This window comes from Furipterus horrens, unplaced genomic scaffold, assembly GCF_987537825.1.
Source record: "Furipterus horrens unplaced genomic scaffold, mFurHor1.1.pri manual_scaffold_1, whole genome shotgun sequence".
NCBI classification, from domain to species: Eukaryota; Metazoa; Chordata; class Mammalia; order Chiroptera; family Furipteridae; genus Furipterus; species Furipterus horrens.
This window is the reverse complement of record NW_028327171.1, coordinates 153,635,535-153,707,623: the sequence shown is the minus strand read 5'-3', so window position 1 is coordinate 153,707,623 and position 72,089 is coordinate 153,635,535. Positions and strand designations below refer to the sequence as shown.

At 38.3% G+C, this 72,089-nt stretch overlaps 1 protein-coding gene across 1 annotated transcript; it reads left to right on the top strand.

Moving 5' to 3' along the window:
* Positions 1-41,959: 41,959 nt before the first annotated feature.
* Positions 41,960-67,999, top strand: CYTIP (cytohesin 1 interacting protein). Its single transcript, XM_090280068.1, has 8 exons — positions 41,960-42,209; positions 48,694-48,743; positions 48,987-49,041; positions 52,445-52,547; positions 52,762-52,855; positions 55,712-55,781; positions 62,393-62,459; positions 65,057-67,999. The coding sequence occupies exons 1-8, from the start codon at positions 42,036-42,038 to the stop codon at positions 65,521-65,523; spliced, it is 1,080 nt and encodes a 359-aa protein (XP_090136194.1). The 5' UTR covers positions 41,960-42,035; the 3' UTR covers positions 65,524-67,999.
* The last annotated feature ends 4,090 nt before the right edge of the window (positions 68,000-72,089 follow it).

Here is a 72,089-nt window from a genome sequence, read left to right as displayed (position 1 = left end):
ACTGCTGGGAATTCTTTATTCAAGTGTTTCATAAGTAAGCTGGTTGGCTCTTAGGGTTTTCCCCCAACCCCTAAATGTTCTGGACTTCCACTTGTGCTTTTATTGTAGTTATTCTTGGTACTAGGTCTCTTCCATTTTTTTCTTATATCATACGGTCAGTGGATTTGATAATGGACATGTCTTTTATCAGGTCAAAGACTGAGTTTGTGACATCCAGACAATTTTTGGTAATCCAGAAAGGTCCAATAAACACAGGAGTGTGATACCATTGCAAGAAGAAAGGAGAAGAGACTGATCAAGAAAATTAGTTTTTTAGTAAATGGAAAAAGAAGGAGTTGGTGAGAAGCCAAGTTAAAATTGTTTAAGCACTAAACCTCAAACATAATATTCTAAGACAGGGTAAGGCAGCTCATGGAAATTTACTTTGTGTGTGTGCATGCATGTGTGCGAATGTGTGTAAGAGAGAAATGATTTTTTTCCTTATCTACATCTATACTAGCCTTTAAAAAAATTATTTATTTATTTTTTTGTTTGTCTTTTATTATTTATTTATTTTTAGAGAGAGGGGAAAGAAAGAGAGGAAGAGAAACATCGCTGTGTGGTTGCCTCTCACTTGTGCCACAAACTGGGGACCTGACGTGAAACCTAGTCATGTGCCCTGACTGGGAATCAAACCAGTGACACTTGGTTCACAGGCCGATGCTCAATCCACTGAGCCAAAGCAGGCAGGGCTTGTACTAGCCTTTTATAGAGCAGGAATCTTGTCCTTTCAGCTCTGCATCACCTGCTAATAGACAATTGATAAATATTTATTGACTGAAAAGGTATCTCTTTTTGTAGCTGCTAAAATTTTTCGGCAAACCAATTGCTTTGATGTGCTTTCTGTAAGATGGGCCTGAAATAAGGTAATTGGAGCTCAACCAAAGGCAGCGGAAACTTAATCAAATAATTTGTGGCCAAAGGTGAGCTGTGAGCTTCTCAGAGTAATTTCCTCAAATTCTCGTCATGGCAGTCATAGTTTTGGGTTAGACCACCAGGGGTCAGGGCATTGTTTCTAGAAAAGCTTTATTAAAGGACACTTTTTGGTGTCAAAGAAGAAAAAAAACAACAACAAAAAAACCCCCAGAAAACAAAAAAACCACGGCAGTGGCTCTCAAACTTTTAAGCATAAGAAGTGCTCAAAGACTGTTTCCTGGGTCTTATCTCTAGTGATTCTGATTCAGGAAGTTTGGTGGGGGGCGAGTGTCCCTGAAAATCTTTACTTGGTAAAAGCTACAGCTGTTGGAGGACCTCACTTCTGAAAAAAAATGTAGGTTGAGAACCCACCAGGAGCCTGACTCTGAGACTCAGAGAAGCTTAGATGCAGAGGCAGGGCCTGTCATGCAGGCCTGGGTTTGAATTCCATGTGGCTTTGGGCAAAGTGCTTTTGTTCTCTAAGATCCAGGTTCCTCCTTTTCAGAAGAAGAGGACTACATTGCCTACCTCATGGGATTTAAAGAAATAATGCATACGAAGCACTTAGCAGAGTGGCATATAATAAAGCACTGAGTGAATGTTAGCTCAGGGTGGGGAGCGAAGGGAAATGTCTGTGATAAGCCCCCTGTAACCAGGAAAATGGTTTTGGGCTGACAGAGGGAAGGAATGACTGACCAGGAGGTTGGTTCTTGGATATGGGGGTCCAGAGCCAGAGTCGGAAGGTAGGTCTTAGACTGGAAGGTGAATAAACATGGGGATGGGAGACACTCCTGTGGTAATGAACAACCCAGATGGCATACTTAATTGGAATTATAATTGATTCCCAAATAGCATTTAAGTCAACAGTTTAATTGATCTTCCTCATGAAAATTATGATGAGAACTTTTAAAAGGGAACAAAGTGGGACATATCAAATTTAGTGATTTGTTATATTCTTCCTTAAGGCAATAGGATTCTTCCACAGTGTCTCAGGAAATGCATTTCAGGGATACATAGATAGGAGGATTTGGGGACAGTGGTAAGATTTACTGGAGTGAAAACAAAGGACTGCCCCCAGGTACACCATGCCTGATGTCTCACGCATGACCAGGTGGCTCAGCTCTGTCTCACTGCAGAAGAAGTCCACCCTCTGGGGCCACACACGTCCCCACCAAGCCCAGAAGGAGAGCCAGGATCCAGCGCTGCCGTGCCATTAGCCTGGCATCCAAGGCTCCAGCAGTCCGGCGCTGTCATGTTCCCAGGCCACCTGGCCTGTGCAGCTGCTAAGAGCGGGTACTATCCAGATGGGCCTCTGTTAAGCTTTGATTATATTTCCTTGGGCTTGGGAGAGAGACTTTCTTTAAAACTGTTCAATCTCTTTCCTGGCTTTTTGCAGGCTTGTGCCTGCACTCTCCCCTTATCCAATCTCCTTCCTGGGTCTTCCCAGGCCAGTGCCCTTATTCTATATGACCTTTTTCCCAGGTTTGTCTCCTCCTCTTATGGTCACCATTTTGGCTCCTACTGCACATGCCTCATAGGAAAAGGACCTCTCCCCGCACCAATGTGGCTTCTACTGTGCGTGTCTCAGCAGAGGAATTTTCCCCTCGCTGTTTATCTCCCTCTCCCCCCTTCTTCCTGGAAATCTGGGGAAAGGCTGACTGTTCCCTGAGGAGATTGGTCTTTCCTGGTGGAGGACGCAATTATTCCCTGGGGTGTCTGTAAGGCTACCCTTTCCTAGTTAATCCAGCTTAATTAGATGTCTGGCTCCCTTCTCTTTCATTAATATCCAACTAGCTGCCTATGAACAATATCTGCCACCCACCCCACATGGAATGACAAATGAGAAAAATGGTCAAGGGAGAAAGGCAATAGGGGCCATGATTCAAATAGAGTAATTAAATGACAGTCTTGTCTGGTAATTCAGAGCAATGTCAGGTTGTACAGGATCTGCTGGCCGATTTGCATGTGGCTGTAGCCAAGTGTTCTCCCAAGATGAAGCCTGAAGAGCAGAGGAGATCAGACTGACACTTTAGTTAGCTGCCTTCCTTAAAAGACAACGATGAAATTTAGCAGCGCTTAACTGTGTGCTGCGACCGAAAGAGCCCACAGGTGTATAGACGGTCAGCTGTGAAGGACAAGCAGAGGAGAGGTGGGGTCACACTGTCTCAGGCAAATCATTTAGCCTCCTCGGACTTTACTTTCCTAAGTCACCTTCCAGTCCTGATACACTGTGGTATGATATAGACAGACAGTTGGCTGAATCTCAGCCCTTTTATTTTTCTCACCTGGAAAGTAGTCCCTAAACTAGGGTCTAAGCTATGGCCAAATGCTAACTCTTCTGAGGAATTTTGTTTAACCCAAACTATGAATGGTTTAGTGTTGTGATTGTGATTTTTTTTTTTTTTTACATAAGCCCCAATTTCAACTGAAATATGTTTTTACCAGTGCTGTCAACTCTCTGGTAAATGTTGTCGGCAGCCGTCCGTCTCGAGAGACGATGGTGTAGCTTCTTAAGAGTCTATCTGCACCGCCGAGAATGGCTGTGCAGTCCGACTCGGGAGTGACACGGTATCTGTCTCCTCCCGTGTTGAATCGACATCTTGCGATGGCGCTGGAGTGTCCTCTCCAGTGAAGCTGAAGCTACAGAGCCTGGGCAGGGTGATATGGAGGGTCTGCTGTTGCCCATGCAGCAGACCCCCCCCTCTCTTCGCAGCTGAAGGGTCCAAGGGAAAGATGGAGTCAATACAGCTTGGCTTCAGGTGCGCTGCAGGAGTTGCCGGTGTTGACTACAACGTCAAACCGCCTTAGGGACTCCGGCTCCGGATTTTCTGTCGGGGTTTACTCCCTTAGCCTTTCCCCTGAAGAGGTATGCCGCAAGGCAGCAGAGGTTTTTTGGAGTCAGAGTTTTCCTTCTCTGATGTGCCCTGACTGGAAGATCGAACCAGCGACACTTAGCTCGCAGGCCAACGCTCAATCCACTGAGCCAAACCAGCCAGGGATTCTCTGGTAAATAACCATGATAATAGATGGTAATGATAAATAAATGGTAAAGAAAAATGCTGATAATAGTAGCCACCATGTTTTAAGCACCTATCATCCGGCAGGTATTGTGGGGGCTAAAATATATTGATGCTTTTCTTCCTACTTTCTAAATTTTTATGGCTGGACTAATCATCAAATTAAGAGAGATAGATTAACAGGAAAAAATTCAGTTTTAGTACATGCACATGGAGAATTCACAGAGGTGTGGAAATTGTAAAGATAGTGAGGCATATTGGGTATATGAGACATTTGGGGCAAAGGAGAAAGGTGGGGGATGGGGTCTTATTTCAGACGTGAAAATTGGCCATTTGGGACATACATGCCGGGAAATCCTTGCTAGGCAACTTAGAAACAACGCGACACAGAGGGCATCTAGCTAATAGGCACCTGCCTGAAATGAAGACTTCCTACTTATTTTGACTATTATTATCTTTAATTTGAAGAGATTTGTGTTTTTTAAAAAGATTTTATATATTTACTTTTAGAGAGAGGGAAAAAGAGTGGGAGAGAAACATCAATCAGTTGCCTCTCTTACAGATCCCAACTGGGACTGAACCCATCTGCAACCCAGATATATGCCCTGACCAGGAATTGAACTGGCAATCTTTTGCTTTGCAGCACAGCACCCAACCAACTGAGCCACACTGGTCAGGGCTGAAGCCTTTCTATTCATCACACTTAATTCAAATTAGACTGAGGTAAACATCCTAAGGTTCCCTTTCTAGAGCAGATTTTTCTATCTGAATCTCTTGGCAGGAAAGGGGGAAGGGTCAAAAGTTCCTTCTGAGCCCTGCTTCCCAACAAACAGCTTAAAAAAATCAACATCCTCCAAAGTCACATTTCATCTGTAATCTTTATACTAACCTTGTTAGGAGGCATTACTGTGGCCCTTTTCCATGAGGATTTTGAGAAGTCACAGGGGTAGCAAACAGCAGAGTTGGGATTTGAATCCAGGTCTTTCTAATTCCAAAACCCATGTTTCTCCTCCTTTAATATACCATCAATATGCTTCACTGAGGGCATTCATAGGAATCTCGTTTAGTTTGCTCTTTGATGCAGGGTCTTCTACACTATTCATAAAAAATACAATGCATTGTGTCCTCCTCCTTCACTTTTCACTTGTGACCATTTTAGTGGAGCACTTTTTCCTAACAGCAATATCATTTTATTTTGTTTACTTTGAGTAGTGAGTTTACTGACTAGTCTAAACTTGCCTGGGGCTTATACATGAAAGTAACATTTTTTTTTCTCTTCCAATTACTTAAGCTTTGTCAAATGTCTCTTTTCTTTCGGCATATACAATGATCTTTTGGCCAATTTTTTTTTCCTACAAAAAACAAAAACAAAAACACAACTATGTTATAAAAACTCAATTTCAATCCATTTTTAACTATCCTATCTGACATCATAGGTTAGATGCAGGATTTTGGGTTCAGAAGGACAGGGGTGTGGTAATATCCCTGGGGTATGTATCTCTCCCTCTTCTAGGCTCTTACTGTTTGGGGAGGTTTGGGGCAGAGAGAAAGGAGAAAAAAGGACAGGTCTGTCACATTTAATAGTCCTTCCTCTGTGTGAGATTTTGACTCTTTGCTGGTTCCCGTGACTGGCAGGCTGAGGTCCTTCATGTGGCTGGCATCCACAGTACCCCTGGGGCATCGCCCAGGTACAGTCTGATATGGGAGATCCAGCGCAGAAAGATCTTATCCAGTGGACATCCCCAGCCTCCTGCACCTGGTCTGCTCATTCGGCAGCTAGCATGCCGGTCTTCAGCATGGAATGCGGCAGGGTAACACACACCTGGCCACTGCACCTGAGTTCACACAGCCCACAAACACAGTTTGTGAGTTGCCCCCAGGGTGGTAACCTTTTTCCATGTCTCTCTTTTCTCCTTAGTTTAGACAGGTACAGGGGGTAGACTGGTAAGGCTACTGTGTATGCAGAGGTCAAAACTGAAAAAGAAATGGTGGCAGTCTTGTACTATAGGTGCCAATCCTGGCTTTAAGAATGGCTCTCTTGGCAGCCCCTGTACTCAGCATGGTGGTGACAGGCATGTCCTTGGGGAGTGGATGAAAAGCCTGCAGCATTGTTCCCTTCCACCCTCACCAAGGTCGCCTCACAGAGCTGCTGGTTTCCCACTTCTCCCTCCCCACCCCAGTCTTCCTTTTAGACTCCGCTCGGATAGGGACAGGCACAGGCTGGGTGACAGCTGAGAGCAGCAGAGCCTCCTCCCTGTCCCTTAGTAAGTCTTGAAGGAGATGGCAGCTTCAGTTATTAGTTCCGCAGCTTCTTTATCCCAACCTTGGAGCCCTAATGTCCAATTCTGGGTTTATAGGAAAACTTGCACTTAATAGCCTATTAAGATAACGAGAAGACAAGCCACAGACTGGGGGAAAATACTTGCAAAAGTCATATCTGATAAAAGACCATTCTCAAAAATATATTTGCCAAAACTTGAAACTAACCAAGGTGTTCTTCAGTAGGTGAATAGATAAACCGTGGTGCCTCCAGACAATGGAATATTATTCAACACTAAAAATAAATGAACTATCAAGCCATGAAAAGACATGAAAGAACTTTAAATGCATATTAGTAAGTGAAAGAAACCAAGTTGAAAAAGCTCTGTACTGTATGATTCCAACTTCATGGCATCCTAGAGAAAGCATAACTATGGAGACGATGAAAAGAGCAGTGGTTGCCAGGGGTTAGGAGGGGTGAACAGGTGGAGTACAGAAGATTTTTAGTGCAGTGAAACTAGTTTGCATGATATGGCAATGGTTGATACATGTCAAAATACACTTGTCAAAACCCATAGGATATACAAATATCAAAAGCGGACCCTAATGTAAACTATTGACTTGGATGATAATGATGTGTCAAAATAGGTTCGATTGTAACAAATCCACTGATGTGAGATGTTAATAGTGGGGGAGGTTGTGTATTTGTGGGGCAAGAAGTATATGAAAACTTAGTCCTTGGTTCCATTTTGCTGTGAACCTAAAACTGCTCTAAAAATAAAGTCTATTAGAAATTAATTTATATTAAGAATATTATAGAAGTCAAATATGGCCAAAATAGAGAAATCTGCTTCTAAGTGGATAACAGATTACTTCACTTTTGTTTGGGACTGAGTAATGTTTTGTTACATGACTCCATCCCTTGGACAGTGATTTCCTGGCAAATGATAGACATTGGTCAGTCTTTTTTCTCTTCTCTGTATCTTAACACTTGTAGATACTGATCCTGAGATGACTAGGCAGCAGCCTCTTCCCAGAAGCCTTCTCCTTGATAATTTAGCTCCCTCAGGCTGCACAGAACTCTGCACCACAGTTACTGTTGTGAATGATGTAACTGCAGTGACTCATTACTACTGAAAAAACAGCAGTCCCCAAAAGTTGTGATTCTATTTTCTTAGAACACTCTTTTCTATGTTCACAACTTTAGTTCATCTTTAAACCAGGTATAAAAACCAGAGAAAGACCTAACTGAAGCCGGCAAGTTAAGACATGGAAGAGTTCTGAGAAGTTTAGCTACTTGAGCAAAACTGCCATTTGTCTATTATGTTATTCTTTCACATTTACCTACAAACATTTATTCTGAGCCTTGGTCTCTCAGACTACCTACATATCAAAATAAGAGGTTTCGCACAGCTGACAAAGTTAATATTCGGTAACTTCCTACATGTATCTGGGTGACTGTGTGGAAGAAAAGGGGCCACATGTGAAACCTGACAAGCTGAAGGGAGGCCTGTGTGGCAGCCTCACAAACTCAGAGATGGAGAGTAACCACAGAGGATGGTCTGAAATTAAAACGTTCTACCTAAAAGCAGTTTATGGCAGGTAGTCATGTCCTAGGCTTGTATTTTTCCCTAACAAACATCAATCTTGACCTTCACTGAGCCTGTCTGTTGTCTTTCTGTGTCTATAGTAATGTACCTTTGGAATGTCATTTTTTTTTCAGGACCCCTTAAAGCGAATCACCAGACCAGGGGAAGACCACAAATCCCCTCATTGTTACTGTTATCATGTTAATTGATGACTATTAACTATTCTATACTCTCCTACGAAAAAGAAGTATGTGTCTATCATTTTACTTTGTACCCACTCCCTGAGGTTTTCTCACTTTGCTTCCTCCTGCCTCCCTAATATATCACCAATGGGTTGCATGGAACTTACATCTCCTCTTTTGATTGTAATGTACAAAATAAGGTGCTAAACTGCCATTTTTCAGAGCATTATCTCAACTTGAGGTTTTGCTTCCTGGCAGTTGTCATCAGCTTGGCTCAAATAAACTCACAAAAATTCTCCACAGTTTTGAATGTTTCTTACATTGACAATGGGTTATAGGTAATTTTGAATTACATTATACATTTTCTGAAAAATGTTCTTATAATTGACATGCACTTTTTATCATCAGAAAAAAAAGTCTATTTTCACTTGAAAAGAAAGATTACTTAAAAGAAAAACAATAAAATATTTATGAAAATCTTGAATGATGAGGCTATAAGGACTTACCCTACTAACATAGAATAACGACAACAACAATAATACATAGTAACACTTCTGTGGCACTTTACATGCCAAGCACTCTTCTGAGCTCTTTATTTTATTAATCAATTTAATCTTCATAACAATCTCATGATGGAAGTAATATTGGCATGCCCATATGACAGATAAGGAAACTGAGTTACAGAGAGGCCATAGCAACCCATTGTTAGATAGATAGTAAGGAGTAGATTTGAAATCTGAGAACATGTACCTTGGTTCCAGAATAGGATTCGTAACCATTCTACTGGGTTGCAAAGAACCACAATAGTAAGAGCAACATAGTACTAGCTAAAGGTCAGAGTTATTGTAATAAAAATAAACAAGCTGGCAAAATAGAAACTAAATTGTAGAAAACTTTAATAAGATAAAAAAGCACCATAAATCAGTGAGACAGAAGATGGGTAATTTTATAATGCTATTTGAGGAAATTTATTATTCAGATAAAAAAGTCTCAGGTTAGTGTAATGCCCCCCCTAAAAATAATTACTCATTTTACTCCAAGTAGATTGAAGAGTTAAATTCAAATAGTTAAACCAAAGTAACTTGCAAGAAATATAGATGAATATTTATCTGGTCTCTGGATGGAAAAGCACTTTCTAAACTTGAAAGCAATTAAAGAAATCACAGAGAAAAAGATTGATGAATAGCATTAAAATTTTTTGTATTTCATAAATAAAATGAAAAGATAACTTACACGTTTAAGGAATTGTAAAGAAATAAAATATTTTTCAAAGATAAAAAATGAAATTGTATTTTTAAAAAATATATATGTAAGAAAACTACAAAAGAGGAAAAAATGGTTAACAAAATATGAAAAATATCCTCTCTTGTAATACAAGAAAGACAAGTTTTCAAAAATTCAAATCAAAACAAAAATAAGGTAGCATTTTCCCACAAAGCACATATGAACAAACATTTTTGACTGGTAATAACAAAGGTTGTCAGGAATTCTGTAAGATCAATGATTTCTTATACAGCCTTTCTGCAAGTAATTTAGCAATATCCATCAAGAACCTTAAGAGCGGCCATTTTTTTTTCAAACCAAAACTATTTTTTATATAAAGATTGATCCTAAGAAAATATGGAGAAATATCTATGTTCCAATTTTCATTACTGCATTATTTCTAATACTGAAATATTAGAAACAACTTAATACTTAATAACATTGGGTTAGTTGGCAGTAACTGGAAAAGATGCCACAGCTAGCTATAGGATGGACTGTTACACCACAATTAAAATCATGTTGTGAGTAGTTCTTACTGAGAAAATAAAGTGGTTATTAGATAGCAGTTTAACTGGAACAGTAGAGGGTACACAATAATTTAAGCATAATTGTCTCATCTAGTTAACATTAATAACAATAGAAAAAGACCAGAAGGGTCATGTTAAATGTTCACAATGGCTATTGGTGGTAGAGGGGTCTCTATATTTTACAAACTGCCTAAAACAAACAGATAATAATTAGAAAAATCTTATTTCAAATAAGAAAAAAAAAAAAAAAAGGAGAGAAAGAATACAGGGCCAACACAGAAAATTTAAAAGTCAAATTATTGAAAATGGTGAGGAGTACATGGATATGATCTCATATCTGAACTGGTGGCAGAGGTAGATGGAGCTGAAAGCAAATAAAAATATTAAAATAATTAATGCTCTTGAACAGCACCTTCCAAGCATTAGAGTCAATAGAAGAATTAAAAAGACAGACCTTTGCTTCGCTCTACATTTGGGAAGAGGTACCCCTGGGAAACGTTGCTAAAAGCCAATGTTTTTTCCTGAAACAAACCAGTTCCCCACCAAACACATTTTTTACAGATGTCACACAGATGTTCAGTGTCACTTCTAAAATGTCAGGTTAACTAAGATGTTTTCAAAGGAATGAGTCTTGGAATTCAGTCTCTAGCATTTTCTCCTTATTTTGTTTAATTCTGTGAACTTTTCAATTAATGCTATAGTATCAGTTTTGAGGAGTGGGGGAAGCCACAGCAAAAGTAAATGTGATTTATCAATTAGCCTGTTGCTTTTATGTTTCTGTAGTCTAACATACAGAACTTTCCAACTCTTCCTACCTACCCTCATTTGAATTGGACTTCCTAAAATGTCTTAGAGGAGTTTGAAGCTCAAATTATTTTCTTTCAACTCTTTTCTTCCCTGGGAAGTTGGATGCATTTATCTTTTGGTTGTAGGCATTGCTCCATGGCCAGGAGCATTTATTTTCCCACATTTTCAATTCTCATGTGGACCTCTTGTTTGTAGTTAAACCCTTCCAAAGTCAGCACCTTACATGATTGTTCTCAGCACACTGGATCCCTGATCCACACAATCAAGCTTACACTTTCACTTCCGCTCTTTTCGCACGACTCTGGGATGTCTCCTGACCTCCCTGGCTCTAGCCTGCCTGCCACCACTTAATCCCATATTTCAACCAGGAGTGACCTCTCAGTGAAGCATGGTAGAAAAGAACACTGTCTTCTTTCCTTCCTTTTTGGAAAGTATCCATGTACTTTTGTTAAAACATGAACATAATTTTTATGTCTCGTAAACTTAAATACAAACAAAGTGTAATTAAAGCCGTATTTTCCATTGAATCATAATTGAACTGTTTTATGTAGAGAGGTGCATTTTCTTTCCCCTCAGTCTCAGTAAGATTCCATGGGGTTCTCCATCCACCCAGAAAACGTGATTCTGGTTGTTGGATCCACAAAGCATGATGTCACTGTGTCCCAGGGCATTAATCATCATGGCATAACTGTTGTGTTGATGCTTTGCTCTGCTGAGCCAAGAAAATGATGCATATAATTCACACTCCTCCACTCCCACTTTTCTTCTCCCATCTCCACTTTCTCTCTGAAGGCAGTTTTGGCTGCCACCAAATACTGTTACCCAAGTGCCAAATTTTCAAATGCAAATGTTGTTCCTATTTACAGGAACATCTTGTCACTTGGGCCAGTTCTTCTTTCAGTGGGTACATACCTACTGGTAGTACAGCTATGAATTTGCCTGCTGCTTTGTTAATATAAAAGTCACAACCAGAATTATGAAATGCAGATTTAAATTGGAAGGTCCACAGGTAGGCTCAAATGTCTCTGGAGGCACTAAGTCTCTTTAGAGGTGTGGAGCTATATCAACCTGGGATTTTACTCTTCATCACATGAGCTCTTTTGTTCCCTCCTGTAATCCCTGTTGCTATGAACCTCTAGAGCAATGGTTCTCAACCTTCCTAATGCCGTGACCCTTTAATACACTTCCTCATGTGGTGACCCCCAACCATAAAATTATTTTTGTTGCTACTTCATAACTGTAATTTTGCTACTGTTATGAATCGTAATGTAAATATTTGATATGCAGAATGTATTTTCATTGTTACAGATTGAACATAATTAAAGCATAGTGTTTAATCACAAAAACAATATGTAATTATATATGTGTTTTCCTATGGTCTTAGGCGACCCCTGTGAAAGGGTCATTTGACCTCCAAAGGGGTCGCAACCCACAGGTTGAGAACTGCTGCTCTAGAGGCTGAAAACTTTGCCGCCATTGCTTCTATCTCTAGCATTCAATCATTTATTTAGCAAATACAGACAGAGCACCAACCATGCCAGACACTCTATTAGGTGCTAGAGATATAAGCAAAAAAGAGGAAAGAGACGCTGCCCTGAGGGAACTTACATTCTATTGGGAACTACAGAAAAGTGAGAGCTAATTACAATATAGTTCTACTATTACTATTGCTACTTCTAGTACTGCTGTGACTACTACTACTTCTACTGCTACTGTTACTACTACCACTACTATTAGTACTTTATTATCACTACTATTTGTTGTTGTTTTACTACTATAACTACTACTGTTACTTCTATAGCTATTACAACTGCTACTACTTCTACTGCTACCACTTTTGCTTCTACGACTTCTATTACCACCACTTCTCCTCCTCCTCCTCTTAGCACTACTACTAATGCTTTTTTTGGGGGGGGGGAGGTGATTATTTTCTAGGCACTTCCCTAGGCATTTTTTCATATCTTCAAAACAATCCTGCACAAACAAACATCTTATCTACATTTTGCAGTTGAGGTTATTGAGGCTCATAGAGTCTAAGAAACTTTGGGTCATTAAATATTATTCTCAGCTTATGCAGTGTATTAAAAAAATTAATATATGAAATCTGACCATTTGTAACAGCATGGATGGACCTGAAGTGTATTATGGCAAGTGAAATAAGTCTGCCAGAGAAAGACAAATATCACATGATTTCACTTATATGTGGAATCTAAAGAACAATATAAATGAACAAATGAAACAGAAGCAGACTCATAGATGGTTTCCAGAGGAGAGGGGAATTGGGGACTGGGTGAAAAGGTGAAGGGATTGAGAAGTACATATTGGTAGTTACAAAATAGTCACAGGGATGTAAAACACAGCATAGGGAATGCAGTCAATAATACTTTAATAACTTTGGTTGGTGACAGGTGGGTACTGGAAATTTTGGGGGAAACACTTTGTAAACTATATGATTGTCTAACTACTATGCATACACCTGACACTAATACAAAATAATATTGAATGTAAACTATAATGTAAAAAATTTTTAAATACACTAAAACTGAAAAATTAATACACAAAATTTCACACTAAGTTGTTATTGAGCTCTGCTTACAATCCCCTTGAACTTGAAGGCCTGTGGGTCCCAGAAGTACTTCCTGGTATTGGACACACTGGCAGGAACATGATCAGGACAACCTGGTGGGCCTGATGGTTTTGACAGTTACCACAGGTTTCAGTGCAGCTCAGTCATGGGCTGTGATTTAGAAATACCATAGGCTGTGTGGCTTAAACAACAAACTTTTCTTTCTCACAGTTCTGGAGACTGGGAAGGTCAAGATCATGGTGCCACTGTGGTCAAGCTCTCCTTTCTTCTTGTCTTGTCCTCACATGGTGGAGAGAGCAGAGAGAAAAGCAAGCTCCCTTGTCTTTTCTTATAAGGACACGTATGCCATCCTTAGGGCTCCACCTTTATGACTTATTTACCTCCCAAAGGCCTCATATCCAAATACTATCACATTGTGTATTAAGGTATCAGTATATATATTTCAGGACCTTCTTGAGGGCAAGTGGGTCCTATTTAGAAGAAACACAGTCTGTCAGACTCCAGAGTCAGCCATCAGTGAGGAGCACTGAATACTCCATCCTGGGGCAAAAGTGTCACTAGGCATTAAGTTTTCTGTTTTGTTTTGTTTTTGTTTGTACTATCTGCTGAGTATTAGTTGTTATGGGCTTAGAGCCATTAATTGAAAAATAAAAGGAAGAAAGAAAAGAGAGAAAAAATATGATCTCAAATACTGTAGTTGAAACTACCCCTTTTGGGGACAGAGAAAGAAGTGCTTGAATTATCAGATCAGCATTACTAACATCAGCAGTTCCTGTGTAACCTGCAAATATCCTGATGCTTTGGCATGCTCAAAAGTTTTATTTTTTTAAAAAAACCCACCTCTGTGAAATTTTTAGACTTATAAGAATATATAAGATAATAAAGAATACAAAGAAAACAAATTAAAATTTTTACTCTCTGTGCTAGGTAAGGGGCTGTGTGTGTGTGGTGGGGTACGCCTCTGCACATACTTTGGCAGATGGATAAGAAAGCGTAGACTGTCTTGACCTGAAGGGAATGAAGTTATAACAGATGTCAAATCAGTTCAAGATCACTGAAGTGGCACTTATGGTGGTGGAGAAAGAGGTATGGCCTGGGAGACTAAGAATAGAAGGTGCATTTAGCCACAGGCCATGGGGTAGTGAGGCTCTATTTCTTGTTCTGAAATAAGGTAATGTCAGCTTCAGTGGACTTTGAATTTTTTCCTTCAGCTTTATTGAGATGTAATTGAAAAATAAAATTGTAAGATATTTGAAGTGTATAATGTGATGATTTGATATATGTATACTTGTGAAAGCATTCTCCTCATTGAGTTAACACATCCACCACCTCACATAGTTACCCCTCCCCCCGCTTTATCAGTATACAATATGGTGTAATCAACTATAGTCACATGTTATACATTAGGTCCACAGACCTTATTCATCTTATACTGAATACCCTTCTTGTTGCAGCAACCCTTTTGCTAAAGACTTCTGATAAAAGGGTACTACAATATGTCACAGAGAATCACTGGCTCATTGTTATCTGAACATGGCCTTCCACTTCCTTTTACAGAATGTTGCAGTAGACAGAGACAATGAAAAAAAAAAATGGAACATGGTCTGGAAGAAGGCTGGGGCTGACTATTGTACACTATAAATCCTGTGTACAAAAATAATTTTTTTTTCTGGAGGCTTGAACCAGCTTTCAGAAGTCCCAGCTAAGGGTTGTCACAAAGTCTTTGTAGGTAATTACTTCCCCTTCAAAAACTTCTTATAGAGCTAATTAGGAATGTTTCATGCCTCTATAAAATTCCACCCAATGTAGCAGAGAGAATTTTGAGTATGGAATCTGTATAGACCACTTTATATTAATTATAATTAACATACACATTTATACATTTGTTCATATTCACTGATAGTGATGGAATCAGCAAGATTTTGTTTGTTATTTAGTTAGTTTCTTGGTTTATTCAATCTCACCCAGTTTATACCAAAAGGGATTTAAAGTGGCTAAATTTTAGTGAAATTCAGCAAGCTTGCTCCTGAGCCCATTTAGCATGATTTCTCTTGTCTTTGAAAGACTTTTACTTTTTTGTTATTTAATTCATTGTGAGGGTAGAGAGTTCTCTTAGATTTGAATGGCTGGTAACATCTCTAAGTTAAAGACAATAAATGGAGATATAAAATTTTTCCTGAAATGCCAAAAATTTCAATCAGGTGAAACTCCTGGTTTGTAAGAAAAAAAAACCAAACCAAGTCCAGCTACCTTTAAGGAGCTGAAATATTTCATGTGTCTCTAAGATACTTGAGTAAATTAAACCAAACAGGAAAAAACAGAAGTCCCTGAGTAAGAGAGGAACTGCTCATTACTCATTTGACTTTGCAATCAGAGTGATGATGCCATTACACTGAAATCTACAAAACTTAAGCTAACTCATTGTCAGTTATGACAATGTTACAGTTATGTATCCACATCATGAATCCCATGAGCAACTTCACCTTCTCTACTTTAGACCATGCAAACCCTTCATACCTCTAGAACTAGATCATGTTTTTACAAACTTTTTAGACTATGGGGTACTTTGGGGAAGACAACTTAACCCCACCTCGTCTTTCGAATAATGTACTCCATTCTATATAATTTGAATAAGAAAACTATATATGAGAACAAATGGAAAGATTGGTCTTCCTTTGACATAATTGAGCAATGCCTCCTATGGACGGCAGTCATCTGTAATATGCAGATCACTGTCACACCCAATGAAAGTCATGAAGGGGAAGCAGAATGAGGAAGTGGGTGGGAAGGTTTTAATTTAGTGGTCTTGTAACATTTTGGAAAATGTAAGTCAGAAGTATTTGCAGAAGTTTTCACAATGTTGTTGTAGATGTAGTTTATCGTCTCTTGCAGCTTCACCTAAAAATGATGGTTCCTTTTTTAAAAAATATTTTTTTATTGTTGTTCTATTGCAATTGTCCCAACTATTCCCCTGTTGCTCTCCACTGCCCTGCCCCCCACTTCCACTCCCACAGTCAATCCCCACCCTGTAGTCCATGTCCATGGATCATTTATACTAGTTCCTTTCCCTTTTAACCCTTAATCTAGGGAGAAGAGAGAATATTTCCCTTCCTAAAGCAACAGTCCACTTCTACCACTTGGGTTGCTGGTCCACATGCCATTTCAGTGCTCAACAGCTTAGGGTTTCTTAGATATTTTAATAAATATTTATTGCATACTTAGTATTTGTCAAGTACTTCTACAGCACTTAAATTTTCACAAAAATCCCACGAGGTTGGTACGATTTTTTATATAGATGTGAAAACAGGCACAGAGGGAGAAAAGGCAGCTATTCCCAACAGTTCGGTTCATACTGTCCTCATGGAGCAGCTGAAGTACTGACCTCATGTGGTACCTGCAACACTTTTTCTTTTTATCTCTTTGTCTCTTAATTTACAATTATTTTTAGAAATGTAAACTGATTTCGAAGCTACAGAAGTACATGAATAATGTTAGGATTAAAACATACCAAGAGAGAGACAGAAGGAAGTCTTCTTACACACAAGGACTACTCCACAGAGCTGTAACTATTATCAATTTTTAATGTATTTAGAAATCGTCTATGTATAAACCAGGATATATATACATTTGAATACACACTTATTTTAGTTTGTGGATCTCTTAAGGTACTTGTGTTATTCCTTGACATATGATAGTCATTTGTGAGTGTGCTTATTTCCCTGAGTTGACTGTAAACTGTCTGAGTTCATGTTATGTATACTGTTCTGGTTATTGATTATTAACTAACAAATGATCTCAAGACTTAGTGGCTTAAATTAATGAGGACATCAGTTTTGCTCAAAGATCTGAAAGTTGGGCAGGGCTCAGTGGGAACATATCATCTTTGTTCCACTCAGCATCCATTGGTGGTTCAGATGCTAGGGCTGCCATCACCTGAAGGCTCAATTGCTCACTTGTGCGGTGTTTGATGCTGTCCTCAGCTGGGACCTTGAGTAGGACAGCAGCTAGAACACCTGTGCATAGTCTTTCCACGTAGCTGCTTGGCTTCCTCGGAGCATGGTGGCTGGGTTCCAAGCATCCCAATAGAATTGGGCAGAAGCTCTACTGCCTTTTATAACTTACCCTTGGGGATGTCACTTAGTATTATTTCTGCAGTGGTCAGACTTACCAACACTCAAGGGGGAGAAGGTATATCCCAACTCTCAAAAATCACATTATAGGAAGAGCGTTTGGGTGGGACTATATTGATGGGGCCATCTTTAGAAAATACTATTTGCCATCAGTATTTTATTATCTTAGGCTCATCCCTCTACTATCTAGACCAGGATTTTCAACCTTTTTAATCTAATGGCACACAGAAACTAATTACTAAAACTCTGTGACACAGCAAAATTTTTGCTGACCTGACAAAAAATAGGTAAAATTTTGATTCATTCACACTGGACAGCTATTGTTATGTTGGCTGTTGTCATTTTCTTATTTGACAATCTAAGAAAGAAAAGTCAGTGACGTTGACTAAAGAGTCAGGTTTCACATGTTTTAAAATTCCTTGCAACTTATCAGTTGAAAATCGTTGGTCTAAACCTTTATCTCATAGCTTCGTATGCAGTAAATTCTCAAGAAATGTCCAGGACATTAAATTGTTGAATCAGGATTAGGAGGAAGCAGCTCTCTGCACTAGCTGGGCTAGCAAGGGAGGGGCAAGGGTGGCTTGTACTTGGGACTATGCTACCTGTTAACTCAAAAACAAGATCTGGGCATAAAAATCTCACTAGGGGTAATTGCTAGGGGTGACTAAAAATAGTATTTCTAAAATCATTCCCCTGGAGTAACTAGCAGAAGCCTTGAGCTTTCTTATTTGTCCAAGATGTTTCTGAGAAGTGCCATTTTGATTGTGAAGGGGAAATGGGCTAGTACAATGTTGAGTTTCATGTGAGCAGGTGCATTGAGCTGCATCTTCTAGGAACCACAGTCAGTGTGTAACGTCCTTTCCCTTTCTAGTGAAGCTCACCTGAAATGCTCAAATACCTTTACTGCATGTTTTGCAGTGGTTAAATTACCATAAAGGCAAAATCTGGGTAGAAACGATGAGGGTGGAGTGTGAAGGATGAACCTTGTTTGCACTTAGACTTTATGGGAATGAATTTTATAAGTGCCAATAAGAGCAGGGCCTGAAAAACTGATAGTATTTATGTGGATTCTCCAGTATTGAGACTAGGTCTGTAGCACCAGTTGAGGTTTGGTGTTGAAGAACACATCTCTTGATCAAGCAAAGCAAAGTAAGATATGCATAAAAGAAAGGTGGAGACAGACTTAAAGACCCTTCATTTCAGAACCCATTTCTCTTATGTCTTGTCCTTTTCTCTTTTGTTTCTTTCTTTCTCTATGTTCTCCTCTTTATTGACCTTCATACTTTCTCACTTGGTTTGCTCAGTCAGTTCTCAACCTCCTCTGCTCAATAGACATTGATTGAAACACGTGTTCCCATGTGGCACCACATCACTTAAACCTGATAATTGTGAATCAGACCTACCAGCCTGGGAATGATCTTCACCACACCCCCCACTCCCTGCAACATGGACACGTACATCTGCAATGAACATATTCTTGGTCTTCCTTCACAGCGGTCTTAACTGGGGCATTAAAGCTCCAAGGGCTCTGATTTTCTTCCCATTTTGACCTTGATAAAGTTAGAGCAAACAATCATTAAGATTTGGTGATGATGTGTTTACAAGGATTAGAACCAGAGATACAATTTAAAAAGAGCTTGTGTGCTCATTTTTAAGTGTATTTGGAAAACTTCTATCAAAGAAACAAGGCCAATATCTTTGGCTAAATATTTCTGGCTACTTGTAGAAGCTTTCTGTCACATTGCCTATACTGATTTCTCCACCCAAGTGGGTACTCATAGTTTTATTTGACTCCACTTTCCCCTTAATTTAGTTTATTATTTTTAACAGTTAAAGTGTTTTAAATCATTACTTTTGAATAGTTCATTAAAGGCCAACTTGTAGCTGCGTACTCAACACTGTCCACATTCTTCCCCTTCTGATAAGATTCACCGGTAGAGTATGACTTCACAGTAACCACTGGGGGTTGCCTGATATAGGAAGAGGAAGCAACTGAAACATGAATTTCATGACAGCCTCTGAGACTGAGGTCAGATTCTTTTATTAGACATTTGTCTGAAGGGAACATCAGACAATAATAATCTAGTCGAGTTCAAGGAATACATTTAGTGTGACTTTCCAAATTGTTGTTTTTGGAAAGCTACAGAATTTTGGTATTTGTTGACCTGCCATTGTAGATGGCTTCTATAGTATGGGATAAAGCAAGAAAGTAAGTAGAAAATCATCCAGTGTGACTCAATTTTTGGATCTCAGAGTTTGAACACTTTGCTGGAACTTGACTTCAGTCGTTGCAGTGAAATGGCTTCTTGTCGTCACTGCCCATGATATCTTCATCTTTCCTGTTGCCCAGGATGGTTCAGAATCACCAGCTCCCCCTCCCATTTCTTCTTATACCTAGCAGTCTCAAAGTCTGATTGCTTAACTATCTTCTGGCTTCTACTCTTTCCTTACTCCGTACTCCACTGACGTTGCTTTATTGTAAACGTTTGTTGTCTGTTTCTAAGATTATGGCATTAGTTGAACTGGGTTTTAGCTCTCTACCCTACAGTGATCTTATAATCCACTGCCAAGTCAACTTTCCTAAATTTTTCATTTAATTATCTTATGTCTGGCTCAAAAAATTAGTGACTACCCTTTGATTTTCTTAATTTTATTTTACTTTTATTACATTTATTGGGGTGACATTGGTTAATAAAATTATATAGGCTTAAAGCGTACAATTCTATGATACATCACCTGTTATTGCATTGTGTGCCCCCCACCCAAAGTCAAATCTTCTGTCAGCATACACTCAACCCTTTGAACCAGCTCCAGTAAGGTGCTTGGTAGTTATCTACTACTAAGCAGCCTACACTCCTGAAATATCAGGATTTTTATCAATCTCTTATCAGTTTCCTCTTTGTTTTCTCCTGTTGATGACTCTCTTTATACTCTCATTCACCTGTGAAATGTCGATTCTTCTATGGCTGCCACGTATCTGTTGAAATCATACTGATTCTCTAAATTTGTCTTCTACCTGCAAAGAAAATTCTTGCCTCAATCTCAAAAATCAGCCTCTGTGTTCTATCTTCTTGAAGTACTTTGTACTATTTCTGTCTTGTACTCTGTGGAAGTTGGCATGTTGATCTTTTACTAGACTTAGACAGACATGAGGTTTTAATAACTTCAACATCTTTTTCCTTTAGCCTAGATCTAGATATGTAGTAGATCTTTGGTAAAAGTTGTTGTTTTGAATTTACAGATTCTCTGTGGAAAAAAGTTAAATTTAATTCAGACCATGAACTCAAGTTTTTCTGTATATAAAGTTTGTAAAGCTAGTGTGGTGAAAATGTCTAATTACTCTGATATATTTTCTAAGTAAAAAAATTTAAATGTGATTTATTAAAGGATATTTAAGAGATATAATTGTCAAAGGAAATTAGGACTGTTTCCACCCTGGCTGGTGTGGCTCAGTGGATGGAATGCTGGCCTGCGATCCAAAGGGTCACTGGTTCGATTTCCAGTCAGGGCACACGCCTGGGTTGCAGCCCAGGTCCTCAGTTGGGGGTGCACGAGAGGCAACCACACATGGATATTTCTTTTCTTTTCTTCCTTCCTTCCCCTCTCTCTAAAAAGAAATAAACAAAAATATTTTTAAAAAATAAAAAATAAATAAATTAGGACTGTTTTCTCAAAAATTGGATGTATAGTGATTACTTTTGTGTATTAGAGTATATCAGCTCTAACAACTCTTGTAGATACAAATACTATATATGTAGTAACACCAATGGTTGTTTACCCAATGCGTTGACATGATAAATTTTTGAATACTTGATTTGTGTACCTTATGCTTTAATTTCCCTCATCTTTTTCTAGATGTAAGTTCTGTTGTGAGACTGACCACCAATGTGTCTTCCCATCTTCATCTATACTAACAAGATCCAACTAATATGTAGGCTAGTCTGAAAATTAGGGTAATTGAAAATTGCTTATTAAAGTCATAAAATTGTTATGTTAAAAAAAATCTTTTTCTTGTGATTTGCTGTTTCAAATTGTTCTCTCGTATTAAAAGTTGTAGTGTTCACAACTGATTCTCTTTGCACCTTGTAACAATATTAGTTATCCTGTTTTCAGTTTTGAATAGTGTATCATTTTTCCATCACTACCCTCAGGTAATATATACTTTTTTTAGTAATGTTATTCATAATGTACCTGCTTTTCAGTTCCCACTACACCTAACTATGTCTTTTGGGTACAGATCTTCCTTTGAAGCCAGTGGGAGCTTTGTTCACAGATGAAATATGTGGCAGGAAGGGGACCGTTTCCCACCTTTGTCTCTCTGTCTGACTCTTTCATCATGTGTAACAATGTTTTCCACTCCTCTGTAGATAAGAATCTTTTTGTGAATTTTCTATATTTAACACCAACTCTAAAATGCTGTTAAGCAACATCAGCCATTCTCACCACAACCACTCAGATTAAAAAAGTCAAGGACAATTAGGTTATTCTGGCAGGAACTGCAACCCCACAAACTGATAATTTTTTGTAGTATCTTCCAGTCCCTGTAGATATAAACTGTGTGTTCTCTTCTGCAAATTCTGAGAGATAGATTAAGGCAACTTCTTTGTATCTCCTTTTTACTTAAGAAAATATGATTTATTTATTTTTTTCTACATTCTTGGTCCTTTGCTTGACTTGTTAGGGCTAGAGAGGTGCTTGATGATACTAAGTTCTCATATGCTCAGTTTTTATATTTAGTCACTGCATTTCATTCAGTCCTCTTCCCTGGATGCCTCGCCTAACTTTGTAAAACTTCAGAAAAAGACATTCCACAAATTCCCTTGACAATACATGCTAATGTTGAATGGTCTTTACTTTCTGGATAGCACCACCTCAGGTGGGCATTTGAAGAATAATAATCAGGTCGTTCTTCTTTGGACATCTGATGATGTCAGTCATGTCCTCTCTTAATAAAAGACTCATATCAGACCAATCCTCATGCTCTAGCCAAACCCTATCATTCAAGCCTTGGCTTCCTCCTGATTTCTCCTCTCAATCTTTTTCAGTTATCCACAATCTATGAAAGGCTAAAATTGGGGCTTTCTGTACTCTGAAGTTATTTTTTATATTTAATTTTTTTCTACATGAAATACATTCAGTATGGGAAGAGAGACTCCTGTGACAATTTTAATAAAAAGACAGTTTTAGTCCTTCAGTTTGAGTGTTTTCATATGTGCGGGATTGAACACTTGAGGACAGACAATATATCTTTTCTAAATATTCAGTTATAAATTATTGGTAAGCTGATCTCAAGCACCATTCCCCTGCCCTTCATCCAGAATAATTTTGTTATGGAATCAATTTTTTTTCTTCTCATATATTTAGAGTAATTATCTATGTGTTCTTGGGAAAATCAAATACCCTCATTCTACCCAAGTACCTTGTCTGTAAAATGATGCAAAAGGGAATTATCCCAAGGATGTTCTTAATTCTAATCATATTTTTAAAATACTGTTATTCTAGATAAACTTTGTTGTAGATGATTTGAAGGGACAGTTGGCAGAAAGACATGAATTATAAAGTTAATAAAAAATGGTCCAATAAATTTAATTAAAATATTTGGAGTTAAATTAGATTCATCTTTCTCCTTCTGAGAGTCTTCACATAATTTAGGAAAAGCCTCCAACATTCTCCTCCTGCTGCTTTCTTTCTTTTCCCTTTTCCCCTTACTTTCTTCCACTTTCCTCTTATGCTTCTCTTTCTTTCCATTTTATTCTTCAAGAGGAAAAAGGCACAGTTTTTTAAAGGACATTTATGTAATGGCTTCTCCAAATTCCTATTGTAATGTAGACTGATACTGAACAAAAAAACTTGTGGCAATGCCCACATGTGGTTTTTAAACTGTACTATTTGTACATTAAATTAACTTTGCATTGCCCTAGTTTTCCACCTGAGATAGCAGCGGCTCAAGAGAAAGAATTAAAGTGTGAGATCTTTATCATATCCACAACATTTTTCCTTCTCATGAAAAAAGAACATGCTAATTCAGTGTACACACTTAATACAACGTGCTTTAATATATTAATTTTATTTTCCAGTGAAATTTCAGTAACTTTAATTTTTAAAAAAAGTTTTATTATTTATTTTTAGAGAGAGGGGAAGGGACAGAGAAGGATAGGTAGAGAAACATTGATCAGTTGCCTCTTTTACATGCTGTGACTGGGTTTCGAACCCACAACTCAGGCATGTACCCTGACTGGGAATCAGACAGGCCACCTTTTGCTTTGCAGGATGATTTCCAACTGACTGAACCACAGAGTCAGGGCCAGTTTCCATGACTGACTCTGTATTCTATCTCCTTTCTTACCCCACCTCAAATGACCAACAAAGCACAAAAAAGTGTCATATTTAGAACAGGCAAAAAGAATCAGTATTTCTTTTATTTTGGACTTTTTTCCAGATATTAAAGAGTGAAAGGATTATTTTCCCTTTTCTATAATTACGTTTTAGTATTGAGGATTTTTTCTTGTCAGAGCCTATTTCTAGCAATTTGGTAAAATGTTTTAAATCAGTCAGAGTCTTTAAAAATTTTCTTCTGCCAGGACTGTGAAATACATTCCTACATATTCATTTTTGAATTGATGGATGGATGACAAGCAGTAGGCAGCAGGACTGAGTATGAAACGACTGGTGTCAGGCTCCAGAAACCTCAGCAATCTGATCTGTAGCAATGAAGAGGAGGAAAAGAGCAAAAGCAGAAATATGTATGAGAATTTGGTCTTAAGTCAGAAAATAGCAGCAAAGAATTATTTTTACGAAGGAGGAACAGGAAAATAGTAAGCTTAGAGAGCTGGAACTTTTGATGCCTTTATGAACAAATGAATTGCTTATTTTAAGTTTTTTTTTTTTTGAAAAGTTCTCTGTTGTCTTATGCCATGCCACAATCTTAGAGATTAGTTGAAAGACTATAAAAATTATTGAAAGTTTAGAAGGCTGAATTTTTGAGGAAAGATGAAAAAAGGGCAAAGTAGATTCTAATGATGACCTCTCAGTAAAAGGCAGTGTGGTTTGGTGGGGAGATCATCTGTCTGGCATAGAAGGGCAGTGACACATTTTCCAGCTGCTCCCAATGACCATGTGTCTCCAGGCAAATTGATTCCCCTCTTTGTGTCAATTTATCCATATCAATAAAATGTGAGTGCTATATATGTGAATTAAGGTCCCTCACCTCAAATTTTATAATGGCTTTTCATCTACCAGCAATATAGAATGAGAAGAAATGTGCAGAGTATGGAGTTCACCTTGATAAGAAAAAAAAACAAAACAAAAAACAATGAAGCATTTTTAAGTTAGGGATAAAACATTCAGAATTTGGGGAACTTTTATTTAATTTATGACTTGACATTTGGGTTCAGTTCTTATTTTCTTTTCCTTTCCTTTGCAAAGCCCATTGTGTCTTGGTTATTCTTAACAGTGTTTAAATATCAGCTGTCAAAAAGAAAAACAAGAGTGTAAATAGAAAAACCAATGCCAAGTACAATTTCTTCTAGGGAGTCCACTGGTTTCCTCTCAGCCTGCCCTACTTTTTTTTTTTTTAAACCTGGTTTGCATGCCAATTTTGTGTATTTCTTTGTAAACCTTATTAAAAAAAGAAAAACAATTAGAAAACTAAATAAAATTAACCCTGGTCAGGTAGCTCTGTTGGTTAGAGCATCATCCTAACACGCTAAGTTTGAGGATCTGATCTCTGGTCAGGGCACATACAAGAATGAACCAATGAATGCATAAATAAGTGGAACAACAAATCCATGTTTTTCTCTCTCTCCTCATCCCTCTCTCTCTAAAAATCAATCAATAAAATTTTTAAAAATAACTAAATAAAATTAACAGACTAACAATACTTAAAAGCAAAATAACACAGAATTGCATTTCTCTCTGCACCAAATCATTCAGGAGCCCATAGAATCAAGTAAATAATGAACCAGAACTCACTTGAAGAATGACAAAAAGGACTTCAGGATTTTTTGAACAAGGACTAGAAGGATCTTCAAAGCTCCTTGCAGTCCAAAGGTTCCATTACAGCACTCCTGCCCCCAGGGAAATGACATTTCAAAAGTGGAGGAAAAGGGAAATATACACAAAGTCAAGGTGGTTCACTTGAAAGTGACAAAAGCTATTTTACCTCCCAGTGTGTCGCTAAACACTTCCAGCACTCCATGCACACACACAGCTTTTCCTGGGGAGTTCACTGATTTAGGTGGTTTTGGTTTCCAGTTGCTTGAGAGAATGAACCATTTGCCAAAAGCTGAACCATTAAGCAAAGGATAGCAAACGGCAAGCACGTGGTACAGTGGAGAGTGACAAACCTATAATGGTATGCACTTGGGAACTATTTGATATTTAAGGGCATTTTTACTTTTTGAAAAATTCAGAGACGTGAGTATAATAAAGTCCTCAGTTTGTAGTTAATTGGAATACAAATCAAAGTGAACACCATTGCTCATGTTACCCTGCATTTCAGGAAGACTATTTTTAAAGCATTTATTTTTAAAGATCTTATCCAAAAGCAAGCTAGTAAATGGACTCTCTAAGCCAGAGAGAGGTGGAAGTCAATAGCCTAGCAAAAAACACACCTTGCAACCCCTGCTTCTGGGAGGAAAACCTTGGGTCTGTTTTCTGGCGTGAGGAGGGAAGGAAACATTCCCTACTTGTTTATATATTGTATTGGTGTGTGATATGCACAGAATGTTGTGCCAGGTGTGTGAGTGAGACAAACACACTCGGCCCTTCTGTTGGCTATTATTCTGAAAGATGAAATACAGCAGCATGAGAAAGACTGGGGAATATTAACAATCTGCTTCCCAAGCAGTGAGTGTGGTCCTAACACTGATTATGGAGTTGAACATCGTATCCTAGATAGGAAGGACAGATAACACATTCTGGCGTTTCCTTCATCCAGGATCTTAGTTTATGGCCAGAAGTCAGTTATACATTTTCTTGTCTTTGTTCCTCACTCCACACGTGCTCTAAGAAGCAGTTGTTATGTTTTCCTTTGGTGGCTTAGTCATGATCAGTGGGCTTCTTTAAGTCTGTCTTGAGAATTTTAATCACTTCTGGCCAGTGATGACTGTCTCTCTCCAGATGCATCTCTTATACAGACTTCATTTTTATTCTTCTCTAGTGTGAGGGAGAAAGCAGGGTAGTACAGAGATTCTCCCCATTACAGAGCTTATCCATTCAAGTTGTAACACCAGCAGGAAAGACATAAAATCCTTCCTGTTCTCTTCCTGTAAAATGCAGCCTGTTTCCCCTCCTGTTTCCTGTAGAATGATAATGATATCTTTCTCTGACACTGCTAACCTAAAACACTGGTGCTTTGGTGATTTCATACACTCTAGTGCTCCCCTCCCCACCCCCAAGAATACTTAACATTTTATCATTTCCACTTTGCACTTGTTCTGTTTGGTCTCAACAAAACAGTTGGTCAGGGACAATGGCTGTTTTATCTTCTAGAGCATAAGTCGGTCAGGGATAATAGCTGTTTTACCTTCTAGTGCATCCCTAAAGAGGCCTAGTGTCCATCAGCCTGTCTTCTCTGTGCCCCATCGAATGAGCATGTAAAAGAGCTTGAAATAAAATTCTTAATGTCAGTAATTTTTTAAAATTTCCTTTGATTCCCTCTGTGTTAGTCAGAAACCTCCACATGGCATACAAGCAACTGAAATATCTGCTCCCTAAATCATATTAATTTATTTGGTATATAGTTTTTACTAAACCAAGATGTTGTTAAAGCAGATGAGAGTCACAAATATATATTAAGTGGGGTTCTAAGCCTAATAAGAGAATGGCCATACAAAGAAATAACTAGGATGTATAGTAATATGTCAAGGGCTGCATGAGTGGGGCAGATACTAATTTGTATAGGAGTTCAGTAGTGGTAATAAGACATTCTGGCTGCTGTCATTAGGGAATGCTTCACAGAGGAGGTGTCATTTGAGGTCAGCTCTTAGCAATGGAGGGAATTTCAATGAATAGAAGTTGGGAAGGGGTTTTAGGAAGAGGGAACAACTTAAAGATGCAGAGGTAAGACAATGTTAGGTATATTCTTGGGAGAAAGGCTATTACGCCTTGGAACTGCTAAATGATTATTTAAATTAAAAGTTAAGTCTGGAAAGTTAGATATGAATTAGATTATGGGTGATTTTGAATGTGTGGTGTATGACATGATTAGATAGGCAGAGTTAGGTTAGGGTTTCTGTACATAGGGAGACCAGTTGCCTACTGTTGTGTTGTGTTCAGGACCAGACCTGGGCTTTGTAAGGTGCAGGCGGCCAGAGAAAGGAGGAGACAGATGTTGAATGTTCTAGAGGCAGAAGTAACAAAACGTGAAGTCCAACCAAACAGAAAAAGAGAAGTCTGAGACAAACGAGCTGGGAAGCTATGTTCTGCCTGACAGGATTGGCTGGTGCATGGAGGGGGTTATTTTGGGAGATGAGGGCAAAATTGCATTTCCTAAATTTTGATGCACATCTTTACACTTTATGTTTCTGAAATTAGGATGCTTCTTACCATCTATGTGTACATTTAATGTGGAGATTTTTCTTGAAAAGCAGTAGTTAGCAAATTAATGGCACATAGTGCACCACTGGCCGCCTCCCCAGGTCCGTCCGTTTGACTCGTTCACCTCGTGGAGGCCTCCGGGCGGGTCGGGAGAGGACATACAGGTCGGGTGGGTGGGGATGGAAATGGATGGGACACTCGACCTCCGTGGTTTGTGTTTGCAGGTACTCACGCCTCCATCACTTCGTGATTTCGGGGAATAGTCTTTATTACGTGTCCAGATAGCAGTGTCTGTGCCTGTCTGTCTTCTGTTGTCTGTTTTCCCAGGAAAAAAGAAGAATCAGTGACTGATAACTGCCATCACCAGGCTAAGGTGGAGTTTGCACCGCGACATTTTTTCTAACTTTATTTGGGGGCTGTTGCTGAATCAAATTTTGTGCGCTCCAGTGTTTTGTGATTTGGGGAGACGTCCGTGCATCAAACCCCCCCCCCCGTGTTTTTGGGTTCACGGGGAACAGGATGCCTAGGTGGGGCCGCAGCCCTCTAGTCACTCTCCTTTGGGGCGGGGTTGCTTCGGAGTCCTGGATGGAAGACGGCACCCTCCCGCGGTTGCTTTGATGGGTGGGCCTAGGGTAGAGAAATGGGGCGCCTGGAAAGTAGAGAACCCCTTGACCTGATGCAGAGAAATCTGATCAGATCACTGGGGAGCAGTAGGGACGGGCTGTAGGAGGAGGTTGCCCAGGCAATGGTAAGCAGTCTAGGACGGGATTGGCTGAGAAAGTGAACGTCTCCAGAGCTTTGAAATAAAAGAGGGTTAGCTCGCAGGCTAGCTCAGGCTCTCAGACTCGCTGGCTGGCTTTCTTCTTCCTGGAGGATGCCTGGGGATGATCGGGGTGCAGCTGCCTGCGTTTCCCAGTGGACGGTATTTTGGATGGAAAGAAACTCCCGGCATAGCCTAGGATCGAGCTGGCCTCGTCGATGGTGGCAGGGTTATTCTTTGAGTGTTCTAGCGGGGGCGACCTCTAAGGCAGAAGCCTGTCTTTCTTCCAAAATCGTCGTTTTTTTATCTCACGTTTTAGTTTGCAAACTAACCCTATAGAAATAAAATAACTAAGATGTAATGGGGAAATCAATCTTCCAGTCAGGGCACATCAGAGAAGGAAAACTCTGATTCCAAAAAACCTCCGCTGCCTTGTGGCATACCTCTTCAGGGGAAAGGCTAAGGGAGTAAACCCCAACAGAAAATCCGGAGCCGGAGTCCCTAAGGCGGTTTGACGTTGTAGTCAACACCGGCAACTCCTGCGGCGCACCTGAAGCCAAGCTGTATTGACTCCGTCTTTCCCTTGGACCCTTCAGCTGCGAAGAGAGGGGGGGTCTGCTGCATGGGCAACAGCTGGCCCTCCATATCACCCTGCCCAGGCTTTGTAGCTTCACTGGAGAGGACACTCCAGCGTCATCGCAAGATGTCGACTTAACACGGGAGGAGACAGTTACCGGTTATAAGCTCATCCGATTGGCGAAGGAAACGAGCGCCAGGGGTCTCCTCTGACGGTGGGAGAGGTCATCGCACCTCACTGGACAGCTACCGCCCGCCTCAAGCTGGGCAGCCCCCAGCCAATTAGGTGCCGTCTCGCCATGGCTCGCCTGCCCCACTGGGTGCGTGGGGATCAGAGAGGCGTCTCTTGAAAAGTGGGCCACAAAACACTCGCACCAGGCAATTCCAAGCAAACAACAAGAAAGAAGCCTCCAGCTCTTCGCCTCGCTAGCTGGAACATCAGGACCATGTGTCCCGGACTTACTGCAGACCTTCCGTGGATCAATGGTGCCAGGAAAACCGCCGTCATCGACAGGGAACTGGCACGACTAAACATCGACATTGCGGCTCTACAGGAGACCCGGTTGGCCGACAACGGAACTATCAGAGAAACCAACTACACCTTCTACTGGCAAGGGAAGTCTCCAGACCAACCAAGACAGCACGGTGTTGGGTTCGCTGTGAAGAACACGCTTGTTAACTCCATAGAGCCACCCACAGGAGGCACAGAGAGATTACTTACCCTCCAATTGTCAACAACTTTCGGCCCAGTCAGCATTCTTAGCGCGTATGCCCCACCACTGAAGAGAAAGAACAGTTCTACCATGCACTGGACGAAGCGTTATCCAAGATCCCCAGAAGTAACGCTCTTTATCTCCTTGGAGACTTCAACGCAAGAGTAGGAGCCGACCACATGGCCTGGCCCACCTGCCTCGGAAACTTTGGGAGAGGAAAGATCAATGAGAATGGTCAGCGACTGCTTGAGCTTTTGTGTCACCACGGCCTGTGCGTGACAAACACATTCTTCAAGTGCAAAGAGATCCACCAGGTGTCATGGAGGCACCCCCGCTCCCGCCACTGGCACCAGCTTGACCTCGTCATCACCAGAAAAACGGATATTGGCAGCACCCTCCTCACCCGCAGCTACCACAGTGCAGACTGCGACACGGACCATGCCCTCGTGGTAAGCAAGGTGCGCATAATGCCGAAGAGGTTGCACCACTCCAAGATGAAGGGTCGCCCACGCATCAACACCAGTTGTGCCAGCAACCCAGTTAAGACCCAGCAATCCATCAACAGGATGGAAGATGCACTCGGCAAGGGAATGGCGGCAGACGACATTATCGAATCCAATTGGTCACGTCTCCGTGACGCCATATACAACTCCGCCATTATTGCTTACGGGAAGAAAGAGCGGAAGAACACTGACTGGTATGAGGCTCACTGGGAAGAAATGGAACCCGTGATCGAGGCTAAGAGGAAGGCCCTACTGGCTTACAAGGCCACGCCCACTCCCAGTACACTTCAAGCTCTACGGGCTGCCAGGAACAAAGTCCAGAAGACCGCCCGCCACTGTGCCAACACCTATTGGCTAAACCTGTGCAGAACCATCCAGGAAGCCGCCGATATAGGCAACGCACGAGGAATGTATGAGGGTATCAAGAAGGCAACAGGCCCAATCCCCTCCAAGATCGCCCCCCTTAAGTCCAAGACAGGTGAGGTCATCACTGACCAGGAACAGCAAATGCGGCGGTGGACCGAGCACTACCTCGATCTGTACGCGACGAGGAACACCGTAACAGACACTGCTTTTAACGCCATCCCAGACCTACCAGTCATGGAGGAGCTAGACACCCCCCTACTGCGGCAGAGCTCGGCAAAGCCATCGACCGCCTTGCTTGCGGGAAAGCACCAGGAAGCGACGGAATCCCTCCAGAAATCCTAAAGAGCGGAAACCAGTCCTGCTAAAGCCGCTCCACCATCTACTCTGTCTCTGCTGGAAGGAGGGTTACATCCCCCAGGATATGAGAGACGCCAACATTATCACCATGTACGAGAACAAAGGAGACCGCGGCGACTGCAACAACTACCGGGGCATCTCTCTCCTCAGCGTCGTCGGCAAAGTATTCGCCCGAGTCGCTCTTGCCTGCCTGCAGACCCTTGCTTCCCGCGTCTACCCAGAGTCCCAGTGTGGCTTCAGAGCTGGCCGATCAACAGTGGACATGATCTTCTCCCTACGCCAGCTGCAGGAGAAGTGTCACGAGCAGCATAAACCACTCTACCTCGCCTTTATCGACCTCACGAAGGCGTTTGATCTGATCAGTCGAAGCGGACTCTTCAGCTTGCTATGGAAGATTGGCTGTCCACCACGTCTGCTTGCTGTGGTCATGTCCTTTCACGACAACATGCACAGCATGGTGTCCTACAACGGCGCAACCTCTGAGGCCTTCCCAGTCAGCAGCGGAGTAAAGCAGGGCTGCGTCCTCGCGCCTACGCTGTTCGGAATCTTCTTCTCCATGCTCCTCCAATACGCCTTTAAGGACTGCAGTGAGGGTGTCTTCATTCACACCAGATCCGATGGCAAGCTCTACAACCTGGCCTGTCTACAAGCCAAAACCAAAGTCAAAGAGGTGCTCATCCGTGAGATGCTCTTCGCCGACGACGTAGCCTTGACATCACACTCCGAAGAGGGACTCCAGCAGCTAGTCACTTGCCTTTCCCACGCATGCAAGGAGTTCGGACTAGCCATCAGCCTGACGAAGACGAACGTTATGGCTCAAGGCACGGGGACTCCCCCATGCATCACCATCGACGGATACACCCTGGAGGTTGTCAACGACTTCACTTACCTCGGGTCCACCATCTCGAGCTCTCTGTCAGTTGACTTGGAGGTCAACCGGAGAATCGCCAGGGCAGCCACAGTTATGGCCAAACTGAACCGGCGAGTGTGGAACAATTCCAGCCTCACTGAGAAAACCAGACTGCGCATCTACCAAGCCTGCGTACTCAGCACTCTCCTCTATGGCAGCGAGACGTGGACCACCTACGCAAGGCACGAAAGGAAACTCAACAGCTTCCACATGAGGTGCCTGCGACGAGTCCTGCATGTCACCTGGCAGGATAAGGTTCCCAACACCGAGGTGCTGAAGTGAGCCAACACGAGCAGTTTGCATGCAGTTCTTAGTGAGAGACGCCTCAGGTGGCTCGGCCATGTCAAAAGAATGGATGCAGGCCGTATTCCCAAAGACCTCCTCTACGGCGAGCTAGCAGAAGGCCAGAGGATGACAGGGCGCCCAAAACTGCGGTTCAAAGACATCTGCAAAAAGGACATGACACAATGCTCCATCAATCTCAACACATGGGAAGTTCAAGCAGACGACCGCCTAGCCTGGAGGCTCCCGGTCAGACAAGGTACGTCACGCACAGAGGCTGTGCGCAACAAGGAGGCAGTCCAGAAAAGATCGAGGCGGAAGCAGCGTCAACAGCAGCAACAACAGCCATCTGCCTTCACCTGTAACAAGTGCGGCAGGGATTGTCACTCCCGAGTCGGACTGCACAGCCATTCTCGGCGGTGCAGATAGACTCTCAAGAAGCTACGCCATCGTCTCTCGAGACGGACTGCTGCCGATGACGATGATGACGATGAGTGCACCACTGTCATCAAATAACTGAAGTATAAAATATATATTATTACTGAATAAATTTTTCTTTCTAAACTACAAATTATTCCATATGCATTACAATTAAGGCAAACAATCCAGTAAACATAAATTACATTTAAATATTAAAAATACGATAAATATTATTCACCCAATAGCTGCATTGCCCAAAGTAAAGAATCACTGGGAGAATAAATCAACTGCCAGAGCTTTGGGCAGGTTATGAATGTATTCATCAAATGCTTATCAAGCAGCTTTTATGAAAAAGTCACTCTTCTAAGTGCTAGAGGGATACAAAAATAAATGACAAAAAGAATTCTGTCTTGGAGTGGGAGTGAGAGAAGTGAGCTCATAATTTATTAAGGAGGAAAAGACAGGTACACATAATTTTAACAAGGCAAAATGTGATTCATCATAAGAGAGAACCCCAGGAGGTACTTTGGATGCTCTGGGGAGATGATGCTCCTATCTGCTTGGAGGTATCAGGTGAGGCTTCATTAATGATGTGGCATTTAAGTAGAGCTTGGGAGAATGGGTAGCTGGAGGACAAATTATGGCTACTACTACTAATGATTACAAGATGCATTTATTGAGCAATTACTATGTGCTGCGTACAGTTATGTTTTACTTGGTGATATTGGCGATGTGTAGTATAAGTGGCCCTGTTTTACAACTGAAGATAATGATGCACAGATTAGTGAATTTACTGGATCAAGGACCCAAGGGCTCAAGCTGAACCAGTTTGCTTTACTCCCTTCACAAGCGGTATTTATATAAGGGTGCACACACATGAGTATGCAGCTGTAAAAGGAGGCTGGACAGAGGTCAGCAGAGATGCTGAAAACCATGTGAAGGAGCCTGGAATTTATTCTGTAGCTGGAATGATGGCATGATTTGGAACACTATGATACCAACCATTTGGTGTGTATAATGGAATGGGATCATAATAGTCCTTAGAAATATGGTACCAGGGGAGTGTAGGTTGCATGTCAAATTATAGCATTCTACAGGGATCTTTTAAAACCCTTAACTTTTTATGACTTTGCATTCTTAAAGATTTTTTCCTCACTTTCTATGTCATTTGTTTTGATCCTTGCAATGATGGGGGATTTCTCCCTGCATTGGGTATATGGAGAAATGTACCCCAAATTGGCAGTGACTTTGCCAAAGCCCTAGGACTGGTAGGTGGTAGAACTAGGGAAGGAAACTACATCTGGAGCCTAGATCATTGCTCCTGTCTTTTACTTGGTGCTCTGTTCCTTTTACTGGTTTTATCTTAACCCATCTTTACAATCAGAAGTGCAAATGTATGTACATATGGTAATTGATAGTTTTGCTCAGCATTGGAAATCAGTACTTCTAAGTAGAATTTTTACCTGACAAGAGAAATGGACCATTCTCCAAGTGACACTGCCAGAACTACATGGTCAAGGGTTTGCCCAGGGAGGTAGCAGCTTCTGTACTTTTCCATTGTTGAGGACAGAGCAGTACTAACTGGCTGCCTCTGGAAACTCAGTGTCCAGACTTCATGGCAATTTCCCAAGGCTCCTGTTTTTGGGAACTAGGCCAGCTGTCAAACTCTCTTAGATTAAATTATTCATTACACAACCTTTTTGCTCCCCCAGCTCCCTCTCCCCCATCTCAGTTTATTAGGAAAATACAATGTTCATAGTACTTGACTAAATAGAAAGTACCACTAATTCTGAATTCAGCACACTTCTTTGTCATATTTGTACATAAAATTGTAATACTTGTTATTTCAGACCTTCTACTATGTTTTGAGTCAATATCCAGACCAAAGAGATGCTGAATAATCACCTGTTTTTTTAAAATTTTTATTCTATTACCATGTAATCCCCTTAGACCCTGCTTCCTTCCTGCAACTACCACACTGTTGTCCAATTCCATGAGTTCTTTTTCCTTTTTGTTCATTCCCTTTACCCCCTAACATCCCTCCCCAATAGCTGTCAGCCTGCTCTTTATGAGTCTGTCCCCATTTTGTTCAGTTAGTTCAGTTTGTTCATTTGATTCCACATATTAGTGAAATCATATGGTAGTTGTCTCTCTCTACTGGATTATTTCATTTAGCATAATGTTCTCCAGGTCCATCCATGCTATCCCAAAGGCTAAATTCTTTTTTATGGCCGAGTAGTATTCCATTGTATAAATGTCCCATAGTTGTTTTATCCACTCATCCACTTATGGACACTTGGGCTGCTTCCATATCTTGGTGATTGTAAATAATGCTGCAATGAACATAGGGGTGCTTATGTTCTTTTAAATTAGTGTTTGGGGTTTCTTTGGATATATTCCCAGAAGAGGGATTGCTGGGTTAAAAGGCAGATCCATCCTTAATTTTCTTTTTTTAATTTTAAAATAATTTATTTATTTGTTTATTTATTTATTTTTAGAGAGAGGGGAAAAGAGAGAGAGAGAGAGAAACATCACCGTGTGGTTGCCTTTCACTCAATCCCCCAACTGGGGACCTGACATGCAACCTAGTCATGTGCCCTGACTGGGAATCGAACCAGTGACACTTGGTTCACAGGCCAATGCTCAATTCACTGAGCCACAGCAGCCAGGGCTTCTTAATTTTCTGAGGTGTCTCGAAACTGCTTTCCACAGTGGCTATACCAGTCTGCATTCGTACCACCAGTACAAAAGTGTTCCTTTTTCTCCACATCCTCACCAGCACTTGTTGATTTATTGATGAGAGCCATTCTGGCCAGTGTGAGGTAATGTCTCATTGTGGTGAACAAAGTTGCAGAAATCACATTAGCTAGTATCAAACTATATTATAAGATCATAATGGTCAAAACATGATGGCACTGGAATAAAAACAGATGCAGAGATCAATGAAACAGAATAGAGAGCCCAGAAAAAAAAAATCAACCCACACCTGTATAATCAATTAATATTTGACAGAGGAAGCAGGCACATATGATGTGTTAAAGATAGTTCATTCAACACATGTTGAGAAAATTGGACAGATATGTGCAGAAAAATGAAACTAGACCATCTTTTTACACCACACACAAGAATAAATTCAAAATGTATTAAAGACTTAAATGTTAGACCTGAAACCATAAAAATCCTAGAAGAAAACATAAGCAGTAAAATCTTGGACATTGCCTGTAGCAATATATCATTGGATATATCTCCCCAGGCAAGGAAAACAAAAGAAAAAATAAACAAAAGGGACTACCACAAAATGAAAAGTTTTTGGACATTAAAGGAAATCATCTACAAAATAAAAAGACAACCCATGGAAGGGGCGAACATATTTGCCAATATATTGGATAAGGGGTTAATATACAAAATACACAAAGAACTTAGAAATCTCAACACCAAAAGAAAAGAAAACAAAACAAAAAACACAAAGAAACTCCCAAAACCAAATAATCCAATTAAGAATGGGCCTGAATAGACACTTCTTCAAAGAGGACATACGGATGGCCAATAGATGTATGAGAAATGCTCAACATCTGTTGAAGAACCTGTTCTTGAAATTGACAGCACATTCCAGTTTTATTAATACATCTAAATGTAAGGAAGAATGGATACTGTATGAGTTTCCTAGGGAGACTGTGACAAATTACCACAAATTTAGTATCTTAAAGCAACAGAATCTTTTCCCCTCACAGTTCTAGAGTCTGGAAGTCTGAAATCCAGGTGTCAGCAGGGCCATGCTCCCTCTGAGACTCTGGGTAGACTCCATTCTTGCTTCTCCCCTGCTTCTAGTGGTGACCACTGATCGTTGGTGTTTCTTGGTTTGCATCTGCAAAGCTCCCAAATCCCAAATCTTCCTTTGTCATCATACTTGTTCATGTGTATCTGTCTTCAACGTGGCATTTCCCTCTTATAAAAACACCAGTCATGATATTGGATTAGGGCCCACCATAAGGCCTCAACTTGATTACACATGCAAAGACCCTCTTTCTAAGTAAGGACAGGCTCACAGGTACCAAGGATTAGGGCTTCAGTATATTTTGAGGGAGACACTATTCAAGCCTTAACAGATAGAAACCAATAATTGGCACCATTCCTTTTATTATGGTTAACTACCTCCAGATCGTATTACTTTATCTAGATTGTAAATTTTGGGGGGTATGAGGAAGGTCAGCATGACTAGATGTGGTATGACATGAAGTCAAAGTTTCTACTAGAACATTCAGGACTTCAAACAACAGGCTAAGTAAGGAGTTTAGATTTTATTCAAAGGCCAGGGAGAAATCACCTAGATCTCAGAGGGTGTTTTGTTGTTCCAAAGCTTTTCACAAAATTCCAGTCCCAAACAAGTTTCTTGCTTTCTAAGAAGTCACTTCTAGAGTCCTGAAGTCCTTCATAATTCTGTGGGCGGCACTGCACACTGGGAAAATTAAGTATAAGTTGATCACTGAGTGTGACACAGAGTGTTAGCTAAGGCAAGTGAAAGGATCACTGTCACTTGCTTATCTTAAGTTTTGATAAAATACTTAAATGTTGAAATGGAACTATGTGTATGTGATGGGGGAGGGCAGAGGTAATAAATGACTAATGAAAAAGAATTAAGCTGTTGAGAACTGCCTTTTTAGAAACTAGATTTTAATAAGACAAATCAAGGCCCTTTACTTCCATAAAAATTAGTGACCCATAATTGTGTTACTCTCCTTTACTATACTATTTTGTGGTTACTTCAGAAGTCCTTTTAAAGGAGGAATTTTACTTGGTTGGAAGGAAATGATGAGGAAATATGAAAGAATTACTTAAAGGATGAAAAAATCCCATTAAGAAGAATCGTTGGGTATAAACAAACATCAAATATCCAGAGGATGGATGAATAGTTCTCATCAGTAAGCATAAATAGAAATATGAAGATCTATAAAGTCATAAGATATTATCAACAAAATGTGATCGGCTTTTAAAAATTCTTTTTGAAGTTTTGGTATTTTTAAAGTTGACCAAAGATTATATGAATTCATGTTTATTATAAAAGGTTCAAACCATACATGAAATAACTTTTGAAAGACTTCCTTCACATACCTTCCCCTTCTCAACTCCTTTTCCATTAGTAACCACTATTAAAAGGTTGGTATAAACCTGCATAGTCTTTTTTATGTTTATACATGTTAGCATACATATACACCTGATCTTTCTTTAAGAAGAGAACATAAATGGGATCATATTATGCACATTGTTCGATCTTTCCTCTTACATTGTCTTAAAGATCTTTATGCATATAACTGTTTATTTTATATTTCCTAATGGGTACAGAGTATTCCATTGGATTAAATTATTACAAGCTTTAGTCACTCCTGAATTGATATACATTTAAAACTTCCATTTTTCACAATTACAAATAGTGCCACAGAAACATTTGATGTTTTCTGCACATGTAAGCGTACTTCTGTAGGGTAGATTCTTAAAAGTAGAATTCTTGGTAAGCATGTTTTAAATTTCAATACTGTCAAAATACCCTACTACAGAAGTTTTATTGAATTACATTTCTACAAAGAGCTAAGAGCCCATTTACTTCTAACTTCACCAACACTGGAAATTACCAATTTTTTTGTTGTTGTTTATTTGGTGGACAAAAATCAGTGTCTAACATTTGGATGAAATTTTACTTTCCTTATTACTAATAAGTTTGAACATCCTTTAATAAATGTATTGATGATTTGTATTTCTTTTAAATTATCTTTTCATAGATTTTGCTCAAAAATACTTTTTTTGTGCAGTATAATTTTAAGAACTCTTTATACAGTATATCTTTTAATCAGTTATATATCACAAATAATTTCTTGCTATCTGTCATTTAGCTTTAACCTATGTACAAATAGCTTTCATTGAGCAGAAGTTTTAACCTTTATTTTGCTAAGCACCTCTGGATATTTATGTATTATTAGGAAAACCATTCCCAACCTAATCTTACTAAAATACCCCATATTTTCTGCTATTATTTTATATATTTAAAATTATTTTGACTTTTATTTCCATAACATAGAATAGTTCTTTTAGGATGTAAATGTATTTCAGTTCAGTTAAATCCTTTTCACCTTTGTCTTAATAAAGTCATGAAGAGAGATTGCCTTAAAAAAGTTTTAGACATATCCAGAATCAAGGATTCTTTGTCTACTGATTACACTCATTACTTTGTGTTTATGCTTAAAGAGAATTTTTTTAATATTAGGATTGTATCCCTCCAAAAGAGAGCCATGTCTGTTAAAATTGGGGTACTTATTAGTGATGCGATGCTTTCCTAAAGAGGGACTAAGTAGGCTACTGTTCTTTGTACAGTGTTTGCTGATTATTTTGTCCCTTCTAAAATCCTGTTGTTTTAATTCAATTTTTATTTTGTAACCCAAGGAAACCACGTGGTAGAACACAATATAAAGCAATTAAAAGCAGAGCTGCTGTGACTGAAGTCAGGGCTCAAAGTCTCAGAATCCTCCTCTATGCGTCTTCTTTGAGCTCCTCCCTCCCTTCTTCCCCAGCTAATGCGAAGGATCTCCTTACAGCCTGAGGTTTTAAAATTATTGTAGAGACCATCTCCTAAAGACTCAAACTTCTCTCACCTACAGAGCATTTTGTATAGTCCCTTGACAAGTCCATAAACAAAGTCTTTTAGAAACCTATCCACATCCAGATCATCTCCAAGTAACCCACATATTACTGTACTTATCTTCAACATGGACCCTCTTAGAGATTTATCTCCTTCATATGCCCTCCATTCTCAGAGTACCTTCCCTGAACCCAAAGTAGATTAAAAGGTAGAACTTTTAAAAATGCAATTAATGATGATTTTATGTGATAAGTACACCAAGGGAAGTATCAAGACATTTACTTTTATAGTTAAAAGAAGGTTTGAAATTATCTTACTAAGTGGATTCATAAAAAACTGATCTAGATAATCTGCTTAAGGCCTCAGGTGAAGTCAATGGCTTAATGTCTTGGATGATATTATAATGTACTCATAGCTTCATGATTTGACTGGATTAAACTTTAATAGTGCAGAAAATTGTTCCCTTGTACTTATGTTAACAACATAATGGATATGATTTATTGCTAACTATCATTTATATTAGTTTTAAAGTTTTGTGTGCATGTGTGCTGTTTTAAATATATTTCACAACTCTAAACTAATATTTAGTTTGCATACACTTTGGAATTTCTAATACAGAAACTAAATGATTTTTTTTTTTTTTTTTTTACTTTCCTTAGCCAGCTGTTTTTCAGAGCCAGTCCTAACTGTAGGGTTTTAGTTTATTCTTTTCTGAAAGATCACTCCTCTATGGGGAATGCTCTGAGAATTCCCATAATCCACACTCAGTGGGAAAGGTGGAAACACTCATCCAGCGGCCCAATCATGCCAATAAAGTGAGAAACAGGACAAAGCAGTTGTCACAGTTAGTGGGCTCTCATCATGAGACTCACACTACCAAATTCAATTTACCTCATATAAATTCAAACATAAAATATTCAGATATTATCTGTGTGACTTTAACCTGTTTCCTACATCAGTCCAGGTAGCTAAATAAAGGCTTCTGTGCAAATAAAGGCAAAAAGTCAGAATGAACAGAATAACCAAACCAAAACACAAAACAAAACTCTATAGTATTCCAGAAAACCAAATAAAATCTTCTTTTGCAAATAAAGAAAAATAGCCAAAAATAAAATGAACAGCAACAAAAAACCTCAAAAAACTATTAAAATCAGAAGGGCACAGAGGAATCCTTTTTATTTTTTGAGTAGCCACTTACTCCCATGTCTACCCCAATGAACAGATGAGTTGCACTAATGATAACCCAAAAACGTCAGACATTGGCTCTGACAATGCTTAGCAAACAGACCTTGGTAAATGACAACAAAGATTAGCATATTCATTCTTGCCTTTAGACGACTCTGTGGTGGCTGAGGGCATCCTTACTGTATGGACACACATTTGCTAGTGGATAGGACATTTCATAGAGAATTAAAGTTTTTCCTTTTGAATTGTTATTACTTGAAACAACACTCCATAGTAATATTTCACTTTGTACCAAGTGGTAAGTGTGGACTATTTTATCTAAAGAATATGCCAACTAGAAAGCACTGTTAACTCAGAAGATTTTACTGTTTTCACATTTGGCAGGTTCTGCTTGAGCTCAATTTACCTTGACTTCCTTTTTAGTTCAAAGACTTTCTAACTCTTAAATACTACTATTAACCCTCAAAATGATTTTGAAAATCATACTTTACTTCTTAGACTATCTAAAACTTTTTGATTTTTGTTTTGATTCTTCCTTCTACTTATATCCCTTAATCCTCCTCTGAAAGCAGTTCTCTCAAAACTACATGTACTCAACCCTTGCCAAAAAAAGCATCTGTGATCTTGAGTACTTCATGATGGTGCCCTTGGCCCACATGTGTGCACAGGGACAGCTGGCAACATTCTTGTGCCACCTTGGTTTGCCTGCTACTTTCCTGCCCTCTCCATTGCTCCCCCAGGACCACTTGCTGATGTTGCAGCGAAGTCCATGCTAACACATGGCCAACTTTGTGCTCTAAATGTGCTGGTCTTCTCCTCCCCTTGTTCCTTGTAAAAATGATGGATAATTTTAGCCAGGACAAAGTAGTTAAAGGACAACCAGGAGACTGCTGAATGGTTACAGTCCAAGTGGCACATATAATGTCTTTCAGATGAACATTAATGAGCTACAATGTACTTTGGGGAAAGTACATTACAAGGACTTCGTGAGAGAACATTATGACCAGACCCTGTAATTCTTGCTTATATTCACGAGAACTGAATGTTCGCACATCCTGGCTTTTACATTGCATTGCTCATATTAAATAGGAAAATGGATGGGAAACAAATGGCAGAACTAGTGGAAGTTTTTCTTTCTTCCTTAAAAAAAAAAAAGGCAGATGGTGTTTTGAACACAACTTGCCATAGAACATGAACGCCTAAGAGTTCTGGCTGTTTGAAGGGGGATAAAGAAGTTGATTCTTTTTCAATGGTGAAAAGTAGCTTTAGGTTCAAACAAAAAAAAAACAACAAAAAAACACTGAAAAATGGGTGTGAACTGCAAGACAGGGTTTCTGTAACAAGTACCTCAAACCACAGAAGTCACATGGGCTCTTTCTGCTTTGCTACTTCTGATTACTTGTCAGAGAGTTTTACATTTAGCTTCCCTCATCCTGCAAGGCCACTCAGCCATGTGCCAGCTGGAGTGATCTTCATTCACAATGTCTTTAAAAAGGTTCACGCAACAGAGCAGCAATGGCAATTTCATCGACTACTGCGCCGGTCCAGCATATAGCTCTTACCCTACACTCACAGGCAACTTTTCCATGGATGATAATAGGAGGATTCAAATGCTGGCTGACACTGTGGCTACTTTGCCTCGGGGACGAAAGCAGGTATGATTGCTATTTTGTAACTTTTAAAGTGTTCATGTTCTGATGAGAGCAGAGCGATGTGTTTGTCAGGTTTCATACTAAAATGTTACTTTCGAGACTTCTAAGAGTAGGAGGGAGGAGGGAGGTGAGAAGTCCAGACAGCACTCGTGTACTAGTCTAAAAACTTAAGACCATAGCAAAACTTTCTTTGTCATGGCAAAACTTAAAAGAAGATTGCTTTTTTCATTTGAAGGGGTGTTCAGATAAAACAAAAATAATTAAGTATGTCAAACTTGAAGACCAGTTTGAGAATGCTTGATTTTTTCCCCTGTGTGTGTCCCATTGATTCTTTCTCTTAGCCTTACTTCCAGTCATAGATAGTTCATAATCAAATCAGAGTACTTGTTTTGAGGACACATTTTGTGGACTAAATTATCTACAGCTTTGAGGCCTGGGCACATACCTTATGTTCTTGAGAAGATTTTTATTGGGTAAGCAAGTGCCAGATTGAACACCAGCTCAGTCACTTAATAGCTATGGGGTCTTGAGCAAGTAACTTGCCTCTTTAAGATTTAGGTTTCTTTTTTTCCACAGTGAAGATAATAATAGAACTACCCTATGGGGCTCTTCTGTTGCTTAAGTGAGGAAACATGCAGTGCTTAACCCAGAGACTGAAATGTAGTATATGCTCAATAATTATGCTATTATTTTTATTTTTACTGCAAAATATTTCCCTAGTGACAGAAACACATTTGGAAAAATCCATGTCTAACTGAATTTATTGTGATTTTTTAAAAACTCTTTGACTTCTAATTAAAAAAAAAAAAATAATAACACCTCTTCGGGTATATACCCCGCTATAATGCCCCAAGTAACATCTCTAAATTTAGACATAGCACTTGTACAGAAAATACTTAGAATTGCTTCAAAGCATAATCCTTTGGCCTTAAACATTGCAAGCACATCATGTGCTCCACTTAAGCCTTCTAATTTCAGGATTAAAGAGTTAGAGCACAGCAGCAGAGGCATGGTCTTTTCTCAGTGATGTGCATAGCTGATTCCTTGGGATTTTTCACAATGACAATAGGGGTATTATTTGCCACACTTTGGATTATCAATCTTTTTTAATCCCAAAGTGCTTTTATGACATTAAGTTTAATGTAATGATGAGCATGTCCATCAATTTCCTACCTGCCTGAAAATAAAGCAACTCTGGGAAGTACCAAACTCTTTATTCAGTTTTCAGATGAAGAATAGTATAGGAGGTACAAAGATGAGAAGATCATGCTTCCTGTCCTTATTGGGTTTACGATTCAGTAGGCAGAATAAATAGGTGTTATACAAAGTAAAACAGCATAAATGCTCGAATCCAACTGTGTATCTTTGAATACAGCTTTGCGGGAGAAATATTCTAGATATTGGGTATTCCAGAATGAGGGAATAATTCATGTCAAAGCACAGATCTTGGGACCTTTAAGGAATGTTTAGGTAATGGCATATGACTGGGGCAGGAGGACCCGCTCTCTGTGTGAAAGGTGAGGGGAGACTTCAGAGCTGGGCGGCTTTACTAAAACACTTGGACACTTCCCCCGAGGAAGCAGTAATTTGGGCAGCACAGGGAGCCACTGAATGTGTTTGAGTGGTAGAGGGATTCAGGAACCTTATTCTAGAAATGTGGTCTGTCAGTAGGTGGAGACTAGTGGAGATAGAGCAAGTTTTGCACTGGATGGAGGAAGAAAAAATGGAGGGGTTGGAGAAAGGGATCCAAAGTCTTGATTACTGAAGGCAATGAAGATGGAGGAGTGACAGCTGGTCTTTAAGGCTGAGTGAAGATAGAGTGAACTGAAAAAAGGTAATCAGTGGGAGGTGGTTGGAAGAAGACTATGAATGGGAGGGATCAGGGGTATGAAATGCACACCAGTATGTGTGTGTGTTCCAACACCAATTAATTTATTTGCATGTTCTCATCTTTTCTAGGTCTTCTCTTCCCCTTTTCTCATGTTCTTTGCCATGGTAGATTCCTGCTAGTCAAATAGCTTTTTCTAACAGTTGTGGGATTACTTTAAAGAAAATAAAGGCAAACCAAAACTTCGTGTATACAATACTTCTGATTCTATACAACTCTCATCAGTGAGACACGATGCAAGTTTATCCCAACATTTCACAATTTTCCAAAAGGATGTTCATTTCCTTGAACTGGTTTTTAAAGAATACTACTCATTTGGCACTGTCTCAATTGCCGGCAACAAGATCTCTGTGAGGCCACAAGCAGGTGTTTCTCTGCCCACTGTTATTTTCAACCCTTTCAGGGTTGACGTCAACAATTCATACTTCTCCTTATTGTTGGCTTCGGTTTCTTCAAAGCTGTATCTAGTTAGCCTGCCATTTCAGATTAATCTTCAGTATCATTTGGGTGTTACACTCAGAATTGCTTAAAAATAGATCTCTGTGTGTGCATATTATCTTAACACTTGTAGTTGTAGGAGGTGACAGACACCCTAGTGCAGTTCCTATTTCTGAACATAGTTTTAAGAAAAAAATACCTGCAGTGGAAAACACTGTAGGAAGGAGACTGGGGAGCATAAGGATAGTCTTTAGAAATGTTGTAATGCCCTAGGTCTAGGGTTGCTCTTCACAAACAGTTTTTACCAAATGCTGTAGTGAGACCAGGGGCCTGAAAGGAGAGACGCTTGAACATATAATACATCTGTGGTATCACAAACTGAATCTCTTGGCCTGATTTTCTTTTGGTTATCAAATTACAGTTGATCCTTGAACAACGTGGGGGTAAGGGGTGCTAACAGTTGAATACCACCATATAAGTTTTGACTCCCCAGAATCTTAACTATTAATAGCCCAGTATTGATAGGAAACCTTACTGAGAACATAGTCTATGAACATATATTTTGTTGTAAGTTACATGTATTATATAGTGTATTCTTACAATAAAATAAGCTAGAAAAAAACATATTAAGAAAATCATAAGGAAGAAAAAATACATTTACAACATTTATTTTAAAAATTTACTTGTAACTGGACCTGCACAGTTCAAACCCATCTTTTTCAGGGTTAACTGTATTACTAAACAGACAACTTCTAGAAGGGAATTGTACTTAAAACTTCAGATATGGGATATTGTGCTCAACTCTGTAATGCGTGTATTTCTGGGATGGGTTCTTCCCTTATTTGTGGCTGCACACCCATCTGTTAACCAAACTCCCAAGTGCTCCTAACTACAACAAGGTATTTTGCTCAATGATGAATCCTTTTAGGTAGAAAACCGTTAATTTCACCAGAAAAGAATTTGAAAACTATTCTCTAATGCATATTGTTGCATGCTGCAAGTCCAGCCCTAATAGTTCTTCCTGAAAAAGAGGTTCGTGAGCCCACAAGGAGACTTCCCTGGGAAGCTGCAACCCTCTTTGGTTTCCTTAGAGGCACTTACAAGTTAAGCAACTCAGTTCAGTGCCTTTATTTTGATGTATCTTCGACTCAGCTGTGCAGCTCTGCTGTCCTAAGAATCCAGATGCAAGAGGGAAAAGAAAGAAAGCTGTATTCATGGAAGAACTGGGGAGAGTGGGGCAGGGGACGGGACAGGGAGCAGAGCACATGGTTTTGGAAGCCTGTAAACAAACAAAGACAAAAAACCTCACCTATGAAGAAGTATCTCCCCCTACTTCCCTCCCCCCACACTGTCAGGAAATGAGTACACAGAGTGGGGACCAGGAAGTAACAATCTGTTACTTAACAGCATTGACCTTTGAGCTCCTCTGAGCCTGGCAGGCTCTCTGGCTGAGCTCCAGATCATCCCGCTTTCACTGACAGCTGAAGTATTTGGTCCTGGTTTCCCACTGAAAACGGGCATTGTGAATCATTGGCTAGCAGGAACAATTACATCTTGAATATTAATACCTGATTTTTAAGTCGTCTGACTAAAACCAAATGAAGAGGGATCATAAACTCAATCCCAGGCATTTTTATATCATTAGCTAGCAAGAGGTTAAAAGAGCTTTGTGTACTCAGCAGTTGCAAGTGAATTGCCAAATTGCTAAACCTAGCTTTCTCGTATTAGCTAATGTGCAATAAAAGACAGCTGTTGCCAGCATATGCTGTTCATTGCCCACCAGTTCCTCATTCATGAGTTTGGTGTCATCACTACAACCCTGAGAAAAAATGAGAAAAGCTTTGGGAGGGCAGCCAGAGAGTAGACACTCCACTAATTAGATCCTAGAGCAGGGCTGCTCACATTAGAGAAGGGCTGCAAGGAGGACTTTCCCCGAAGTTTAAGGCCTTTGGTAAGACTTCAGGCATCCTTCTTTTCACCCAGGCAGATAGTTTGGTCTGTGAACAAGGCTGAACCCTGAGAACATTCCTTTCCACATCACCTGGGTCTGACAGCCCGGATCAAAAGCAAGTATTCTTTGTGTCAAGATGTGGCATGTGTCAGGGAATTTGATGGTGCCTAATTTATTTAAATAGCTTTTTACTTAAATGTTAGATGCCTAAAACAGGCTCTTTGCTAATCTGGAGTGGAAACTAATTTATAATTTGACTTAGTCTGATTTTTGTGTGTGTCACTGGTAACCCAAATCAGTCAGCCCGTAGGAACTGGGTATCTGTGATGCCTTTCATGTTGTGCTAGGCAAATATTTTCATTTTCAACAAGTCAATTAGGTAGATAGAAAAGGTGGGGAGGTTCCTTCTCTATACAGTGTTTGGACTTGTCTTGTGGATTTAAAAGATTTTAGCTTTGATCTATCTAAAATGAGTTTTGATTTAGAAGGCAGGCTGAGGGTAGACCAGCTGAAACCTTGAGGTTCCCATCAATGCTATGACTAATCTGATGAATACTGATAGCAAGAGTTTTATTTTCAAACATAAACTCTAGTTATGGTTACAGATAATTGGATATGACCTACCTAAGTATCTTACAATTTGAAATGAGGATAGAAGCCAAGAGGTTGCAAATAATGAAAATAGTTTAAGAAAACTAGAATAACGATATAAGGGGAAAACTGAGAATGCTTGGGAATATCAAATTTATTTATTGCTGTCTTCCACCAGAAGTTAGCCTACCACATAGCTCAATTGTCCCCACTCCTATTATTGATGCTTCTCAGGACAAAATCAGGCTGAAATAAACAATATAAATTGTTGTAGGTCTTCCACAGTCAGTCCTTATAAGTTGAAAACAAATACTTTTTAGCAACTCTAGAGAATCTTTTTGGGTCTGAGCTTCCCTATTGTGGTCTTCAGGATAATATAAATTATTTGAAGTTCAGAACTGACAAGACAGGAAAGTGTAATTAATATATGTCAGCTCAGTGGGAAAAGAGCAGCTCTCCATTACAATAACTTTACTGACCAATAGAAAAATTCTGAACTTGGGCCATTCCAGAAAATTTGTCAGAATGTAGGCATTTGGTACTGGGTAATTCAAATTCCTTATAGTGATGTAGGCTTCTCTCCTAACAAATGCCTTAATGAGGCTCTCTTTTGTGCATTAATCTCTTCTATGTGCTTTTCTTCTTCCAGTTTTCATCCTCTGTTAATTTTATTTATATTTATTTAGATTTGTTATGCATTGATCTCATGACATTTTATGTATTAGGTTGACAGTTAAACATCACAGGTTAGCTAGTAGCATAACTTATATTTTGGGCCCCTCGAGGAAGGCTAATGAATATTTATTAATTCCTAAATAAATAAACAAAAAGAAAAACCACACAAAAACTCACTTTAATCACCTGGAAGAACACCTAAAAAACAAGATGTCACCTTTTGTTAACTTTTACTCAATTTACAATGATTGACTGTATTTTGGAATTTATGTTACATGATCTTTTTGCAAAACATGGAGTGAAGGTGATATTTTTATGCCATTCTGAGGTTCCTTTCCTTTCTTGGCTGGACATCTCACTGCACTCTTACAAAACTATCACACACACACACAAAAAATCATAAACAGAATTGAGAGTATTTGGTTTTACTTGAGTTGTACAGTATTACTAAATGTGAGTTGGTTCTTTAGAGATTATTTTCTCTTCTTTAAAAAATAACATATTAAAATAACTAGCATAATAAACACAATTATTTCATCAGTATCTCCAAAAACTTTGAAGTATTTGGGTTTTATATGCCATTGCATGGATGCTATTTTTCTTTGGATTTCAGTGTGATTATATATTGCTATCATTAATCTCACAGAGGCTATTTTTAGTACAGATTAGATATGAAGTTCTTTTGGGACGCTTTGGAGTTTTGCCACATTACATTAACTCTTGCCACAGTACTATTATCAGAGCCCCTCTTAATCTTTTAAACAGAATGCCTGAACTTCCCTTTGCCAGTTCTCCTTTGCTGTCACTAAAGAATAGAAATTACTGCCTTTACCTTCTTTGAGCTAGGCGAAAGGTGATAAAGAACAAAGTCCTCTGTGATTTAGAACATTTACAGATGTGTCTTAAGGACCTTTTGGTAACTGTGTGCTTATTGTATTTTTCAGCTTGCTTTGTCAAGATCAAGTTCTTTAGGTGACTTTTCCTGTTCTCAAAGGTAAAAAGATTCATTTATTTTTTTGATCTCTCACCAAGATATTTAGGAGCATAACTCTTCAGACTTATTGATAACACACACACACACACACACACACACACACACACAGAGCTACAGCACGATAATTTATATAAGTGTCAGCTATTTTAAATTGTGGCAGTTTAAAAAATAAGTATGTGACAAATGTGATACATTGATCTTCATGTATAGTTTTTTCTTACATTTTTAAATTTTTTATTACAGAAAGCTTATTACTGTGGAAAAGCAGGATAATGGAACATTCGGATTTGAAATTCAGGTGGGAAGTTTTCAAACTTTTCAGACTTTTAATGAAGACAGTGGCACTAGTAGTATCATGATATTTACAAAGAAAGAGTGAAATCGGGGTCAGAAAATGGTGGAGACTCTGATTTTTATTCAATGTGCAGTTGTTTTGGTAGTTCTTTATTGTCTTTGGTACCAGCAAGGAAAGAAAACATTGAAACATATAAATGAAATAAAACCTCCGAGACTTGCTCATCTCTGTCCTTAGTTGCTTCAGTTGTCCTGTAAGTCAGAGGCTAACTAGAGATGCTTGATATCAGCCAGGTCTTAAAAAAGAGAGTTAAATACTTTTTTATAGATGTGCATTTTGTATATTTTCATTTCTGATGTGTTTGCATAATCATTTTTTTATACTGTAGTCAGATTCTAAACCTATACTTTGATATTCAAGAAATACTTGAAAGCATGTGTATTAGTATCTAAGTACTGCATGCATTCATATATAACTCCTATTACATTTCGAAAATACTAAAGATTTTATGTTATGAGAAATTTGTACTTTTTTATTAATGATGACACTTCATAATTATTATTTGAAACACTTAAGAACTTTGCTCTACTTACATGCTTTAGGATATTTGGAAAAAAGTCTATAGGTTTCTATGTAATAGCCTAAGAATTTTATTTCTTATTTGCCGTCTGCTTTCTAATGGCCATATTTGTAAAGAGGTGAGGTAGGTCAAATGAAGTCTAGTCCAATTAATTGCAACAGTAGTAGCTTAGATATTGACTTTTTTTTTCCATTACACTTTTGTGTTTCTTTTAGATGTATTTTGCACCATCATATTCTTTTACTGTACATCATCTCTCAGGTCTGAGCTTTGGTGTTGCTTTCAGAAAACTTGGGTGAATAAGTATCAGCCCCACAATTGGAAAGTTAGCATGGGTTTTAAGATAAGGAACAGGAAGCTGCTAAGTAGAACATGTTTTACTAATAAAGAAACAAAATGCAACTCAACCTTCAATGAACAGGGAGAAAGCTGTAGGAGAAAAGAAGATACCTTCTGCTTTCTGGACTCTTCTACTTTTAAATTTGGGGAAATGTGTAATTCTTCCATCAGGTTTTAAAAGCATAGTACTCATTCCCCATTCACACAAAACACTTCCTGTTCTGTTGCAGAAACTGTACTTTTCGTGACTGCTTCTCTTAAGTGAGAATTATACACAAGGATGTGCAGCCATTGCTACTGAAAACAGGATCAGTGACTGCTCATGTACACTTATTTAAAGGGTACATGACAAATTAGGATTTTTTCTCACCCTTCTATGATGTAAAGTAACTGCTTCTCTGTGTTCTTCCCCATACCACAAACACTTATTCTACCTGAAGCAAGAGTCAAAGCTATCATTAGTAGGCACAGGCTACCTTTGTAGCACAACATGAGCTAATGGCTTTACCTTTGAACTGGAGCACATGGGTGTTATCTCAGTAACCCAGGAGCCCACTCCTCTGCACATTCCTTTCTGGTGTGTGCCTTTCATTACCAGCTCCATACTGTGTCTCTTCTCTAGTACTTAAAAGATATGCCTAGTCATCAAATAGGGGAAATACTGTGGGAGGTTTTTGAAGACCAGATAGAACCTCATGGACCTATGTTGTGCACCCATTGTTCACATCTATTTGGGTCCTGGTCTACCAGGTGAAGGGTGTGTTGAAAGGAAGAGAACAAAGCCACTTTCTTCTCTGGTTTTCCATGGGTGCTACTTGTACACTGCTAGTGAGAATCATGCAATGTGATAGAAACACAGACTCTGGATTCAGGCACACCTGAGTTCATTTTTTCTTAGTGCTTGACTTATGGAGTTTTTAGGAATTTCAAATGAAATAACATATACACAATAACATATACATAATATGTCTGGTACTAGTAGAAGATCAACAAATGACAAGTGTTAGAATGAAGGTCATTGGGCATGAGAAAGGACAATGTGACTTTTGTGTCTCTAAGGATTGTCTTGTCATTAAAAGAGAGAATAGAAGACAGAGAGGGAGAGAGGTGGGGGAGAGAGAGAGAGAGAGAGAGAGAGAGAGAGAGAGAGAGAGAGAGAGAGGTTCAACTTTATTTCTTTCTATAACATTGGGACCCTGGCTCTAACCCAGAAATTTTAACCCATTGGCAAGCATATGCAGGTTCCAACTACATAAATCAACATTTCCCCTTCACCGTACTCACTTTGATCACTGGACATAGAGGGCAGATTCTCACTGCTAGTATAGTTGTTACAATACTGGTTTCCCAATATGATGTCTTTTATGGCTTTGGTTCAAGTACCACATGAACTAAGCAACCCTTCCATCTATGGAAAGGTCTGGACTGTGGCAAGAAGACTCCCTGACAGGAAAATTGTTAAGGGTCTCTGACAGAAATGGGGAATACATTGCATGATTTTTAAAGTTCCCTTTTACCTTAAATATGGGGATTCTAAATGCCTTCTTGCCAAAGTCAAATTTCTAGAAGTTGCTTGACATGACTGAACTTCTGGTTCTGGAGCCTGTAATTCTGTAAAATAAGAAGGAATGACTATCAGACATTACTTTCTGCATAAGGAGGTAGTACTGGAATGTGGTTTAATTTTAGGAATCGTGTTTAAAAGACTCAAATGAGAATGGTGATCTTGAGTCTTAATGGAACTAGCCTCAGAATTTGTGTGAAAAAGAAAAACATGTTGGCTATAAGTCATTGGGCCACTCTATGTAGCACACATTTATCCAATGCTCTTGGTACAGTTTGAAAAACAAAAGCGAAAACAAACTGTTTTTACCAAATTGAGGCAAGAGGCAAAGCATAACCTTTTCTAACTTAGGCGACTAATGACCCAGTGTGAATTCAAGGCAAGTGCTCAGAAATGAAGGCGAGTCAATTATAATACTTTTGAATAAATGTAGGGCAGATTGTCATTATTTGTGGAACTCTAATGTAAAATAATTATGTTGGCATATCTCCATTGCTGTGTAATGTTTTGTCTGCTCCTGTAATGAGTATTTTAGCATGGGAGATCCTCATAGATGTCTTTCTCTTTGCTCTTGGCCACCATTGCTTTATGCCATCGGGAAATGAAGAGCTTAATTTTGCTCAATAAGTATGCAAACATGCATCAGGTGGTCTTTTAAGCCTGAAAATATAAAAGCTTGAGCCAGTCTTATCCCACTTTTTTTCTCAAGGCAGGTTTTTTTCATGAGTGGGGTTGGCTGCAGATTGTCTGATAGGATTATAAAATCAGTGTGCTTGATTTAATCTATATTCAGGAACACCTTTCCAAATTGTTCTTTGCATTTACCATTATCCCTCTTAAGTTAACTGACACCATGTTATTTTTTGACAAATGGATTTTGAGTGTTTTTGAATAGTAATTATGTATCACTTTAATTTTTGCAGACTTACAGGCTCCAGAACCAGAACACCTGCTCCTCAGAGCTGTGCACTCTGATCTGCAAGATCCAGGAGGACAGCCCAGCACACTGTGCTGGCCTGCAAGCTGGTAACTTATAACTAGCCTCATGTTAAGAATTAGATAAATAGCAAGAAGAGAAAAATTTTGAAAGCGAAGGTCAGGAAAGTATTGTTGTTTGGAATTTTCTTAGTGCCTTTATGTTGCTAAGGCTTGAGGCTTGCTTGTTTTCATTTGTTTGCATGTCAGGAAAGATTATTTAACCAACTGCCTTAACACTCATTTTTTTCTTGGCATCTCCCAGGTGATGTCCTTGCGAATATCAATGGTGTGGGCACAGAAGGCTTTACCCACAAGCAAGTTGTTGACCTGATCAGATCATCAGGAAATCTGTTAACGTAACTATCTGTCTGCTTCGGAAATGTTACAGTCTCTCATAATGCGTGTTGAATGAATGAATAGACTTATTGTTCAGGACCACAGAAGGGCAGCAGTGTACTACAGCTTTGGAATTGGATACAGACTTTTTTTTATCAGTTCCCTTTGTTTTTCAAGGTTTCCTCAAACTTGAACATGTTGTCAACATCTGAAGTCAGAGGACATCGATAGCCCAAACATCTGAGTGGGAGGGAGAACGTCTTAAAAAAATTTAATATTAAATTCAATTAAACTGGCACTCATTTTCTTAGGACAACAGAAAATAGTCCGATTTCCATAGTTGATATACTCTTGTGGTCAGAACAAATAAAAGGTCAGAAACATTGAGTTTTTTATCTTACACAACGAGCCAATTGTTTTTCTCATAGTGGTCTATTTGGATAGAACAAAGTCTGCCAACCCTCCCTACCCTGCACACACACACACACACACACACACACACACACACACACACACACACAGACTCACACCTGCTACTATTCCAAACTTACTAATGAGACATTCGTCTTCCTTATTGAAGATTTGACTGACTTTTCAACTATACCATTCTTAGTACCTAATAAGATCGTAGTATTTAGTTAAAAGATGGAATTTATTCATTTGTTGAAATGATAATTCTTGAGCAAATATTATGTTTCCAGTACTGTGATGGGCTCAGGGGAGATGGAAGCTGAAGGATAAGAAAAACCTGCAGAAATAAATATTTTTGATATTTCAATTATTGATAACTGTTATGAAGAAAGTATAATAATGAAGGGGATAAAACACTGAGTAAGAGGGCTGATACTTGAGCTTAGGTGTATAAATGGCCCTCTCTGAGGAGGTGGACTTTGAGCTGAGACCTAAATGAAGAGAAGGATGGTTATATTAATTGTTGGTAAGAGAGCATGCAAGGTAAAGAGAGAGGTCTCTGAGTTGTCAGAATGGGCTTTGCACAGCCAAGGGAGAGAAAAAAAGCCAGTGTAATTGGTGGCTGGTGAATTAGGCAGGGTATAATAAGGGGTGAAGGCAGGGAGCTGGCCTGGGGCAGAGTATGGGTATATCAGCCAGGCTAGGCAATTTAGGATTTACCCAGATTAAGGTAGGTCCTATATTTTCTCATTTGTTCTTCATAGCCACCACATGAGGTTAGTTTTATTCCTATTTATGGATGAAGTGACTGAGGCTTAAATGAAGTTTAGTTAAGATCAACCATCTAGTAAGTCACAGGGTTGGAATTTGACCGCCTACTCTGAGTGCCAAGATCTCTTCAGTCACATCACAGCTGCTCATTGCAAGCTGCCAATTGAAAATCCTCTGGATATCCTTCAGTGATTCTAGTCTAAAATTTCAAAGGATATTTTGGGTATGTCTAGGAGTAGTTTTAAAAGATGACTGGTGGTGATAAAGGACTGAGTCTGACTGCCAGCATTTTCTCTTAGACTCTATATAGTTTTTACCTTGCAGATTCAAACTTCTCTTTACCCTGAACTCATAGGATCTATAGTTAGACCCAGGTCTCTATTACCACCAGAAAGTTGTTCTTAACTAAACCTTATTTAAGCCTCAATCACTGCATAGTGGGCAGACCTCAGGCAGATAATTAAGAAGCAATGGGTACAGTCAGTTGGAAAGCCAGAGATCAGGGAAATGAGAGACAGTCTGTACTTATACTGAAGACAGCAGCCGATTTAGGCGTTAGGTTTTGCCTATAGACATCTATTGCTTGGGCAGGTCTGATCGACGTTAAATATCCCAATGGAACAGATTTGCAGGGATCCTCACCATTGACCACAATTAAGACTACCCTAATGAAAAAGCAGATAATGTCTTGGCTAGCTTTCATCTCATTATCTTGGGTATGATGCTATTAGAAATTGAGGAAAATTGATCTCCTATCTCCACATTTAATGCTATTATTTTACCATGCCTTGAAAAATTCTTGCATCTTTTAGAGAGTTACAGTTTATTTATTAGAAAGAGTTTGAACCAACACTTTAAAAAGGCATAGGTGTGTGACTCACACATGAAATTTATCTTATTCAGATGATGGCTTAGTAGTCAAAATAAAGGCCTCTAATTTGTGCCCACAAAACAAATCAAATCACTCAGGATAGAACAAGTCTTTTCTTTCTTTCTTTCTTTCTTTTTTTAGAAAGGTATAGGGAGAAAGAATACCATTAAATTGATAATTCTGGGATTGAAGTTTGTGAACTTAAAAGATTTTAAGGGAAGAGGTTCATATGAAGATTATTATCTGATAGTATTTCTGTTTTTATTTGTTCTAGTTACAAAATTAAGGCAATTTACAGAAGTAAAGGCTCCTGGCATTATAGGGAGGAAAAGATTTTTCCATTTCAAAAAATAGCATGTTGATGCCACTGTTTAAAAGTCCTAGTGCTTGTTATTGTTATTGCTATGTTCCTCATGCTTAGCAGGGTGTCTAGAGTCTACACATAGTAAATGTCCAATAAATATTCACCATATGAAGGAGGTGATTCAGCCAGACCCCACGAGAATCGATCTTAGTAGAGAACAATCATCATTGCCACACAGTGGCTTATATAAAATAATCTACAATTTACAAATTAACCAGAATCTTTCAGTCACCTTCTCAAGGGGAGTTTTCTTTTGTTTTGTTTTTTGTTTTCCTTTTTTCTTTGAACATTGTTTGAAAATTTGGGCTAGGTCCAGATCCTTTTTGTGGCAGAGAATTATAACATTTATATTGCTTTTTAAGGATAGTCAGTGCTCAAATTGTAGTACTTCATAAGGATGGTACTTGTTTGAATGAGCCACTCGTGCTAATACCCTCCCCTTCTTTTTTCCTTAAACAGGGTAGAGACTTTTAATGGGACAACAATTCTCAAAAGAGCTGAGCTTGAAGCAAAGCTGCAAGTTTTAAAGGTAAGTTAATACAGTGAGGTACATTTTTCAGCCTTGAATGTATGAGTGGTAGAATAAAGATGTGTTTGAGGAATTCAGATAGCCCTTGAGGATGAAATGTCATGATGAGTCTAAACTACTGAATTATCAAGAGCCACACAATTAGCTTTGCAGAGAAATTACATTTCACAAACCAGTGAAAATCACTTTCTTTTTCTTTCTGTGTGTCTGCGAGGCTCAGAAAGGCAAGAGGTGGTCACATCGGTTGAAGAACTTTACATTAAAGCACCTATCTCCTTTGATTTACATTTTGTTTTTTTGGGGGGGAGCAATGATGGAGGAGTTGGTCTTTTCATCATTTTTTTCAAGCGCTGCATGTGTGTGCAGAAAGGCATGGGCTCTTTCCTTCTAGTGTCTTCCTCTGTGTCCTTCCATTCTGCCTCATTCTTACTGCAAAAACCACCTCCCTCTACTCATGTGGCTGTCCTTGAATCTACTTTCATCGGCAAACACATTATCAACTTTGGAGATGAAAAATTGAAGTTTTTAGGAGATAGTGCACAATGCAGGATGTTCAGTGAAAATCCCCTGGGATTGCTCTTTGAGGGTCTTAAACACTTAGCAGACTGCTGAGGCTCTGCCATGCCACCAAGTCCAGACCCCTCCTCCGGCCCCCAGTGAACTCTTTATGCTAGGCCTACCTCTTGCATGGCACTGAGGCAGCCCTTGGAGCAAGGATCGCACAATTTACTACAGGCAGGCTGCTCACTTGGGCTTTGTTTCACAATAGCTGCCATTTATTAGCTTTCTTTATGAAGTATACACTTCTAAATTAGTGAGCGCATGAGGGTGGAGTTACCATACAGTATTTATATTTTATCTTGTATGTGCTTCCTCCAATTTAATTCATCAACAACTCGGTTTTCTTTGTCAACATCTTGTTATTTTGCTTATCCTTGTTTTTTTAAAGATAATTTGTAAAATCCTTTGAAATTTTTTTCCTATTCAGATTTCCATAGAAATTGAGTTTCATTTATAGAATAAATGAGATCAATTGACGTCTTCATAGTTTTCACTTTTCTTATTTCAAACATAGTTGAATAATTGGAGGTAAAGGGGCAAAACTTTCATTACCTAGGATAGTATTATTTATATCTACAAGAAAATCTAAGGATAGCTATAAACATTTTATTAGAATAAAGGGAGTTCAGCAAGACTATTGGGTTTCAAAACTGAAAGCAATAAATTAAAAATATGTTAAGATTAAAATATAATATTTATTAAGAAAGATTAGAAGTACATAAAAATAGATATAACAAAATATATGTAAAACTGTATCAATAAATTATAAAATGTTTTTGAAGTAAATAAAAGATTCTACCAATTTTTTGTTAGACCTACTCTTTTATGACTTATATGTTCTAATTATAGTATATTTACTTAAAAAATAATATTTTATTGAGATTAGAATATAGGTATATAAAACAAAATTTTCTATGCTTTTACTATATTCAAACACCTTGCTAAATTATAATTTCTAATAAATTACTTATATATATTTGAGGCTTTCTATAAAGATAGTAACTCTCTGTTAAGAATGACATTCAGTTCTTTTTCTTACTAACTGGCGAGGGCCTACAATACAATGATGAATAGACACCATAATTGTAGGCATCCTTAGTATGTTCTTGACTTTAAAGTGAATTCTTTTAACTCTTTCATACTAGGAATGAACAATCTCTATGAGTATACTTTTCAGGTTAAAGAGGCTCCTCCTTTCTACAACAAGTTTGCTGGTGGGATTTATATGGCTTGTATATTAAATTTCACCAAATACTTTCTTTGCATGTGTTAAGATGATCTCATTTTTTTTATTAAAAAAAAATCTGTCAACATGATGAGTGACATTTGAAGATTTTCTAATGTAAAACCACCCTTGTGTTTCTAAAACAAACCCAATCTGATCATAATTTATAATAATTTTTAATATACTTATAGATTTGATTTGTTAACATTTTCTTTAGGGTACCTGAGGGTAGCTGCATTTCACAAGTAGAATGGCATGTACCTTTACTCGCCCTCAGACCATCTTTCCTTAATCTCGGTATCACATTTACTGGACTTTTAGCATGAGTGGGGGAGTGTCTGCCCCTTTCTGTTCTCTGTAAAATTAACTGTAATACTATCTGAGTCATCAGGGCTTGAAGTTCTTTTTTGGTAGGGATACTTCTAAATTCTTTTTTTTTAAATTTATTTTTATTAGTTATAATACTGCTCAGCTTTTCTGTTTTGGTGGGTATTTTTGGAGCCAGTTTTGTTGAATTATGTTTTTGTTAATAAAATTTTTAAATTTTCAACTTTATTGCATGAAGTTTTAAATAAAAAGCCTGTTCTCAGTTTTTTGTTTTCTATCACAACTGATTATGTCCCCATTTTTATTTGCATGACTTTTTATGTCTTCTCATCTTTTTATTTCTTGGTAATTCTCTCTAGAGGCTTCCTGAGTTTTTAGAAAAACAATATTTTGGTTGTGGGTTCAATCCCTGGTCAGGGCACATTCAAGAAACAACCAACGAATGCATAAATGGGTAGAACAGCAAAGCAGTATTTCTCTCTCTCTCTGTCTCTGAAATTAATTTAAAAGTAAGTAAATTTAAAAAACAATATTTTATTTTGTGTCAATTTTTTATCTTTTGATGGTTGCTTTTAAGCTGTTCTTTTGTCTTTGCTAATCTATAATTTCACTGCAAAGTGATTACGTCTGGATTCATTTATAAACTTATACTGCTTAGAACTTAGAATTTTCAGTGCCCTTGTAATTTAAACACTGGTGACTTTCTTTAGTTTTGGAAAACCATCAATTTGATCTCTTAAAATAGTCAGTTGACCCTTAAACAACATGGATTTGAACTGCATGGGTTCACCTATACATGGATTTTTTTTCATCTTGTAAAAGGATGATTTAAACTTATGGCATCAATAAATACAGTACAGTACTGTAAATGGATTTTCTCTTCCTTATAGTTTTCATAATGACATTTTCTCTAGCTTACTTTATTGTGAGAATACAGCACATAAAACATATAACATACGGAATTAATATTAATTGACCATGTTATTGAAAAGGCTTCTGGTCAACATTAGAATGTTCATAGTTAAATCTGGGGCGTCAAAAGTTAAATGGTTATTTGCAGATTCTTCACCGTGCCAGGGCGGAGAGGACTCCCATATTGTTCAAGGGTCAACTATACCTTCTTTACCATTCCCTGAATTATTTTCTGCAGTTCCCGTTAGACGTATTTTAGAGTCCCTTGATTTACCTTCCAGGCTTCCTCAGCATTCTTTTACATTTGTATTACTTTATCATTCTTATGTTCTTTTTGAATTCCATAGTAATAGCTTCAGTAATGTTGCCTGTGTTCTGTATAGGATGTGTTTTCTATTAAAAGTTACATTTTTAATTTTCAAATAGCTATTTTCATGTTTATCTGTTCATTTTTTGTTTCAAATTTTTAATTCTTATTAACATTTATAATATTTCTCTCTCAGAGGATTGTAAATATTCTCATTTTAGTCTTTTTAGACACTCTTCTGTTTTTGTTTTATTGGAGACAAAAATCTATGTAGTGATTATCAATGTTGTCATCCTTCTTGTTACTAAATTTTGGTGGATGTTTTGGAGTTTAGATTGCCTAGTTCCCTTGCATGGTGGCCTCTGTCCTCTGCTCAGCATGAGAGTTGGGCAATTGCCTCCACTATGCACTTCAAGGCTCCGAATCCAGAGCCCGGTCTGGCAGCTTGGATGCCTTCCCTGGAGGGTCAGTGTGCTGCTTGCTCAGGTCAAGAGGCTGCGTTTCTGTACCCTTGCCCCTCTGGGTACAAGCTCTGTGGGGACCACAGCCACCATTAGAATCTTTACCCAGACTTCTCTTTATGGTGGTGGAGCTTCAGCCAAGGTTCTTTTCTCAAGCAGGAAACTCGCCTCTGTCCTGTGCTGCATAAGTGCATTTAAACTATATATCTCACTGTAAGATTCAAATTCCTTGCTACCGCTTCTGTTTCTCCAGGTCCAGCAGTCCCTCGGGTTCATTTCTGCTTGCCATTTTGCATTTCTGTCCCTTTTCTAATCCTATGAGTTCATCTTTTGAGCCAGAAGTGCCCTGGGTCTGACCTATAACAAAGGTCAGGCTGGCTTCCCCTTCACACAATGACATTTAGTTTGTGCATCCTATACGTAAGAGTGGTGCATTCTGTTCCCCAGAGACTCTGTGCTTTCAGGGATTCCCTTTCTCATGACTGATGGATGACTCAAATGTTTAACATGAAAATAGTACATTCAATGGGCTAGCTGGGGGAGTTGCTTTTTTTCTAGCTCTGTTATTTACTGGGTTTGTAGCTCTTGGGAAAAATTTTGCTACATTGAACCTTTATTTTCTAATCTGTAACTTTTATGGACAGTTAGGAAAATTTCATAGCATGTTATCCATGAAAGCACTATAAAAATAGCAAAGTGCTATGGATATATTTAGCTCTATGTGTGTCTCATGTAGACTGAAAACATTGGAAGTATAGCCAATTGAAAATATTCAGTCTGTGATAGTTGAGAATTGTTTCAGGAAACCATTGTTTTATACATTCATTCAACCAGTATTTACAGAGATGCTGCTGCTAATTACCAGGCACTGATACCTTGGCACAGTGAGGGGATGTGGCCAGTATGGTTAAATCCCATGTGCTTTAACTGTCTTCTAAAGGTGAGAGATTAAATTTGCCCAAATATAAAACTGTGATGTTAATAGCAGCCAGAATCAAACTCTGAGGAAAATAGAGAAACTTAAGTATATAGACTAAAAGCTCTTAGTCACATGGCCATATTTGCTCTTTACACTGGTATTTTCTTGGTTTAAGTGATATCATACTTAGATGACTAGACCAGATCAAGAGATTAGATATTTTAAAAGCTTAATTTTTTTTCAAAAATTAAGTATGTGGCAAGCCCTGACTTTGTAATACTGGATAAGTAGGTGCAAAAATATAACTTCTTCCTCCGACTATATTTAGTTTTGACTGCCAAGCTAGCCTTATGCTCCCCCAGTAGACTATTCACTTGTAGGAGATAAACCTCTTTAAGAACGAAGAAAGGGGTTGGTGTATAAGCCAGATCTTGTTAGTTCTATACTCCTTATGTCCCTAACTCTGATTTCCATGTGACTGATGAAAAATTCATGCAAATAACAGCTGTGATTCAGGTAGCCATATAGACTACATTATACTACAGAAAGAACAAGAAATTAATGGAGCCAGGCATTTTATGGCTTGAATTTATTGCTTGCATGTTATATTGGCAACCATAGGATTGCTGCTGAATGTTTCTGTTATCAAGGATTGGAAAATCCTGTCCAGTGATTGTTTAGTCCCTGAATTGAGACAACAGTCATTTTCCCCTTCAGCATTTAATGACATTCTTGTATTTTATTATTTTCTTTTCCTTACGCCTTTCCCTTCCAAATGTACTTCCTTTTCTTTTTCCTTTTTGGGCTTTATCTGCCCTTTGCAACTGGGCTGCTTTTCCTCTGGCATTGGCATAGGTACCCACAGGCAGAGCTGAGTGGTGCCTTCCCGCTAGGCTGGCTGTGGGCACCTGAGATGGCAGAGGGAGGGGTGGAGTACAGAACAAAGAGCAGGAGAGAGAATGAGCCTTTGGCAGTGCCTTGTCAGATGCCTTCTGCTTAGTTGGCTTTACATTGTCATCACCTCAGTCCAGTCTGTGGGCTAGTCCAGGCCTCACCTGCCATCTTGATCATCATATCAGCCACTTCATCACCACTCTGGGCCACTGTGCTTGTGTGTGAGCTGCCGAAGAAGGATGCTTAGCCATGGTTCATTTATTTATATGTTTATTGATTGATTGATTGATTGTTTTTACAGCTGGCCTGCTTTTCCCCCCATTGCTCCACCCCCCACCGGTCCAGCCCTTCTCCCACAGTCATTAGCTGTGCTTTAAGATTAGTCTTCCAAGGAAGTCTCTCAGAACAGGCCGACTTCCCCTTCTTGGTGTAGAAAATAAAGATGTTCAACAGAACAGACTTATAGTTCCCCAGGCTTCGAGGATAATGGTGGCATTTACTAAACAATTAATTACTAAGGTCTAGTCACTGTTCTAATCATTTTATATCTACTAACTCACTTAAGCCCAGGGGTTAAGGTCTGTTATTGGCTTCATCCTGCCTTTCCTTCTGCCTGTGAGGGAAGCCTAGGATGGAAATCCTTGTTCGAACAGATAGTAAATGGACACAAACACAAGCAGTCTGGATCTGTAATATTTTTAAGGGAAAATAAATAAATGTCAGTGTTTCTATTGTCTACTGTTTTATTGTTTCTATTGTTTTCATTGTTTATTGGAATGATGTCATCGTTTCAACGTGGTGGTGCTACTAGATTATTTCTTGAGAAACTAGTATTCCCAATATCCCCCTTTTATACAGAAAAAAATAAATCTTTCATGTGAATGAGAGGGGTTGTTAGTGCTAGAAAGAAAAGAAAAAATTTTAATGATAAATTTCAACACCTAGAAGTAAATTGCTGTTTTCACTGAAGTTTCCTAATAATTTGCACTATTTCTTTTTTCTCAGCAAAACTTGAAGAAGAAATGGGTGGAGTTCAGAACGCTGCAGTTACAGGAACAGCGCCTGCTTCATGGTAAATGTGATTTCCTGTTCAGAAACCACACTAACATTTCACCCTTTCAGTATTTCTGCCTCTAAGTTCCTTTAGATTGTCATCATTACAGGAAAAAAATTGTCTACCATGAATAAAGAATACTAGTCTGTATTTCTTTTGAATGACCTATGTATTTAGAGGAGGGATAAGTCAAGTCCCATCCCATCCCTCATATACACAACACATATGCACATGAAAACATGCATACACACACCTGCATGCCCAGGCTTGCAAGAGGCACCTAGAGATTATAGAAGAACAGTCAGAACCATTATCTGATTTCAGCAGATGAACGAAATTCCTGAGAATGTTCATGACTCAGGTGCTTCAAAGTTCTCAGAAAATGTTGAAGCTGGAATGGTAGCACACTTTTTGCATAGAGCTCCTGTTGTTTGTTCAAATTGTGTAGGTTACATTAATGCAGAGAAATTCTCTTTCATGGCCTCCAAACCCAAGACAGAAATGTGAATGATCATTATAACAGTAAATTCATGGTTCTTGCCATGTATACAATCTGAAGGGAAAGGATGAGTTTAAAATTTGTTGATTTGACATTAGCTATGTGACTAGTATAACCTGAAGAATGAATTTATATGTATAAATAATTTATTGGAACCACTAGCTAAGTGGGCGTGAAATACAGGTTGTATCCTCTTCGAGTAATACCATGCCTTCAGTCTCTATTTATAACCTAGGTGTCTGTCAAAAGTGATAATCTGTTTACAGAAAAAGATATACATTTAACTTTTCATTAGGTACTAATTTATGTCCTAGAGGTTTGTGTTGAAGTTGTTCTTTTTTTTAAAAATGAAACATATGCATGAATTACTTCTCTTTTTAATGTATTTAACTTATTTAAAAAATTCATAATAGGTATTTTGGGGGGTATGAAGATTGCTAAGCAAGACAGAGGTACAACGTTTATCTGTCTCTTGGATTTCTGTAGACTTGAAGGTTTGGAAAACCTTTGCTTCCACTTTTGGAGCATTCTGGAGTGAGGTGGGCTTTATTCTGGGATTCTTTAGGAATGACCTTGTAGAGACAAGGCCCTTAGTTCAGAATCAAGGAGACTGGCTCCTCATGAGGCCATTGTTGCATACACTTTTTGAGAGATTGAAGGAGTTTTCCTTTAGTTTACTTTTTCTAGACCTAGAATAAATATTTAGGGCATAAGGTTCTACAAAGCAATTGCTGTCTAATCAACTCATTGCAAGAATAAATAAAGTAGGTTGTACTATCAAGAAGGAAAAAATCTATGATTAATCACTGAGTGCTGGACATACTCAACCTTGCAGATCAAAAGGAAAATAAAGTCTCCTTTTATATTGTCAACCAAGGACAAAGGAAAGCAGCAGTAGAAATGAACAACACAAAGTGAAACCATTTCTGAGTGTTCAATGTTCTATTACTTTTCTTGAAGTAGTCTAATTACAGTCATCCCTTGGCATCCATGGGGGATTGGCTCCAGGTTCTACCCCTGTGGGTACCAAAATCTGAGGATGCTCAAGTGCCTTCTATAAAATGCTGTAGTATTTGCATATAACCTATATTTACATGTAGGTTCCAACAGTGTATGTCTATATTCACTTCATTTGTGTGGGTTCAGTGTAGTGCTTGGCATAATGGCAAATTCAAGTTTGACTTTCTGAAATTATTTTTTCTCCAATATTTTAGATCTATGATTGGTTGAATCCCGAGGGCTTTCTCAAGTCAATATTACAGATAATCTCTGTTCTGGTAGCAGCGTATCAGCCAGGATGGAAGCAAGTGGATATATTGACAAGATGTTGGCATGAGATTAAAATTTGAGTCTGGAGAGCCCAGGTGTAGGTTATAATAGGTTGATGAAAACATTCAGCTAAGCAGATAAAATTCAATTTCTTTAAATAAATTATTACTTATATGAGAACAGGGCTGTTTTCTGGGTATAGTACCATTCCAGAGTATTTAAGTATCAAAGAATTCTAATAAGAAACTTGGAATATTGAGGCTGGATGATATCCTTTCTGTTTTAAGTACCTTTAAATTCTTTATAGTGAGCCTACAGGTACAGGTTTTATAACTGTGTTTCCCTTATACTTCAAATTATATTATAATAATTTTACAATCATTAAAAAAGGACATTAGTTAAAAATCAGAGCAACTAAATGGAGAAAATCCATGACATCATTTCCCCAAGTATATTTGTTAGAACCCCATTTCTGTAAAAATTTTAATCAAAGGTTACAGGATCACTTCAGTTTAAGAAATGATCCTTTTAAAAATTCACAAGTAACACTGGCATACCCTCAGATGAATTGAACTGCTCTCATTTGAATACTCTTGTTTAAATTTATTTAACCTAGCATTGACATTTTCCTGACCATGGTAGGCCAGGAACAATAGTTTGGAAAATCCTACTATAAGGTTTATCAAATGGCCTCATAACCAGTCACATACTCATGCAAGTCAAGGTCAGTGAAAAATATTGTTCACCCTTACTACTTCTTGTACTCTTTGAAGAGAAATCTTGGTGTATTTCCTTGAGGGAGTGATGCTTAGATCCATTTCGCAGCAGTCTGCTTTCTACATTATAGGTGATGCAGCTAACTGCCCAAGTTTGGAAAACATGGACATAGACGAATCTCTTTTGTTTGGAACCTTGCCTGGGTCAGGCTCTGCCCTCCTGGACCGGAATCGATTATCCAGTGAGAGCAGCTGCAAGAGCTGGCTGAGCTCTGTGACAATGGACAGCGAGGATGGCTATCAGACATGTATGTCTGAGGACTCCAGTAGGGGTGCCTTCAGCCGGCAGACAAGCATAGATGATGAGTGCTTTGTCCTCAAGGATGGGGACGATTTTCTGAAGAGGCCATCTCTGAGGAGGAACCAGAACATGAGTACTGCCAGCAGTGGGTCCATGTCTCCCTTGTGGGAAAGCAACTTCTCAAGCATGTTTGGGACCCTGCCCCGAAGAAGCAGAAAGGGAAGTGTCCGGAAACAACTCTTGAAATTCATCCCTGGCCTTCACCGCCCCGTGGAAGAGGAAGAGAGTCGCTTCTGATGGGCTGTGATGCCCTTCCCTATGAGCTTATTTCATAAATATTTCTAGACTTGTTTAGGTCAACTCCACCCAGCTTAGTGGAAAAGTGCAGATGAATTGCAAAACTGACATCCCATTTCATGGCAATAGTGACCTTTGTTTAAAGTTTTGTTTATCATTACTTCTGCTTGTTAATTTTTCAACCAAGACAGCTCAAGTTCTAAGCAGACAGTAGGAAAATAAAGTTATAAGTTAGATAAAGTGACAAATTAACAGATGCACTTGCTCATTGATTGTAATGCTGCCTGTGAAGGCAAGAGTAATATTTATTCTGTAGGTTATCCAAGTCAAGTGTAAATAAGAGAGTGACAGTATAACTATTTGGAGTATATTCTGTACGTTAATGGGTAGGTATTAAAACTTTATGTTAGCTTAAGCTCAGTAACCTCTGAGGAGGCTTAAAAATAGGCAGTTTTGAATGTTTCTGTTAAAATCTATCAAGGGTTATAAACAAAGATGATCATCAGCTGCTTTCACATCCACAGTGACAATAAAGCAAGAAGTATCATATTTAAAACAAGGATTTAAGCTTAAGATGCATGAGATCCATGGAAAGATAAGGTGGGTGCTGAAGAAGATTATGAAAAGTTTGTGTTGTTTTTTTTCTTATAGGTATCCTAAACAAAAGTGATGGGAATGTTATTCTTACTCAATTCAGTTTTTATTCTGCCTAAATATTGATGACAAGACTAGAACTCTCAAGATCCTACAGCTTTGTGATATTTTTAAAAGACAAATCTGAAATTTGAGAAATTAGAGCCAGGAAAAGGATTTTCCTCCTGTAGAATTTTTTTTCACTTTACTCCTCACTTTATGTTACACATTTCAAGTAGTTACTGCCTCAACATTCTTTAGCCTATTAATTGTGTTCGTATTACATTACTTTTAGCCATTCAAACACATCTTTTATTCAATATCCATTAAAGTCCATAATTTTTCTCTTCTGGTGATACAGCCACTCATTTTGTATATTCTAGAGAAGATAATCAGGACAATGCAAAAACAGCCCTTATTGGTTTTAAGTTGTGTGTGTGTGTGCAATTAGAGGTTTCTAACTGAAACCTGTTCTTTATTAATTCTTTGACGTCAGAAACATTCAGTGGGCTCTGCTCGAGAATCATTCATATGAAAAGCAGCATGCAGTGCTTTTCACAAAACAATAGCAATCCTGTCTGTCATCTACTGAATGCCTAGTAGGTTAAAAATGGTTTCCATGTGATCTCTGAAATAACCCTGTAGATAGGTGTTAGGCATACAGATAAAGAAGCAGAAATTCAGAGAAGTTCCCATGGTTAGTATCAGAGCTGAAATTGGAAGCCAGTTCTTCCTGGCTGTAGCCTATTATCTTTGTCTTTTTAGTTATTATTACCCTTTTGCTGGTTCTATGTAGTTATCACCACAGGCCATAGGACTGCTCCACTTCCACCCCTGCAAGAATACATAAACTGTGCAATTGTAGATACTACATGGATTAAGAATACTGTCTTTTGTAAACTGGAAAACAAACACATTTAGGGTGACTTCTGGTCCCCATAAGCAAGTTTGCAGATATAAGTACATTTATAACTGCATGGTTAGCAATACATTTATTTTCAACAAGGGCTTGCAAATGGATTGTGATTCAACTGATAGTGCTTATTTCTTATCACAGACTAGAATTATCATATTAAAGATATATTTATATGAATATAGCATTTTCTGTTAATCCTATTTCATGTAGCTCAGGGGAAAGAAATATCACATATATTTGAAGAAAGGTGACTTGAAACTCTTCTACAGTGTGAACAATGTTTTGAGAACTACCATGGGTCATTGGGGAGAGCAGACCATAGGTCATTTACTTTCTTGCGGCTTTAAGTATTAAATATAGTGCAATACTTCTTTCTTAGAGTAAACATCAAACCCAGAAAGGCACAGGGAGGGGACACAGCAAGTTCCACTATAGTTTGTGATATGAAGAATTAGAGTCAAGGGTTAGCTTTGTCCTGGAAATAAAGAAAAGCACTTTTTAACCAAAGTACAGGAAGGAAGGGTATGACATATTTTGTGTGTTCACAGGTTGTAAGAAAACTAGCTATTTAGTGGAAATGTGGGTAAATTTTCACAGCACAGCTTTTCGGACAGAGTATGATCTCAATAGGGCTTTGGATTTCATTTCTCTGATCTGATACAAAATGACTCACTTTGATGCAGTTTAGTAAGAAGAGAATTGAAAAGTGAAGTGTTTTTTTAAACCCCAAACTTGTCAAATATGTAAGATTAGTGAATTTAATTAGTTGACAATTTGTTACAAAAATGCAAATTCTAGTACGGCACTGAAAAAGCAAATCTGAATTATGCATATTGCGAGTTGTTTTTGTCATGTGGCTAAAGGAGCATCACCATGTCAGACAGGTTGGGAATTATATTTTTTAAAATAAAATTTTATTCATCACTTTCTACTTTGTAATACCTTTATATCTTCGTTGCATGATGCAAACAGTATTAAAATTATAGTTTGTACTGAAGAAATAAAATATGGACACAGTTTGTGTGTACTGATTATAAAGTATAAGTATTTATGGATGTATATAAACTAAGTAGAGTAAATAATGTGTAATAACTACTGAATTCTTCAGGTCACAAAATTATTGGTAATTTATCCATTTCTTACAGAACTATGGGCAATAAAATAAAAATTTGATATGTTTCTGAAATAAAGTATGCTATTATTCAGTATCAGAACTTTTTCCATCTCTATATCTCTAGCTCTAGCTCTAGCTTTCTTCCTACCTACCTTAAAGGAAATGGTTGTTTTAAATGCAAATTTTAAAAATCTTGGGTGATCCCTGGCTGGTGTGGCTCAGTTGGGCATTGTCCTACAAACAGAAAGGTCATGATTGGTTTCCCAGTCAGTGCACAGGCCTGGGTTGCGGGTTCAGTCCTTGGTGGTTTGGTTGGAGAGCTTATGGAAGGCAACTGATATGTTGCCTTCATATTATTGTTTCTCTCCATCTCATTCTCCCTCCTTTCCCCTCTCTCTCTAAAAAAAAAAAAAAAAAAAAAAAAAAAAATTAGGCATGAACACTTGACACCTCTTTGAACCTCTTTAAGGTTCTTAAAAAATTACTAATTGAGGCTTTGCACTTATACTCACTTTCTATTGCTATTTAACAAATTACTACAGACTTAGAGGTTTAAGACCTATTATCTCAAAGCCTGCAGATCAGGAATATGTGCACAGTGTAGCTGGGTCTGCTCGGTGTCTCACGAGGGTGCACTCAAGGTGTCTCTCAAGATTGAGTTCCTGCCTGGAGGCTTGACTGGGAAAAAGATTTACTCCCTCAGGTCATCAGAATCATTTTCTTGTAGCCACAATATCCATGGCAGCTTGCTTACTGAAAACCAACAATGAAAACAATGACTGCAAGCAAGACACACACTTAAACAATAACAGTGTAACCACAGGAGTGGCACCCCTTCACTTTTGCCATATAGCAGAACATAACTGCAGAGGGACTTCCTATTAACTTCCATGCTCTTTTTGTGAGACCCAAGAAGCAGGAATTAGGCAACAGATGAACGTCGGGAGGTGGTGGTCAGCACCATTCAAGGAGTTCACAAATTTGATAATGTAAAGATAATGAGTTTCTCTAAACCTTTTTGAGTAAAAACAAATGGTGAATGCTACCATTTTTAATTGTTCTATAAAGAAATGGTAAGATTATAGATCTTTGAAATTAAATAACCTGTTCAAGATTGTATAACTAGCCACAAAGCTGAGTAGGAAACTGAATCCAGATCTATTACTAACCTCCCAACTTTGTCTCCCAGGAACATGAAATGAAAGAAGAACATTAAAGAACATATATGCATAACCCTTAAACAAAGAGAGCAGAGTGGTGATGGCCAGAGAGAAAGAGGGGTGAGGGTGGGGAGGGGAAAAGGGCACAGGGGGAGAAAAAGGGAACATCTATAGTAGTGTAAACAATAAAAATAAAAAAGGAAAAATAAAAGAATATTAAAGCATTAACAAATAGCTACTTGCTTTCAAATTCTGCTCAGGGAATCTGAATGTATAATTCAGTGATTGGAATGCTGGACTTTATGATTTCTATATTGGTGCATCATTATGAGCAGAAGACAGGAATTCTACACACACACAAACAAACAAAATGAAATTCATAATCAAAATTACAAAGCATAAAAGGACATAAACAGTGATGAGCAAAGATCAGGAGCTATCACAAATGGCAGAATTGTCATAACTTGAAAAATAAAGCAGTTTGAATGAATATAAAACGTATGTCTTAGGAATAGAGGACAAATCCCTCAAAGCTTTATAAAGACATCTAAGAAAAAAATCTATAGCTAATATCATAATAATAAGAAATGGTGCTTTCCCTCTAAGATCAGATACAAACCCAGGATGTCCTCTCACTACTTCTATTCACCATTGCACTAAAAGACCTAGCTAGTACACTAAGACAAGGAAAGGAAATAAAAGGCATACAAGTTGAGAAGGAAAAACTAAAACTGCCTTCCTTTGCAAATGACATGGTTATCTATGTAGAAAACCCAAAAGAACCAACAACAAAAATCCTGGAACTAATAAGTGAATATAGCAGGGTCACAAGATATGAATTATTATACAAAAGTTAACTGACTTCTCGTATACTAGCAATGAACAACTAAGATTTGAAATTTAAAAAATAATGCCATTTACCCTCAACATGAAATACTTAGATATAATTCTAAATATATATATATATGTATATACACACACACACACACACACACACACATATATATATATATATATATATATATATGCAGGATCTATATAGGGAAATCACTAAAACTCTGATGAAAAAATGTAAAAAAATCTAAATAAATAGAGAGATACTCTGCGTTCATGGATTGGAAGATTCAGTAGTGTTAAGATGCCAGTTCTTCCTAATGGAATCTATAGATTTAGTAAAATACCAATGAAAATTCCAGCGAACTATTTTGTAGATATTGAAAAACTGATTCTAAATTTTTGTAGCTATTGACAAACTGATTCTAAATTTTTTATGAAAAGGCAAAAGACCTAAAATAACCAACATAAAACTGGAGGAGGAGAAAGTAGAAGAGGGAGTTGGAGAAATCACAATACTCAATTTCTAGACTTTCAATAAATCTACAAATTAAGACAGCATGGTTTGGCAAAAATAGATATATACATATTTGAAACATAATAGAGTGCTCTGAAATAGACTTACATAAATATAGGCAGTCACTAATCTTTGACCAAGAGTAAAGGCTGTTAAATGAAGAAAGAATAGTGTTTTCAACAAATGGTTCTGGAACAATTGGACATCCATATGCAAAACTTTACACATTTCACAAAATTAACTCAAAATTGAATCATAGACTTACATGTAAAACATAAAATTATAAAACTGGAAGATAACATAGGAGAAAGTCTAGATGTCATTGGGATTTGGTGATTTTTAGATGCACCAAAAGTATGACCAATGAAAGAAAAAGTTGATACATTGGAATTTACTAAAGTTTAAAACTTCTGTTTGGAGAAAGATACTGTTAAAAGAATCAAAAGAAAGGTCATAGATTGGAGAAAATATTTGCAAAACACACTTGTAAAAGGACTTGTATTCAAGCTATGAAAATAACCTTTAAAATAAAAAATAAGAACTTAGCCTAATTAAAATATGTTCAAAATATCTGAATAAATACAACTCCAGAGATGATATATATATGATTTAGAGGGCAAATAAGTGCATTAAAAGAGCTCAGAATAATTTGTTACTGAGGATTTTCAAATTTAAACAACAATGAGATATTGCTACATGGCATTGAAATGACTAAAATCTCAAAAAAAACAAACAAACAAAAAAAAAGCCCGAAATAAAAACAACTGTGTATACCAATTGCTGACAAAGATGTGAGGCAATAGAAAAAAGCTCTTTCATCGTTGAGGGAATATAAAATGGTATAGCCACTTTGGAAGGCAGTTTGACAGTTATTTACAAAGCCATATGGTCCATATGATACAACAATCATGCTCACAGGTATTTACCTAACTGATTTGAAAATGTATGTTCATACAAAACTCATACCCAAATTTTGTATTGGTTTTATTTATAATGACCAAATATTTACTTATTTATTTATTTAAATTTTTATTTATTTATAGTTTTTCTATTACAGTTGTCCCATTTTCCCTCATTGCTTACCCTCTCCCCTGCCCAACCCTTCTCCCACAGTCAATCCCCACCCCATTGTCCATATAATGACCAAATATTGAAAGCAACTAAAATGTACATTAATAGGTTAATTAATAAACACACTCTGGTAAATCTATACAATGGAATATTATTTAACCATTAAGAAATGAATAAACAAGCCAGGAAAAGACACAATAAATCTTAAATGCTTGCTGCTAAGTGAAAGAAGCTAGTCTGAAAGGACTACATATTGTATGATTACATTTATATGACATTATGGAAGAGACAATACTATAGAATAGTAAAAAGAATAGTTGT

Bases quoted from the DNA above. Each gene is read 5' to 3' on its own strand.
- CYTIP (XM_090280068.1), top strand. From the start codon at position 42,036: ATGTCTTTAAAAAGGTTCACGCAACAGAGCAGCAATGGCAATTTCATC. The intron at 42,210-48,693 runs GTATGATTGCTA...TGTATTTTTCAG, and splicing joins TGCCTCGGGGACGAAAGCAG to CTTGCTTTGTCAAGATCAAG. The intron at 49,042-52,444 runs GTGGGAAGTTTT...TAATTTTTGCAG, and splicing joins CATTCGGATTTGAAATTCAG to ACTTACAGGCTCCAGAACCA.